Source organism: Lepidothrix coronata, unplaced genomic scaffold (genome assembly GCF_001604755.1).
Source record: "Lepidothrix coronata isolate B3197 unplaced genomic scaffold, Lepidothrix_coronata-1.0 Scaffold136, whole genome shotgun sequence".
Lineage (NCBI taxonomy): Eukaryota > Metazoa > Chordata > Aves > Passeriformes > Pipridae > Lepidothrix > Lepidothrix coronata.
The window spans coordinates 2,217,105-2,289,193 of NW_016690316.1; the positions used below are offsets into that span (position 1 = coordinate 2,217,105).

Below are 72,089 nucleotides of genomic sequence, written 5' to 3' on the forward strand. Positions count from 1 at the left end.
GAGTTTCTTTCACAGAAACAAACATTAGAATCAGAACAGACACGCTTTAATCACAAATTGTTTTCTGAACACATTTGCCAGTCTCATTTCAAACTGTTTGAGCACCTGAGCTTCCATTTTCCCTCTCTGGAAAGTATTCACCATCCTAAATGTAGCCAGCTATGCTGGGTAACTTTGCTCTGGTAAGCATTGTTTATTTTCTCCTTTTTTTGCTGGTCCTTTGGAGGACATGAAAATATTTTTCTTCCTATGTACTTGAAACCCATCCACAATCATCAGCTGCTACATCTTCTTTTCATAATCTTGTTTATATTCAAATAGGCACTAATGTTGTTGTGCTCCATCAAGAGACTTGGTCAATAGTTCCAGAAAGATAAAAGTAACAGGGGAAAACGGTGGGGAATCACATTCTCAATAACATCGTATTTAAAATCCCTTAGTTGTCTTGCAGACTACGATACTTGCATTTAGAACTGCCAGCTTATTTCAAATGGAATTTTATTTAAACAAAATGAAAGCATAGCTTCTGAGGCAAGAACTGAAGCCTTGGAACAGAGGGGGGGTGATCCTGTACTTAACATTGCCACTCAGAGCTGTGATCTCTCACTACTCTGCTACAAACATCCTGTGCAGCCTCAGTTGAGTTGCTTTGGGTCTTTTTGTGGCTTAATCCCCAATCTTTGAGACAACTATGACTTAGACTCCCTATCTCACAGGCACACAGTGAGGATAAATGCATTAAAGAAGAATTAATATATCACAATATAGTGATAGGAATTCAATACCCTGCATACAGAGTAATTTATCTTTTTGTCTCCTGGATCAAGTATAGTTTCTACGTGTGTGCAACAGTAAAAGCCTAACCTATTAATATATAAAGAAACCAAATAATCTCCACCGCTGCATTCCTGTATATGAAACCATGAACAGAAACATAAACCTGTAGGTGTAGAGTGGAAATGCTAGAGCAGAAAATAACAGAAGTTTTTCCTTAATTACAATGGGCTTAAGACAAGGATAGGAACCACAAGCTAGACATATATAAAGAAATCTGTTCATTCCACCAGAATAAATGAAAAAATACAACAAAACCAAACAACCGCACAACAAATTCATATATAAACTAGATATACAAGTATTTAGATGTATTTTAAAAAAGGAACTCCTTAATGTTATCTTGTGTAAGGAATACACTATAATTTACTAGCATATAAATTATATAAAGTTCCCAGGATGAAACCTCCATATTTCTTTTTCCAGACTACTCTCCCTATAGAATAGCTTTATTAGAGTTTAGCAATGTTAGGAAAAAATGAAGGTAATGTCTATAGTTCCCATTAAAAACCAAATCATACATTTTACAGTGATTATAGAGTAGTATACTATAAAAAATGAGGTTCCACCAAATATTCAAAATTATGGATTTATTCAAACTCCCAGAGAAAAATCAAACTTGTAAATTGTGTAGATTATATACCCAATAAAATATTTATTGTTGCACAATGTATATTGTTAACTGTGTTGACTACTTTTCACCAAGGTGCCAGAGAAATGAAAAATTAACCAGTGCAGAATATAAAATAGTTTTTTTCAAGTCCTAGAGCTAGTTCACAAGCATACAAAACAGATTGCATTCAGAGCAGTAATATAGAAATTCTTCAGTGGAGAAGACACTAGAGCTGAATACCTGACAGCAGAACAAAACAGAGAACAGCATTAAAGCCTTGTAGTTGAGGTGCTGCATGCAAATGCAGGAAGACCTGAATTAGTAATATTGAAGGTCTAGCTAACGTAGACAGTGGCTGTGTCAATGAATGTTTTAATGACATCTCACTAGTTTAAGGACTAACAAGTGCATACATGCAGCCTGATAGAATTCTGGAAGTTCAGTGAATATGTGATCTAAAATCTCTTTGGGTTTACAAAAACAAGTGAATATTTGAATATCCTCCTTCTCTGCAACTTCCTAAACTGACCTACGAAAATCACACATGTAGTTTGAGCGCATGTTCTTGTTTTCAGCATTAATCATCATCATCACTACCAACCAACCCCCCACTGGCTTTTTCAAAATTTATTATTTTTCAAAATTTACATGAATATTTATTTAAACTTCAGCTACAGGGCACCAAATGGTCATCATCCTATGAAAGGAAAAATTTAATAAAAAATAAAAATATATAGACTCCTCTAGTTATTTTGCACCTTAATGCTGTGACTTCAAATGTACCTTTTTTGTCCTCTTCATTTTGAGATGACCTATAGAACTTCCCAATGGAGGACAAGGATAAGAGGTAGGCTGGCAACACCAGAGAGGGCTGGACCCAGACTGTTGCGCAAGCCGTGCTGCACAGAAGGGCATTTCTGACCTGACCTGGCCATTCACAAATTATAGTGGGTAAAAAAATAAATACACAAATATTCTGGAATGAGGACTTTCATCCTTGCCCTTGGTGTCTCTATTTCAGCTTCTCCTCTTCCAGCCTTTAGCACAGACCACACCAGGCTTGAAGTGCAATTGCACACTCAGAGTGAGCACGTGCCAGCCTGACAGAATGCCGAGTTCAACCCTATTCTGTAGCTATGGCCCAGCCGGATGCAAACTCCTGCCCATCCTCTTCCTGAGGAGCACATTCCTCAAGCTGAGGGCAGATATGCTCTGGGTCAGGCTGGAGGAACAGCCAAAATATGTTCTACCTCATTCTCCACAGCTCTCCTCCTCCCTGAAGCGCTGCAGTGCTGATGGCTGGGCAGGAAAAGCAGCTGCCTCATAGGGTTTGGGATTTAACAGCCATCTTTCTCCTCTCACTCTAACTGGTCTCACTCCTTGATATTAAATGGCACTAAATGCAACATATTTGACAGTGAAAGTTTGCTGAATATTTCAGAATTAGTTGTCCTAAAGAAAGTGGTCCCTAAGTTACACTAGTTCATGTTAAAAGAAACATTACTTCAGCAAGCCCTTGGAGACGTGTGCTGGCTTTTTTAGCCCAGCCACACAGCAGCCCCAGATCTCACTTTTTGAAGGGGAGGACAAAACAGGTGGAATTAATTGAAAAACTCAGGTTATATGTTCTCTTAGAATCTTAGAGTTCCTGTATTTTTAAATACCTTTTCTGTCAGCACTTGACATCTGCACATTTTCAAAATCTTTTTCGATTTACACTGAAGCAGCTGGATTATGCAATCAGACAGCATGAACTCAGTGCAAAACACTGCTATTGTCTGCTTGTTCCTGGTGTGCAAGGCAGGAGAGGGGAGCACACATACACTTGGATGAGATGAACCCTATTCCAACATCTTTCTGCTTAGAGAGATTACAGCTTGTAGTCCCACCGTGTACCTGCAGGATGGCGCACCCAGATCCAAAATCTGGATGTCTAAAACTTCCTAAATCAATGCTTGAGATGCCCAAAAAACAACCTCTTGTGAAATTCATACTGTGAGGAAGCTTTTTTGAGACCAGTCAAAGCTTCAGCACACTAACTCCAGGTTCCCATTTTAAGAAATCCTGGATTAGAACCAACCCCACCTTGATATTTAAATGCACTATGGAGCAGAAAAAGGTGAACAGGTCTGGACAGCTGCACAAATGGGCAGGCAGCAGCTGGGCAGGAGCAGCCATTCCACCCTACTGACTTTCTGTTATGGAAAGAACTTCACTGCTGAGGATAAAGATGAGCAAAGCACAGGAAAGTTGTAGCTTTTTATATATACAAAGCAAAAGGATTAAAACCACCATGTAGAACAAAGATTTACAATGGATCAGCCACACATCTCTGTAGAAGGAACAAAGGCTTTATAAAAGAATAAATGAAAAAATTATATATTTCTTGAGACTATAGACAGCCCTAGAGACTTCTAAGTATTAGTCAGACCAAAGGCTGCCAGATGCTTCCAGAGCTCTGGCAGCTCGCTGGGGAGCTCAGGCCTTTCCAACAGGGCAAGATAGGTCAGCTGGAGACTAAAGGGTACAGAGCTCCCCAGAGAAAGACTTTTTTGTTGTCTTTGGTTTTAAATATTTTTCCTTCATAAGACATGGTCTGAGGTTCCATTATGTTATCTACTTAGAGATTTTATTACAGGGAAATTGGTGACATTTTTTCTTTCTTTTGACTATTTGCCTCACTTGAAGAGTTTTGCAAAACCCTGATATCCAGTTAACTGTGGTTAGCCCGTGTTAGCAAACAACACTCTGCAAGTTTTGTCTTTAGCAAAGTAACTCAGGGCATCAGCCAGAAGAGCCTTGATTCCCATCTTCCATAAATTCTTTCTTTTTTCCCACTCATTTCCCAAAGTAAAGGAAACTAGCAGGTGAATTATTTTTTTTTTCACCTTTCCTCAAAATTCTTTATAGTTTAGATTTTAAAATCTGAAGATCAAAGCTTACTTCCCATTTCCGTACAAAAGTACAGTGAGGTGGAACATTTAGATAACTATTGACAAGAAAAAATTTACCGTCAATAAATGCCTTTATCATGCCTTTCTTAACTCCAGCAGAATCCTCTCCCAGCCCCAAGAAGTTCTAAGCATGTGTCACCTGCTCATGCCCATGACACTACTGCAGCCATGTAAGCTGAATTGATCTCAGTAAAAAGTGCTTTAGGTACATTATATGACTTTACTTCTCTATGTTTTTCGGCCTCTCATTAAGTGATACCAGACAAAAGCTGCCCAAATAAAAAATATCCAAAACAACATTTAAAGTCAAATTCTCATACTTACTTTGGACTACTTGTTTGAAGCAACAGGAATGGTTGTATGGGCAGTTCATGGACTCAAGAGTCGGACGTTATATGCAGCCAGAAACACAGTTCACTTTTGTGACCGTCTATTCTCCAGGGAGCACTAGCAGGAGATGACAGAGGTCTGTGCAAAAGAGAAGTTCATTATTTTAAAGCCTAAGAAAAAAACTCATGCAGGAAAATGTAAGTAAATGCAAAGCCAGAAGGTAAGGCTGCCTTTCATTAGGAAAAGGCACAACCCACCACTGCAAAAACACCCCTTATTTTCATGTGAATGCAGCCATGAAGCACACCTACGACTCCCAGTGAGGTTCAGAGCTCTGTGTCAGAGGCAGTGCTACCAGAAGCAACAGTTTATTCCCTCTGATTTATTCAGTTCAGAAAAAATGTATTACTTCATTGCTCCATTTGTTCTTTAAAGTGGTATAAATCTTCACAGATCAGTGAGAAATTTAATTAAGATACTATACAAAGTGCTTATCTTTGGAAAAGCAAGAATCTGGCCTCATGGACGACCTGAGTAAGAATGAAAACATGTGCCTACTAGACTTGCAAACAGCTTTCTTTAACGATCTATCTAAATAACTGTAAGAATCTATGGTTCATGTGGGTCCCTTCCAACTCAGAATATTCTGTGATGCTATCAAATATGTCAGAATTGCATGTATTCTAAAATAAATATTTTTAATTTTATTAAATAGTAACAATATACTAACCTGAATAATTCTTACCCTAAGTTTATTTGATGAGATGATGATATATAATATACTCTTAAGAACATAAACTGTTGGCTTTACAAGCTCCATTCTTTCAGTTATTCCCCGGACCTCACTTCAGGATACCGTAGTCTTTATTCATTTACTCATTTCGTTTCATATGAAGACAACATAACCCTTAGGATAGATTTTTCATGGTGAATTGCAACATGCTTGCTGTATTTAAGATCTTGTTGAGGCAGAAAAGTTTTTCATAGTGATACGTGTTAACATACATATTTTGCTCATTTTTCCAGAAAAAGATGGCAATACACACATATATACATACATATATATATATAAAAACTTATATAGTTCTATACTAATATAATATTAAAGAGAAGAACTTCATTAAGGGAAATGATTCATTTACACCTAAAGAGTCTAACAAACATCCCACTAAAACTCAGGAAAGGGCACAGAATAAAAAGAAAGAATGAACAATTTACCAGAACTGAAGAATGCCTTAATGAGAGGCAGATGATTTTCACTTTTTTCTGAAAGATACGTTGCTTCTCTTTTCACACCACTGATTCAGAAAAGGTGACTTCTGGTATCTGGTTAAACATAGAAGAGAAAAAAATTGCACGTTGTTGTCAGATACAGCTGAGGTTTAGATACAAAATACTGAATCTGATACAAGCAGACGATGAGGAGTTATTTTCCTGTAATTTAAGGAAGCTCTGTGCTTCTTACTAAATTTCCATGAAATAGAGGCATATATATAGGAATCTACATGAATGCATATGCCAACACCAGCTGAAGTGAGCAGTTCCAACCCCTTTCCCTATGGCCTCCTCCACACCAGCTGACATGAGTATCCTCATCCTGAAACATATCCTTGTGCCTTCTCTTTTCTTCAGAGTGTTTGTCACTTCCCAGCCATGTTATGAAAACCGAGGCTCAGCGTGTGGGTCCAAGGACAGCTTCACAATGTAGGGCCAGCCCAGTTTGGGATGGATGCTGCCGGCCACTCTGGGGTGCCATGCTACACTATCCAGAGCCAGCAGCACTTACGCAGTTGCTGGTATTTTCTGCCACCCTACAGAAGCATACAGCAAGTTTCAGACTGGACAACTCAATATTTGCAGCTGCTTGTTAATACTTACATAATAATTTAGTGCATAAAACCATATGCTATCAGTCCTCTATGCAGATCCTGATCATACTTGTGCATACTCTATGATACCAAAGGGAAGGGAACTAGGGTTTACTTCCAGTTGTAAGACCAAGTACTGACATTGCCTAGTATGGTCGAATGTAACTGCTCTGAGACACAAGACAGATGGGATAGAGAGATTTGAAGTGCTACAAATAAAATCTAAAACTGAACTTTTAAATATTCATTCTGAACTATAAAGAGAGCTGTGGCTTTTGTGTGCTACAGATGGCTTGGAAATGCAGTGCAAACAAAGGACCAATTTTTGAATACTCATAGCTTCTCTACCATAATAGCTGGAGGCCCAAAACTCCAGGGGTTTGAGATGATTCAACTACATCCTCTTACCTGCCAAATTTCATCAAAGCAACATTGCTTTTACCATCTTATAAGGGATGAAAGAAATATGAATAGTGTGGGGTTTTTTAATGAAACGTGGACTGCTTAAGCTTGAACAAAAAATTACAATATGAATGGAAAATGCAAGAAAAAACCATTTTTTTAATCATACATACTTGAAGCATCATATAAGATGAAATCTGTACTTTTTATAGATTGAAAGATTAAACAGAAATATTTGGTAGATTTAGATAAATGAAGGAAATAAAATAAAAAATAAGCATAATAAAAATCCCTGCCAGTCATAATCAATGAGAAACTGCTGACTGATTGCCAAGTATGGCCTTAGGTTTAAATCTAGGAGAGACACATGTGTTTCTTTGTAAGGTAGTGGGGCATGACCTCATCAATCAGAGATTATTCTCTGCATAATAGTTTCTGGAAAGAAACCACTAATGCCAACTCCTCATCTGCCTTTCAGACAGAGGCCAGCTGATAGGAATACAGCTGGAAAGGGGCTAAGCCCAAGTAACACTGCTGCTAAGACCATACACTGCTGCATTTACATAGCAGTAAATTAGCATTTTCTGAGGTTATTAGCTACTAGCATAGATTATAAAGTCTTTGGCTCTAGTGAAGGGATACTCTTCCACTTTCTGTATGTATTTGAGCTTCTACAAGAATGGAACTGGAAAACAAAGTCCAGAAGAGAGGTGAGTGTCTGTGAGAGAGCAGGGATCACCTGTGGGGAAGAGAGAACCCCTGAACTGCCAACAGTCCTCCAAACATACAAACTACAGAGACAAACACGCAGTGATGAATCACAGCTAGAAGCCAGGCGAGGTATCACTGCCAACTGAAGGGACAGAAAGTGCACGAATAGGAGGAAAAGACATGAAGTGCTTGATAGAAAATGTAACCCTCCTGTAATGACAGTAAGAGCCAAGAGACAGTCACAGGTTGATACCAAGTGATGGATGATGGGTGGAAGATGACAAGCAGATTACGTTATCTGTGAAATCAAGGGAATTAGCAAGGAGGTATGCACAGAGCAGCATGGACAGCACAAGCTGTTGAGGAAGGGATGGCTGTCACAATGCTCTGGATGGATAGCAGGAACTGGATCTACATTTGTCAGGGTTAGAGAAAAGGATTCTGTGAAAAGACAAGATAAGATGGTGGAAGTTGGGGTAAAACATTTTAATTGTTTCCAGACAAGATGGGAAAAGTGGCAATTTACAGCAGGGGACCAGCCTGCTGCTTTTGGGAATGGTGCAGGTAAGAGATGTGAACTGAAGAGCAAACCTGCAACCTTGCTGGAGAGACAGAGGATCCTGCACTGCTGGCAGAAAGAGAGGAAGGAAGACTTAGCAAAACTTAAGAAAACAGGTAGGAGGACCAGGGCCTCCCTTTCAGACATGTTTGGCTGGTTCCAGATCTGAATCCATCAGAGAGCAAGCAGGGATTGCAGTCTGAGAGTATGATTTGGCCTCTGTTCATAGCTCAGGCAAAAGAATGGCAGATGAACAGAGGAGAAAGGGCAGGATCCTCTGGCAGAAAATAGAGCTTTTCCAATGACCTCACTGTCCTTTTGAGAGTAACTGCTTTCCAGGACAGTGTCCCAACAGGATACTTAAATGCCTTCAGCATAGTTCAGTATTCAGAGATAAAATCGAACAAATTTTCATGAAATCTGCCTCCAATAAAAACGTCTTTATTGCCCTGGGCTAATGTGTAAGTTAGTAAGAGATTATGGTTCCGTTTCTATAGCCATTTTATGTAATATGAAAAAAAAATCCATAGTGACCTCATCTATTAGTCTGCTAAAATATGAAATGAAGTTTTAAGCTACACTTCATCATGGTAATAGGCTTTCAGCTATTTTCCTAAACTCTTAGACTCACTGCTGTCATTCTAGGCAGAATCAGACAACCTGACTTAATCATCGTCTTGTGACTTGCTGCACTGTGCCCCTTCCTTTTGAATATATATAGAACCTAATTTTTTTTTAATCCTTTACTAAAAACATTGGTAAAATGACTGCTACCCTTGTGGTATACAGATGGGGATGTTTATAGGCACAGGAACTGCAGTGTCCTAGGCCTCCTTCCCTAGGGTCTGTGTGCCACTGGCAGGTCTTGGCATAGGGTACCATTGCCTCTGCAGGAGCAATCCTCTCCTAGCTTCTCCTGCTCCTCCTCTGGAGGGACAGCAAGCATTTTAATGATGTTATATTTGCATGTTGTAAGGCTACAGTGACTGGTGTTAAAATAACATAAACCCGACCTTCAGGTGAGTTTGGTTGTCTACAAATGTGAGCATTTGAATGCTTACCCAAACTGCCAGCCCATTTCCAGGACATGGTTTCCTTAGGGACATTTTGTTCTGCACCTGCCATCTAGTGCCTTCTTTTGGGCTGTCTCTGCCCTACTCATCTGATACAAATGGGGTTCCGCTGTGTCTCCCTTTCCTCCAGGGTACTGCCACCTTCAGCCTAAATGGACATACCCAGGCTTGCCCATGCTGTGCATTACTGAGAGAAAAGATCCCAAAATCAGAAGACTAGCTTTAAAATTATAAGCTGATTTCAGTGATCACAAATACAGTTCAGACTGCAGTTTTGGCTCTGTTTACTTCTGCTGCAGAAAGGGAAAGCGCAGCCCTTTATAAAACACCAAGTGTTGAGTGAGAACCAGAGTGAAGGAGGAGTTATTTTTGTTGGTCTGTTGCCTTCTCTAAAGTCTGTAATATAACAATTCATGCATGCATATCACGAGAGACAGCAGGGCTGTCACCACCAGTCTGCTGCCTAATCCCTCATGTTTGCAGTAGCAAAGACCTGTCCCCTGTCAGCTCCTGCAGAGAGGCAGTCTGGGACCAGGGACAGGTGCTGTCCTGTGTCTCCGTATCTTCACCTGGAGACAGGTGGAACATGCACCATGTGCTGCTAAGGCTTCAAAACACTGCCTGTGCCCTGGTCTCTGTGCTTCTGTTGATAAAGTGAGAATTGTCACACAGTGCCACAAGTAGCAGATGCACACACAGAGGATGGATTGATACCATATCTACAGACCAACCTGTGTTCCCAAAGGAAAGAATGGTCCAATTCCTAGACTTGTCCTAGTGAGGGTAACTGAGCAGGACCTGTGCTTACAAAGAGCTTTTGGGCTCTCACGAAGTCAAACCATTACATTATGGGCATTATCATTCCATTACACTCCCATCCAGAAAGCTGGGACCACCAGCATCTCACGTCTCTTCCTTCCCAGCTCTGCTCCATATGCAGTTTCCATTCCTGTCATGAAAATAAAGAAATCACAGGCAACTCATGCTGCCTGCTTTAATGCCCCAATTCCCTGGCCAGTGAAAGACCATCTCCATTGTTGTATATTTCTGTCCAAGCTTTAACAGTCAACTCTCCCCCAGGAATTGCTAGTTACTGGGGAAAGAAGCAGTGGAAAATCAGGCCCCTTGCTGCGGTTCTTTATAGACCAGAACACCAATTCTGGGAGACCAATACGATAAACATGGCCCAAACTGTTTCCTGTATCATCAGAATAAACTTTAAAAGATGCTTTTATAAAAGGTACTTAAATTGGAGGAGCTTACTTTTTAATTAGCCATTTTAAATATGAGCACGTTATAACTTGTAGATGAACATTTCTATAAAGATAATTACATATGGCAAGACAGAAAAACTTTTTAAAACATTTTCTCTTGAATGTGTGCCTGAATTCATTTACAACTGTTGCTGCTTTAAACACTTCAGGCAGAATAAGTGGATGGCACTAAACAGCTTAGCTGCAATTATTATGGAATGTCTGAGGTATAATTTCCCCTGCGGTTTTGTTAGGCGTGCAAAATTCATAATTCTGATTTGTGGCAGGTACTTATTACCCATCGCAGGTGGAGATATGCAAATATTATTCTAGTAGGGGTGAACAGCCTTTATTTCAGTATTCAGCTATTAACGAGATTTGTGAGTCTGGTACTCTGGGGCCATTTAATTAATTAGATGGTACAGATAAAATATAAATTGTTTTGTAGGCTACACAACTCCAGTTCTAGAAGATGTAAAATATGGCTAAATGAACTTAGTATGGACTGATTTGTTGTTTCATGTATGGCACAGGGTAGAGGCAAATTCTGCCTGTTATTTTTGCCTATAATAATCCTGTACAGCATCCTTGCATTGTCAAGTGTTGTGGGAAAGGGGTGTTATTTATTTGTCATTATTATTAAGAATGTCTCTCAGTTATCCTCTTTGTAAAAAATTGCTGGCGTGCATCAAACAAGCTAAAAAATAGGCATGTTCTTTTATGGAAGCCAATATGTGCATGTTTCAGAATAAGCACATATTTTCAAGACATTTAGATTTGGTAGGATATTATTGTCTCAAGGTCTGACACTTCTATTTTAAATAAATCATTTCCATGGGATAGATAAGCTGAACTTGCTAGAGGGGAATGCAGAGGGAAGCTACAGCAGCATGTTAGCATCTAGACTTCCAAGTAATTCTACTAATTGGTTAATTCATATATTTCTTTTCCTAAAGTATGATCTCTCTAATCCTCCAGAAGATTTCTGGAAAACAATAATTGGGGTAAAAAAAAAACCAACATGCTTTTATTCTCCAAAGTGAAAGTTATAATGGCCACAATAAAAGAAACAGCATTTACCAGGAGGTACAGTGAACTGCATGGTGAGACATTCACCCTACCCTTATATGGAGGAAATAAAATGCATGATGCATGAGACCGGAAATATTTAGCAAACTGTCGGCATTTAAAGGCAGGCATTGACCATTATATTAGTTTTAAATAGCAGTAAAATACTACACCACACAATTACAGTACTATAAACATTGAATGAAAACCAGTTAGTTTTACTAAAGTAGGAGTATAAACAGCAGTCACTCTTATTGGTTTATTGAACATATTTTGGGGCCCATTCCAGCTATCTTTATTAGCTCTAATGCAAATGATTTTACATTGCTATTTTGCCAAGCCCTGGTAGCTGTACTGCTGCAAACAAACCCTGCTGCTTTGTGTCTGCTGGAGACTTACTGACAAATGTGATAAAGGATACATAAAATGAATAACAATACAGGACTGGCGCCATAGGAGGAAAGTAAAACTAATAGGGGGAAATTATATTGTAAGCATAGGAGCTATTGTATGGTCTTGTGCAGTGTAACTCAAAAGCATACAAGTTTAAAATCAGATACATACCAGGAGTTGCTCTGGTCAGTTCCCTGCAGGGTGTGCAGAGCTGGTCAGGGAGCTGTGTTGCAGCTGGGTCTGTCTGGGACCTGTCCACCTGGCTGAGAGAGCTGCATTCAGGGGAGATGGACCCCACCAAGGGCTGGAGTTTGGCAAGAACAGAGGGTCTCAGGGAGATGGGAGCAGGCTGGACCAGGCCAACAGTGTCTGAGCGGGATGATCTTCTGGCAAGGGAAAAGGTCTGCAGAGATATAAGGACTGCATTTTATCCAAAGAAAGAGCTATTGACTTTGGAGACATCCTGCACAGGGGAGATGCAAACCCAATCTCTTTGAACAGGGCTAGGGAATGACCTGGGAATATGGCTGCAGAAATAAATAAGTGTAAGGTAGAAAGTAGAGCAAATTAAAAGGAGAAGGCATTGACTGGGATCTGAGGAAAAGGGCCAGTCATATTTTGTGGGTGAACAGAATTGACCATGTAAGATATTTGCTGCGGCTCAATTTTCAGTAGGGAAAGTCAGTTGTGTTTGTGGTGAGAAATTCCCTGAAGCAGAGGAGTCTGTGAAACCAGGATGATGTATGGGGAAAAGAGCTGTGAGTAACCGAGTCTGTCAATGGGATTTCCAGCACAGGAGAGCAGTGGGTGTTTTCATTACAGCACCAGCACAGGTAACTTCACGGTTTGGCTGAATTGTCAGCTGTGATTTGAGAAACTTGGGGAATCTGAGTGCTGGTGAAATGGAAATGCAACAGGTAAGCCTTCATGTTGCACTTGTGGGAACACCTAGAAACATCACAATATTCAATTCATAAACAAACCCTGAAAGCAAGCATTAGAGATTGAGTGAATAGCTTGTATAGAAAAACTGAATAGAAGCACAGTGACCACAACTAGAGAAAATACCAAGGAGGAAAACATATTTTAGTTAAATACAGAACAATATAAATGACAGTGATGTGTATGAAAATGTTTTAATAGAAAAATAATATATACTTATGATGTTCAGACACAACAAGGCCAAGTTACCTGCAGGCTTTAGACAAAATGCAGAAGACAGTCAAACTCATTTCAATCTCACCTCTCATAGCAGTTGCAGAACGTGGACTGCATCTCCTCCACATAACATCGAACTGTTTAGGCAAAAAATTAAGCCTAGATTTCTACAGAATAAATACACCAGAATAATATTCTGCATTTAAATACCTTAAATTGGATAAACAATAGCCCATGGGTAGAACCTTTAAAAGACCATTTCTGCAGAAGATGAAATCGAGAAAACAGTTTTAATTAAATCTTTCCAAAGACTTCATAAAAACCCAGGCACAGCAGCAGTGCTACATGCAGTACCTCCACAGCAGCTCTGAGCTATACAGTCCAAAATGAAGGAGGAGTTCTAGTATTTCCTTCCCCCCCCCCCGGTATGCACACACAAACACATCATTAGTTCAAAATCAATGCACAAATGAGAGATGTGATCAGAGAATTACATCTATTCACAGTAGCACAGAGAGCAGTGCCATGGGCCAAGGGCAGTTCCTGTGCTGTCGAGGGGAGCAGTGCTGCAGCAGGCAATTGATGTCTCTCAACACAGAGGGAACCACTGCCTGCTGGTAGGTGATTATCACCAGCATTTTTTCAGGGTAATGTAAGTAAGCAACATTTTAGGTGGCACTATACTATCTACCAAGCATAGCATTTGCAGAGGGATAATGGAGCAAAAATGCCTTTGTGAAGGACTTCTGCTCCACACAAAGATACTGCTGGGCAGGCATCACTCCCCTCCTACAGTGACTGCTCCTCAGTGCCAGGAGCCCACTGGATGAGCCCAAACCTACATGCAGAGAGCCAGATAGCCAGCTGGGAGGAGTCAGAGGCACTTGAAACCATTTCCCTGCGCTGGGCAGCAAGGCAGAAGCAAGAGGAGACTGAGACCCACTGAGTGCCCACCAGGTCAAACACACACAGTACCTCAGCCACCCCAGTGCCACTGCACCAAGATACCCAGAACAAGCAGCACCACTTGCTCTGGGTTCAGCTGAAAACATACCCCCCCCCCCCGAACATTAGCACAGCATTTCTGCACCCCTGTCATATACAAGAAGCACTGGCAATCATACAAAGCTGGGTAAGGGCTGACTGGCCATTTTGAGAGCACTGGAAATAATCCTAAAGCTCTGTGGTGTATGTATAGATGATGAGCTAAAACCAAGAGCAGAAGGTGTATTTGAGAAGAAAACAACAAACAACTATGAAACATTACCTTGGGTGAAAAATCCAATAAGCAACCTAAACTAAAACAGTGCCCAGCCCCATCAAACCACCAGTTTGTTGATGATTCCCTGCCTCCTGTTATAACAGCTATGTTTATTCACATATAGTGCTTTTTAAGTCGTACATTTAGCCAGCACAGCTCAGCTCTCCTGCCACCAAAGTATGGCAGGGCTGCAAACATGACTTTGGCAAGGTAAGATCAATTTACACACACTATGAAAGCATTCAAAAATTAATGCAACTAATCTCCTGGTTTCACCTGACAGGAGGTAAATTATTGATCTTTGCAATATGAAAGCACCAAAAAGAACAAACTCAGAACTGCACACTTTCATGTGCACCATCGCTTCCCCTTGTCAAACTTAAAACAGTCATATCCAAAGGGCTGCAGGGAGATTTGAGAAACACATGTTCTTCCTGTACAATTTAATCATGGTGAGAGCAAAAGGCAGATGCTCCAAGAAGCCAGTGGTTGTGTAAACAAGAAACAGCATCACCCGAACCTGTGGCATAAGCCAGTGTTCACAGAAATACATGCAGGGAGACTTCCCTTAATCTTTAACATGCAGTTGAGGATGTACAGCCCTATAGCCAAGGCCTGGTACTTTCACTGATACATCACCATTGCTCCTCACTCAAGAGACAAATCTGCTTTATAAACCTAACTTTGTTTTTCCCCATTCTCCCCCCCTCTCCTGGCAACTCCCTAGACTGCAACAGAAAGCAGAGCCCAGGTAAAGCCACTGCAGATGCTGACACTCTACGGGATGAAAGCCTTCTGCACAGCAGACGCCTCCCTCTCACCTGCCTGCTCTCCCCCACATACCACCACAGAAATGCAGCACAGGGATTTCCATCCTCAATGGACAATATATAAGAGAGGAACAGAAAATTACCCTACCAGTAGTCCCCAGTATTTTTGCTGCTTCTTCACTGTGTTCATTGTGGAAAAAAGAGCAATTCCTCCAGGACAGGTCATTGTTCCTTGACCCTAAACACAGAGCATTACATCAGGCTACAGAAAGTCACATGATGTGGGCTAACATCTGTTAATATTAGCCAAAAAAATTATTTTTTTATTCTTATATATGTCTTCCATTTTGCATACCATGCACGGTGATTTTTGTATGGATGAAACGGGTTGAATGACCTAAGAACAGGAAAGGTTTTCATTGAAAACACTGAAATTAACATTTTTTTTTTTTCATTTTGCCTATCTTTTAAGCCTGAAAATTCCAGGCTGTACTTAACCTGTTTGACTAACACAACACTGTGGCTTTCCAGTGTATTTCAGTAGGAGTATTGCAGCTTCCACCAGGTGCATCACACTCTTCACAAAGCCCATCACCGCAGCAGGAGCATTACCAAACTTTGTATCAAAAAACACATTATTCCAAGCTTCAGTTGTGTATTTAATACGCCATATTCAACTGCATCTCCCAAAACTTATCCCGCTTTTTGCTGGAAAAAGCAGCTTTCCTCTATACCCTGTAAGGAGAAACATTATCCTGCATATTATGGCTATGAGTTTGAGCACAGGATGATGGAGAACCCCAGTGTATTGCTGTGACATGATCCTTTTTCTAAATGCACTCAAGAGTGAATTTTGTGTTTTTACCAAAATATTGCACATCACAGACACAATTTCATGAGCAAACCATACTATTGAGAACTTGGCCTAATATTTATACTAAACTTTTTCTGCATTTGCCTCAGGCTATCATTCTTCTCTCTATCTCAGATGCTGAATAATTCCCCTGTCTTTTGCATTGTATTTATCTTGAGGGTGTTATTGATTAGGAACAGGACCTTTAGATCTTTCCAGTTTTATAGATCTCTTGGTATCATTTTCATGAAGTTATTTCTTCTGCTGTTTTCTGTACTGCCACTTTCTTCTCCTTCCTTTTCACCTTCCTTCCAAAGGCTGGAAATAAGTGAGATGAGTAGATGAGCATTTTGTGGTGACTGGGGGTTGCTGTCAACAAGGAAAGAAAAAAGATCTGCCACAGCACCTGCATGTGGGGAGATGGAGATGCTGCATCTGGCACAGGGGGTGGAAGCACCAGCTGCAGGACTCCATCTGATGGAAACCCTAATGGGATATGTTTAAAACCTTTGTATCAAAAGGCAAACAGATAATATGTGTAGCTTCATTTATGCACAGTCCAAGGGTTTGCACCACCAATTTGTAGAAGAGAGGTTTTACTGCATAAAAAGATTACTGTGTGTCTGTTTGATGGTAGGAATATCCATAGGAAAGCAGGTCAACCAGCAGATGGAGCAAAGCTTGATGAAGTACAGAAGATTTTATGACATTTTTGAGTTTGGTTTTTACTTCTAAAAATGAACTTCCTGATGCGAGAACTACAAGCCAACTATTAACTATTAAACAAGAGGGATACTATTTTGGTTAACAGTCTTTTACTCTCTTTTTGAATGTCAGCACATGTCCCCCTGGCAGATTCCATGAATTCAAGAGCTACCAGATGGTTGCGTAACAGCAATGCCCAAAATATGCTCTAGAAATTGAAGAATCACAACAGAAGACAATGAGTGGGTCGCTAAGAGACACGAACATCTACTTCCATTAGGTGGACAGAGCAATTTAAAACAGTGCCAGGAATGGCCCATCTTCCACCTGGAAGAGAGCAAAGCACAGCCTGCCCTGGTATGATGCAACACTACACATAGCAGCACACTGCAGATACAGCTTGAAATGTACAGATATCACAAGAGCCAATTTTAAAATCAAGGTAGTGGAAATGAATAGAAAATGACAAGAATAATATTCTTGCAGCATTTGCCTCTGGGAATGCTTTATCTCCACACACAATGCTCATTTGGGTTTTGAAACTTCAGCACAGAAGTTTTCTCTTCTTTTTTTTTTTTAAATAAGTATTTTACATATCCCCTCTTCCAAATCTATACTCAGCTTCTTTTATGATTAAGGTACTTCAGGATTTTTTTTCCTATATTCAGTAACTTTTCCACTTAAAAGCAGTATTACAAGAAGTGTCCTCAGTTACAGGTGTGCAGTTCAGTCATAAGGGATATGTAGATAACAAATTATTCACAGTTTCAATTTTTTCCCATCTAGTTAGTAGCTGCTGTACAAAATCTTGTCTGACAACAGTATTTTTATGAATACTTAACTCCCATCGATAATACACCATTGATTTAGGAGTTGTGCTCTCAGTGAACATTTATATTCTAAATTTCTGAGGAAAAAAAATGTTATCCAGAAAAAATGTATATGCTAGCTGAAGCATTCTCTGGGAGAGGGCAGCAGTACAGGACTTACAGTCAGACACCACAGCTTTTACATAAAAGAATTTAAGAGGTGCGAACAGCAGGGCACTGAGTGCTGAGAGAGGTGAGGATACAGTACTGGTGCCTGTGAATAGGACAGTGCTACAGGCTGAAGCCATTCACGATGCAGAAGCACATGTTTACAGGAAGATCTCAGGCTTGTAAACAGCAGGGCTTTAAGCAGGCGGAGAAGAGTTCATGTTCCTGAGAAGGGAATGCAGCACAAAATGTCCTGCTTCTTCACAGAGAGTCACCCTGCTTGCAGCTGTCTAAAATTAGAGACACAGCCATTGTTCCAATGGATAATCAGGGCTAAGAGCTTTTTCAGGGCATCTCTTGACAGCATGAGGGCTGGTACAATTCAGCATGTCAGTTTAGCTGCACTGAAAATCTGAAAAGGCCAAATTACGGTTTTATTTTTTTCAGTATTTCATTACAAAGATACTGATATCAACAGGATTAATTTGATGATAGGATTAAAAAAGTGTTAATGCCTTTTAATAAGATCGATCGTTCTGAAAAAAATATCAGGAGGGAGTCAGGGGAGTGATTTGAGAATAGGTTTAATGCGCGTGCAAAATTTGGTGTCCATAAAAGATTTCTTGCAGAGCTTTTTTAATTCACTTTAATCTCCACAAAGTAGAGTCTAGAAGTCCATTAAGGAGAAAACTATAGTATTCCAGTTTTGAAATTAGAAGGCACCACAGTAACTAATGTTCCTTCACCAGTGTCTGAGGGGCAGCTTGCAGTAGTCCCACATTTCTGAGAAAACAGGATGCTGATAGAGCAACATCAAAAATGAGTGAAGTAGAGCCCCTGGCAGATACCTGCTGAAATCCTTGAAATGTGCCCAGAGCTGCTACACAGCAGAGTTTCAGTTCGCTTGCATTCACCAGAAACAGCTCTGCCTGCACTTTGCTATGCAGGACACTGTCTCTAGAAAGTAACATGGATGATTAAGAAGATGATACAACAGTAAAGAGGTTGTAAACGAGTATGTAATCTGTGCCATACAGGATATAGTAATGATAACCATATTATAGAAAATAACACAGAAATCCCAAAGAAACAAAACTCTGAAACCTAGGCTCAACAAATAACAAAGAGCAAAAAGAGTAGCTGGTAAGCACGCCTGATAAATCACAGAGTAATCATTACAAATTATTCAACAGCTTCCTAAATTTAATTACATAAGGTCTTCCTACAAAAATCTTTGCCTTTGCAGTCCAAATTTGAAGCATTCTAGTAATGCATCCACTGGCAAAAAAATTACATAAACAAGTAGTTACAAACCAGAGCCATTTTTGTGCTCTAGAGTAGTAATTTTTCTCAGCACAGCATGTTTGCTGTCTGTTATCATAAATACACTGATTCAAAGTTTTACAAATGTTGATTCAAACTTCAAGCAAGCATCTTGATCTGTATGATTTCAGAGGATTATAACATTCAGATTTTATTATTCCCCAAATTCACTGACTGCCCCCTCCACACCGAGGAAGCTTAGAGGAATCTATAATTGAGATAACACATTGTCTAGTCCCCCTATCCCTCTGCAAACATGAGTACGATTATCCAGACTACTCTTTTTTACTGCTATAACAAGGTTAATTTTTGGCTTCTAAACATTGACTTCCAAATTTGCAATTTAAGAACTGACATTTTGATTAGGAGCCTACACCAAATCTGATTGCATATCCTAGTCAGTAACACATGCTCAGATGTCCTACAGGTAGCAGACCTTGGGGAACCAACATATTCCAGATAAACTGAATATGCTGACTCAACTGCACTGCAGCAACCCTACTCTTACTTGCAATCACCATCTCTGAAAGAAGTCTGATTATTATTTACAAATACCACGGGAGATACTGCAGCACCTTCTCTTTCTACTGAAAACAACAGGAATAAGCCCAAGGAAGCTACATAGTCAAACAACAATGCACCTGGTAGCAAATGCAGTTTTCTAACAGCACCACCCAAGTCAGTGTAGCTCCTCACCCCTCCAGCCTCTGCTTGCTGCACCCTCCTTATCCACACACCACTGCCTCCTAGTTATCACAGCACCGAGAAGTGTACACAGTGCTCAAGGAGCAATCATGCCAAAAGCACAGTCAGTCATATTTCTTCCTTTCTGCACCATCACAAAATGCTTGTGCACGTGTGGAGGAATAGACAATGACCCCTTCAAGCCCCAGGGTGGGAAGGAGATGTTATTCTACAGCCCCAGCTCTCCGTATTGCAGCTGCTTCAAATTACGCTCTTTTAGGTAATCTCCTCCATTTCTACCAAACAAATCCCATGCCACTTTTTTCAGCCTATGCTCATTTTTTCTCCAGTCCCATAGCATTCCCTATCCTGGCTGCAACTATTCAGCTCCATTTTTTTTGAATCGTTTTAATGTCATGTTTCTTTTTAACTTTCTTGGATGATACCTTCTCACTGATTAGGACTGCTCCAGCCTGATCAAGGCAAACAGGATTATTCAACATAATTAACATTTCTATAGGGCACTGACAATTACACACAGATTTGAAACCCAGAATACAAAAGAGCGACATCAATTACAATGCTAGGAGGATTCTCATTCATTATCATGTTTACTTGCAAACACAAAATTAGTGATGCCTGGATTAAGATTAGAAACAACACAGACTGCTATCACAAATAAAATCCTTTCAAGTCTATTTCCAACAGAGCACACGCAGTACCTCTTAAAATATGAAAAATCGTAGTATCAAAGACACTCTAATGGAGGGCATTTTTTTCTTAAAAGGAGAAATACAGATATAGAGAACAGAGAAAATGGTTTATGATAATTTATTTAGATTTCTTGCTAGCAATATACATTTTAAAAGAAGAGGCATAACAGGCTATAAGCCTGGGTATAATAGTTAAATTAAACCACAAAGTTCAATTTTTGAATTCAGAATTTTTTTAACAAAAAAAAAAAAAAAAACAACAAAAAAACCCCAAAGAAGACTAAAAGGGTCATAAACATAGTTTTTCCTGTTTCATAAAACTGATTTTTAATGATAGACCTGAGCTTAATTGTTAGAAGTCAATTTCAAAGATAACTTTGTGGTATGCCAGGGACGACTCTATTTTATGTCATGAGAAGAACAGAGTATATGAAAGACATCGAAGTTGTACTTCAACCCTACAAAGACAGCACTTTTTCACTGGTCAAAATCTTGAAGGTGATCATAAGTAAGAGGAAAAAACTAGGCATAACTAGCAGCATTTAGTAAGTCAGAAACAACAAACAGGCGCTAAGTGAATGGGAGGGATCTGAAAGGTACATATGGAAGCTAGCATGCAGTTTTCTTTAAACAGAATTCAACAATCTCCCAAATCATGACCAACCAGCTCAAAGTCCTTAGGAAGACCCACTCTCTCTTCCAAAACAGCTCTCATGACCTGGACGAATTCTTGACTGCTGCAGGCTCCTGGCCTGCCTGGCCTGGCTTCACCTACAACTAAGGTTGAAAACAAAGAGCTCAATTTTTATCTTTCATACACAGCAGTCTCAATACCTTCAATGTCTTTTTTCATTTGATAAAGTCGATCCGAGCTACAAGATACAGCTCTTTTGAGGACTGGGAACATGATGTCCTCAGGTTTACAGGATCGAGGGGGAAAAAGAAGACAAACCAAACCCAAAACCATTATTTCCTTTTTTTCAGGCCCGTGTTTTTGTCTCTGAGGAAGGATAGCTTCTTGCCTCCTGCTCTAAGCCCGTGCAAAAACAACAACACTGGGTCTCCAGCCTTTGCTAGGGGTAATTGATTTTCCTGTATTCATCATGTTAGTAACAATTCCTACCTTACTACACTACACCAAACACCATAGGAGTGTGACAGACACAGTAAAGGCAAAAGGGAAAGCTGTAAAGGGTCTCTGCATGTAAAGTGGACTTTGCTTTATCAGGCTCACAAGGACCTTCCCAGAGCATTGAGAGTATGGTTGCCCAAGGCTGCAGTGCCCCAAATGCTCTCGATAAGGCTGCAGAAGACTTTGAGAGGTATTGTTTTTAGGGTATGATCTTATAGTACTTTCCTCATTTTAGGACAGCTATGAAAGAGTAACAAAAGCCATACACCTAACTCATTTTTCAAGACCAAGTGAAAAAAAAGCTTAATATTTCGATTCCAGACCTAAATTTAGACCATAACAATTTTTAAGTGAATACTAAGAGAAATTAACTGAGTTCTTTCTCACCTCTTCTTGTTTACAGTCTGATAAACTGGGATACCACACTACCAGTGTCACACAGGATGTCATTTTTTCTCTTGGCAAGTAAACACATGTGAAAGAAAAGGCATTGCATTTATAATGATAGCAACAGAACTTGCTAACATAGTTTTTACCAGGTTTCAAAGGGACAACTTCAGGTTTCTGATGTACAGTGCAATGTCTTTTAGATTTGCATGTATTTTTCCACCCTGCTGAGCACAGTTTAAAATGCAGAAGCAGCATAATTCCATATTAGACTATTTCACAGTACCAGATGAGTTCAAAACATAAGAAATAATGTTAAAAGCAGTGAAATCAATCAAATGATTTATCTGAAAATAAAATTAGAGCATAAAACAATGGTAGGCCCAGGAACAGACAGACTGTCTCCTCTTTTCCTCTTGGGACAGATTTCTTTTAGTATGGCTTCAGTCACTCACCCTGACATTTCCTCAGACTCCCCAGAGCCCCTTGCAAGCCTGGGTCAGGATTGAGCACCGAAGTTAGAAGATGCTTCTTAGCATTTACTTAGCAGGAAGGAAGGGAAAATAGCCACCCTTTTAAAGCACAGGATATCTGTACCTTTTGTGTGAATTGGCTTAATCTTTAATTTAATATGTAACTAGTTTTCAAGTACTTTTCAAATTGTTTTAATCTCAAAACCACATTCCATCAGGACTTTTATATATTAGCCCTTACTCTTGATTCTTCCAGACTTTTATCTTTCTCGTCTCCAGCACACTGCCTGTCCCAAACTGCTGCTTGGCTCCTGCTCCTAACTCAGTTCCCTTGATTTGAAATAATTTCTCCTCAGATATTATCTGTAATGATTGATGGTCAGTAGTTGCTTTTCTCCTACAGCAGCTGGCAGCAAGCAGGGGGAGATGGGGCTGCTGCAGAGCACCCAACCTGACGTTTCACCTGAAACCCAACACCAGGAGCAGTGAAGGCCAGACCTTGAAGACAAGCAGCAGGGGCCATCTGTTGGCAGATATCCATCTAAAAGCAAAAGTCCACAGTGTGAGTTTGGTGAGCTCCCTCTGGGGCAAAAGGAAAGTTTAGGGGTTCCCTCCTTCACCAGGGTGCACACCCTGGTTGGTAGGGGCCAGGGAAGGGGGAAGTGAATCCAGAATACATTAGAAAAATATGATAGGAAAAGATAGAGTTTGTCACGTTAACAAAGAAAAATGAGAAAAGGAGTTGTGCTTAAAGGCAGACCTAAAGGGAGCAAACTTCTATTTTTTGTAAGAGGAATGAAAGGTTATTGCTCCTACATGACAAGAATGCTATTTTTTACATTCCCCTTTTCAATAACAGCAGCTAAATTCTCACAGGATTCAATGTTTATGCTCACAAAAATCAATTTTTCCCTTTTATTAAAAAATTATGTACAGTAAATTGCCGCTACAACACAATCTACATTGTTTAACATACCCTGCTTTGATTTACTGTTCCATTCATAATCTGGTGATGATTAAGCTTCTCAAAACCAATCCACTAGCCTTTCTAAGTGATATCAAGTTGTTTGTTTTTAATCTGCTGAAAATCATCCTGTAGACAGATGCATTATTGAAGAATTACATTTTAATTCATTTTCACGCAGTGCCTGTGATGGGCATTTGGATTAAGAGAGTACAATAATGCTTCTTTATGCCTGTATCTATTCAAATCAGAAATTACCTGCATACACTGTCTCTGATGGTGGTCAAAAATTGTACAAAGAACTGAGAATAGTGCTTCTTAATATCACACAGCCCTGCTGCTCATCAATGAGTCTTTTTCTGTTCTAATGCTTTTGTCATGTATATGAAAGTCATTATGTAGTTTAGAAAACAGGAGATGAAGTGAAAGAGGAAGATCAGGGACCTAGGATGCATTAATATTCTACCGGCGTCAAAGATATTTCCCTCGAGGGGCTCCTACAGGCCACACTGTTATTACAGTGCCTATCCATTATCTTGTGCTGTACTTGGTATTAAGACAATAATGGAGAGAATAGGATTATGTGCAGATGATAGGAAATGCGAAGGCAATTCAGCAAGATAGGAAATGAATGGAGACATGATTCTTTCATCGAAGCTGGGGATGGTTTAGCATAGGGTAAGGGAGAAGATAAATGAAGCAAAATGAAATCTTTACAGGTTAGCTGGGGTAAAATGAGTGTTTACATAGAATTCGATGAGTTTATCCTTTTTGATACAGAATATCACAGTATCTTTCTTTACTGCAGCAGTGTGTATCCCTTCAGAGGTCTGGTTTGATCTGAAAACTCACTCAACACACATAGGAAAATGACTGGTGTTAATTTGACAGAGGCAGCCTTATGTAATTGATAACCATTCAATTCACTCCAAGAAAGGGAAAATTCTAAACACCACTCCAAATTTCTGTATTTCAATTAAAAGCTAGAAAAACTGTGTCCTGCCCACTGAACAAGCAGAAAATAAATAATTTTTTTTTAAAAAAGCAACAAAGAAGGATAGAGCATAACCAATGAAACACTAATCCCACACTGAAATGCTCACATTCTGCTTTACTATTGCATACCTTTTCATTTCACAAGCAAGAGTCAGTGGCTGATAGCAAGTCACAGAGGCTAATAATTTTAGGAGGCCAGCAATGCATTATAATAGTGATAAACAAAGACAGGACCAGATTGTGTCATTTACAGACATTTCTGTGGCTTATGTCTGTCATATTTTTTTTAATTAGGATAAATCACACGCACACATTTGCAATAACAGCACAATGCCAAAAGAGATCATTTTTGCTCCCTAAAGTACAACTATAATTTTATTCCTTTTAAGCAGCACTTGAAGGCTTTTCTTCGGTTAGGTTAAAACCCAACAAAGTAGCAAAGCGCGATGCATCTAAATGAACGCAGACATCAAAGAGGCACGAGGCAGCTGTAGCACAGCCCTTGCAGCACACGCGCTGCCCTCGCACTGCACGGCAGGGATGGCAAGTTCACAGCGCAGCGACTAACGTGCGCGTCACAGAACTGAAATGCCACCTTGCACGTGCCAAGTCTAACCAAGGATCCTCACTAACACACTGCCAAGCGATGAAACGTGCCCATACGCTCAGCAGAGCTCCCAGCACAGACAAACCATGCTGTGATCAGTTGCCACCGCAGGCTTGGCCCTGCATCAGGCACACGGCCACGCCAGCGCAGCTCCATGCTGCTCTCTGCTGCTGCCTCCCACTCACCGCCTCACCACGCTTTCCTGCTCCTCCCTTTGTCTCCAGCCCTGCTGTTTGTCCATTATGACTTAAACACTGGCTTCCTTTGGCCGGTGCTGCTGACAAAAACATGTGATGTATTGATCCCTGTTGCCATTCCTGCTCCATACACGATCTCCTTCCTGGCTCTGTGGCTATCCCTACCAGTGACTGCCACCTGCCAGCCACCAGTTATTAACACCAGCCTGATCCCGCAGCACGGCTTCCCTCGGCTCCTCAACCCTCCTAGGGCTTCTGTCATCATAAAGTCTTTCTTCACTGGAGAGGTTTCCTGTATTTCAGGTTGGTAGGTCATTCCTCAAGCAGATGAAAACAAGCATGATGCCTCAGGAGCGCATGCCCATATGTGGCAGCACCTGTGCTACAGTGGCCACTACCTGGGCAATGGCGAAAATACAGCTTTTTAAAAAATTTATTTCTGAGCTTTTAGTCACATCCTGCACTACATCATAACACCTCCTGCAAGGGGGCAAAGCCATCAATAAAGTAATGAAGGAACCAGGATCTTGTGGCAGTCCCTAGGAGGGCAGTGGCAGGGTGGCAGGGCTCAGGGAGGAGAGCAAGCTGCCTCTCAGAGCAGAAATGGGAACTCCAGCAGCCCAGTAAAACCAGAATACACCAGATGCAAGGCCCCAGACCCCAGTTCAGCTGGACTGGGGCAGGGGCCTGGCCCTGCATCCCTGCCCCTGCCAGTGGCACACAGATCTGGCACTGGACCCACTCCACCCTCATGGCCCCAGCAGTGCAAAAGTGGGACAGGGAGCTGCCATGCAAACCCTGGAAGGAGGAGGAAGTCTGGAAAATGCCAAGTTTTAATATTGACACACACAGGACTGGTAGCCCAGAGGTACCCTACAAACATCAAATAGCTCAGGGCTCCATTGCAAGAGGCTGAGACAGCAAAACCACCTAGCTCCAAGCAGGAAGTCACCTTGTTCCAATAACACCTTCTTTTACATTTTTTTTCTATTTCCCTGGTATCAATAGGTGTGAAATTCAGCCCCTCCATACCCTCCACAGTGCCAGCTGAAAGCAAAACATCCTCACTGCAGCTAGGAGTGAGGACATGTTTTCCCCAGAACCTTAAATCATCTCTTCTCACCAGCTTCAGGTGACAAGAAGCATTTCTGTGAGAAGTGTGAATCAGCAAATTTGAGGAATTAGGGACATACTCGTGAACAACAAGAATATGGGGAGATGTTAAGCAGCATCAGCAGAGCTAGATGTCAGGATTGCCCCTTGCACAGGCAGGTGGGGACTCCACTGCACTGCTGGAGGCTCTCTGCTCACCACCTCACATCACACAGCACCACACACTCCAAAGATATTGCTAGAAAACCCAAAAAGAAAACCGTCTAACAAAGAATAACACTCCAAACACTTTTTGTGTGGCTGGTCAGTAATTTAAAGAGTGTTTATACCCATGTTTTAATACTTCTTAACATAATGAACATCATCATCATCATCATGGCTCGGCTTCGCGAACGAAGATTTGGGAAGGGCTCTACCCACGTTTGTTGCAAGAACATAATGAACACTTATGTAAATAAATGTTTAATTATATTTTGAGTTAACTGTCCCATAATAACATATGGGGACAATGAGAGATAATGATGCATTATCTTGTCACCTTTTAATCTTATGTAAAGTTACTAGCTTTTATATTACCAGAAAGAGTTAACAACAACGGCCAATTTAATTAATCTGCTCTACTTACTCCATAGACTGCCATTTCTTTCTCAGCTAAGTGCAGGCTGACTACACATTTGCACTAGAAATTACAAGTGAGCGAAGCAAGTACCTTCATGAGTCATAAACTTTACCAATCTCTTACATCAATATCTCTTGTCAGAAGTTAAAGGCAACCAATTGATAAAGTCACTTCAAAATATATGGATGGATTAAGCACATTCCAAACCATCAGTTTCAGTATGATAACATCCTACTGATTTGAGTGACCCAGAAGGTTGCCCCATCATGGAGTCAGACCCACTCGTAGTTTCCTGTATCATGTGTTATTGTCTGGTTTAAGAAACAGCTTAGGGATTTTTCCTCTAGTAAGGCTGACTAGCTAGAAATGGTCTGTCCAACCTATGTAATGGGAAATCTACTCTACTGAGTATTACCACCCAAAGGGCTAAAAGATGTGGAAATAATCCCACAGTCAATTTCCCACAAGCAAATCATGCCCACGAACACAGATATGGAAGGTACTCTGTGCTCTGCAATACATCCAAATGCAAAAACACATATATAAGGCAAAGCCATACCTCTCATAAACGGTGACCTTTCTGTCCCCATCTGCCTGCAGGTGACACACTAAGGTAAGGGCTGGGCACAAGCACTGTGTGGACTGTCCCTGGCCACCCTGTATGCCTTTGGCCTCTATGGGACATCGCTGGCACCACCACAACGGGACCCCTGCCCCAGCTGGTGTTGGGTTCTCTGTGTCTGAAGAGGGCTCTTATGTCCTTCATAGCCTCTCACTAAAATATGCCCAAAGCTTTCAAGTACCTTCCTGCTGGGACTTCTGGATCTATGGGAAGGACATGGTCACTCAGATCAGCATCAGGCTGAAAAGTTTTGGGAATCCTTCTGTTTGCCTTCTTAAGACCAATTTGTCTTAAGACAAATTGGGTGGAATGGGGTCAGAGAAGTAGTTTAATGATTAAAACTATAATTCAATGGCTACAATTTTTTGCTACAAGGAAACTCCAGGTTTGAGGAGGTTATCTCAGTTGCTGCAAGGAACACAAGAGAGTCAAGGTTTATTAGGAGAAGTAATATCTTCGATGAGACCAACTACTAGAGTTGGGGGTAAATACACAAGCAAAGAAGCCATTCTTCAGGTCTGAACCAGAGGTTTCAAACTGCAGCAAAAGCATGTTGGAAAAGATATGCTCTGGGTTGAAGTTATTATATGATCAATTAGACATTATTAAAGGAAAGGACAATTAGCACTTCTGGAGCAGCAAGTGCACGCAGCATAGGGAGCCATACTGGTGTCACTCACTCAGATAGGAGTGAAATGAGAGAAACAGAGATAGCTGGACAGAAATGAAAAGTGAAAAGTTAACAGGAGGGGAATGGAAATTACAAAATTACATAAACCAACCCATTTTGTTGGGTCCCTGATCATTAATATCTCCTAGAATGGGGAATTTTCATTTGCAGGTTTTCTCTTCAGCTTGTTTTGTAAATCTGCTTTGAAAATCAGAATGTCAGAATAGGCAGTTTTTCTGAAAAAAAATGTTCAGCCTGTGATAATGATGCTTTTGTACCTCCCTGAATGCCTGAAGGAATTCATCTTGGTGTCTGGGGCTCATTGAATCTCACACTATTTCCACAGATACATCTGGTGCACTGGGTAAAGCCCACCACAGTACTGGTACCTATGTGCAGGGTGTCCATGCTGTGGAAAAATAAACTGGAGTACAAAAAGACAACACAGTACCACTACATAGATTGAAATTGTGTGTTTATCACAAAATATCAAAATAATTAGTAGAAAGCCTTTTTTCATGGACTGACTCCATTAAAAATAGTTTTCTTATGACCTGCAGCTTAGCTTTCCTGCTTTGCCCAATATGTTCAAAATCACTGTGGACACCATCATAAAGAAGCCCAAATCACTGCATTCTAAAGCAGAAACATATTTAAATACTCACTGTCATTTCTAAATAGAAAGATCCCAGAACACCTTTTTGAAAGTGAAATAATTGCTAAAATAATAAATGCTACATATTTCAGCAGAGTGTACCTATCCTGGCTGCCAGCTTTCTGCATCTCAGTCTCTAGAGGAAGAAAAAAAAAAGCTTGGAAACTCATAAAACAGGCAAGAAAATTATTGTATTGGATTACAGAAACTTTACCAAGTCTAACGTAAGGTAATGATTCAACCTTGTTTTGTTTGATCCAGTGGACATTAAATGCCACCTTTTTGCTGACCTCAGTGACTTCCAGCTCAGACCCACCACCTCATTAAGGCAATTCCAGCATTTCCATGCACGCAGCTGCTACGGGCAGAGCTGTCCATAACAAATGACCACTACCTGTACCCAGCTCCCTTAGCTATCAGACACATTCAAAGAGAATTACAGGCTCAATTTATTAAAACAGCTAAGAAGGACAACAAAGAAAGCATAACATCGAGACAAAGTACACTTCAACAGAAATATTTTGGCTCTGCTAACATGCATCTGGTTCACACATAGCAAACTATTAGTCTGATACACCTGAACTGGCACTGCCACATGTTTTAATTTCTTCTCTAACTGTAAGGAGCTGCTGTTTGCAATGCTCAGTGAGAGCCATCTGCTTTCACAGCAAGCAGCAAGGATACTGGTGGCTCTCAGACCTGCCCAGGTTTTGGACTGGAGATAGTCAGGGCACTAGTACCTCTGTTCTCCGCTCTCCTAATTGCTTAAGGCTCAATCACCTTTGCCCATCAAAAGACTTGAAAGGGAATGGTATCGGAGATCTAAAATCGGGCTGTGTCTGGGTTGACATAACTTACCCTCCTCCAAAAGACAATGTTTTCCTTAGCAGGTGATAAGCACCACCTCCCACATTCTACCGTAGATGCTGCTAATTAAAGCACAGTGAAATTCGGATAATTAGCAACCTTTTTAAAACAGCAGGTTACTCATTTCAAACCTTTCTCCAGACAAAATGGTATCTAAGACACTTTTTAAATCTACTATTTTCCATGCTTTCAAAATTATTATTCTGTTCTAATAGGAAAAAAGAAAAAGTAAACAACAAAACAGGAATAATCACATAGGAACCCAAAAGCAGAGCAAGCATTCATCACCAGTGTTTGTTAGCATTTGCATTGTTTTACCATGTGAATACTGTAAAGAGTATGTTCAATCTCTCTAGCAAAGGCAGTTCCTCAGATTATACGGACATGGCATTTTTATTCTATTTAAAAAACAAAAGTGGATTTGTAAAACCAACTCAATGCCCCTATACCTTTGATGGGTGCTCTTTTTTAACTTTCAGCAATGTCTTACATTACCAACATCTGGTATGCAGTGAATTATTATGCTTACTTATTTATTATTGTTATTATACATAAGCACACATTGCTGGTGTTTCTGTAAAGAGATTTGTTTATGTTTAGGATTAATATAAGGATGGCATAATTATCGGGATGGAGGTATACCTATCCCATAGGAAATACTGTACATCCATCAAATCCTTCCATTACTCTGTTGGCTGAAACTTCTGCCCACAGACAGGTGTAAGGTGACTGACCTACCTGCCCTCTCATTCCACAGTATTTTTAGTATTGTTCAAATTAGTGGCCAGAGAGAACACAAAAAAATCAATTCCCTTTTTCTCTTTGCTTGCAGTCACAACTGTCTACTCCATCCCCCTCCCATCACTCTGCCATGTTCAGCAGGGTTACTGAAAAGAATGCAAGCAGGGCAGGGTTGCCAAAGCTGCTCTGCTGAGGGACCACAGTTGATCCTTGCTCATTACACTGCAATTCATCTGGGAACTAGGGTGCATGGCTGCAAGTTTTTCTCTCTGCTGACTAAAGCCTTTGAGCACCCCTAGTTACTATTAGTCAGCTGTTCTCCCCCTCCTACACACCTCTAATCACACTTCTCCCTCATCAAGCTGGGAGCTCTGCAGGGGTTAACTCTGAAAAATTTTACAGTAAGGGCAGCTTTTATTGTAGTGGCAATTACAGAAAGAGAAAAAGCAATTTAGTCTTTTATGTGGCTCACAGTTTCATTAATGCCATACACTTTTAGCTGACTTCAGTTGTTATGCACTAACTCACAAAGGATGGTACACAAACACTGCTAAAATAAAAAATAACATAAGACAGGGCAAACCCAAACTCCTCAAACATAGGCTTAATCCCTCAAATACCAATAATGCTTTTATATAACGGTTTTATTAGTGCCCTCAGTTTCAAGCCAAAGTCACTATAAAGTAAACTGCTCAAACAAGGCTGCAGAAAAAAGAAAGAAGGTTTTAAAAAATCTGCAAAGAATTCCTTACTCCTCTTGCAGTGTACTGGAGAACTCTGCTCCTACCGCTTGCTGCATCTCCTGTCATGTGATGACAACAAGAACTTAGGTAAAAGGCAACGTGTTGCAGCATAGTGACATGCTTCCTACACAGTCCATGCTCCCCCTCAGCTGGTAAGAGTGGCCAGGAAAACAGCAGCCACTTGAGCATTTCTCATGCACCCACTATGTTTCTGAATATCAGCCTCCTCCTTCCCAGCTTTCTAGTAAAGGATTTCTTTAGCCAGAGAGAAAAAGCCCATTGTAATCAGCCTTTCTGGAGCATCCTGCACTAACATTCCACCAGCCTAACACCGTCTAAGCATAAATCTCCTTCCTTTTGCTGCACAATAAGACCTGTTGTGGAAGGCCAAGAAGTAGCTGGGGGACTTCTCGATCACAGCAGCTTCACCAAGACATCAGTGGTGTCCTGAGACAGCTGGTACTTACCATCCAGGAGGCAAGCATCAGAGAAGCATTAAGGGTGGAAAAGACCTCAAGATCATCAAGTCCAACCTTTGACCAAACACCACCTTGTCAACAAAACCATAGCACTAAGTGGCACATCTTGTCATTTCTTGGACACTTCCAGGGATGGTGACTCTACCACCTCTCTGGGCAGTCCATTCCAACACTTGATCACTCTTTCAGTGAAGAAATCCTTCCTGATGTTCAACCTGAATCTCCCCTGACACAGCTTGAGGCCACTTCCTCTTGTCCTGTCGCTGGTTGCCTGGGGGAAAGGGCTGACCCCCACCTTACTACAACCTCCTTTCACGTAGTTGTAGATAAGGTCTCCTCTCAGCCTCCTTTTCTCCAGATGAAACAACTCGAGCTCCTTCAGCTGCTCCTCATGTGACTTACAATCATGCTGATGGCATCTTCTATTCCATTTGACCTGGTGGCCAGCTGAATCAGCTGAGCAGGGGTATCTCATTGCCATGGGATACCCCTGTTGTGTTCTGTTCACCCCTGTGGTGTAATTTGTCCAGAAGATGACTTCTGTAATCTTTGTTTCTGACAACACTGTGCAGCATTGCATGCCTGCAGCACTATCTTGTCCAGTTGACCATTACCAATTGTCTGCAATGAAAAATGCCATTCTCTCAAAGAAAACTCTTCCAAGGACAAACTGGAGAAAGGTCTAGTCAGTGTTTCCTCTTCCCTTCCTTCCCATCAGGTACAGGATTGAAGCTCCCCACACAAGTTGAGAGATGTTTCCAGCACCCTGTTGATATTACAACTCTGTGAGGCAAAGTTCCTCCAAAGTAACAAGTATCCTTTTATCTTTGGCCTGCAAAACAGCACAGAGGACAGGCTGAACAAAGAGAAACCATTGGAATTATTTTTGTCAAGCCTCAGCTCTGAAATTCCAGAATTTGGAATTGTGTCTGAAGAGTCATTGCAGTGCCCAGCATGTGAGCAGATGCTAAGCATTTATTCTGAGGCTTTCCAATTATTTCTGGGCAGTGCAGTCACAAATAAAGAATTAACTTTGTTATCCTGTGGGATCAGAATGTATATGAACAACTTAACAAAGCAGTTCTCACTTATCATGGTTACGCTAAAACCCATATCAGATTTAAGAGCATGACTATATCACTATGCTTTAAATAAGCTAGTACCAGATATCTATGTCTATGGTTTTTCTACAAAAGATCATCCAGGGAAGTTAAGATAAACCAACTAAACCCATGATGATAATGCATGTAAGTCAAAATGCATTAAATCCCTGTGTGGATATTCTCACTGAGAGGTAAAGTGGTCTGACTTTACTGCAAAGAGGATTAAGCTACCATGAACTACAGACATTTTCCTTTTGAATTAGATCATCCACAGAGGAGCTTAAAGCACTGTAGGCTTGGTGCACGTACTTCACACATATCCTTCATTCATCTGAATTTTCCTATAAATGGAACAAACCTTGGTTAACCAAAAGTCTCCTTTACTGTATTTCTGGCTGACATTAAACCACATTAGCAGTTTACTTGCTTTACAAATGTCCTATAAAAGCAGTTAAAGTTATTTTACAAATAGCAAAAGCAGAGCCATCCCTTCATAATGCAGAACAAAATGCCAGCAGCAGGTGCAGAACCTGGGACACCTGACAGGATCACAGACTTCAGTGCTCATGCTAAGCTGTTGCTAATCTTGAAAAGCAAACAAACAATAAAGCAAAACTTTAGTTCAGTGTTACAATCCATCTGGAAACATTCCTTAGACATGAAAAGACAGTCAAATTAGGGAGTCTCATGGGACAAAGTTGGGATGAAAGGTGTCTTTGTCTTCCTGCCTGAGCTGGAATACCTATGTCTCTGAACAGAGCTGTCCTGATTTCAACTATAATAGAGTTAATTTTCTTCCTAGTACAATACAGTGATCTGCCTTGGATTTACTATGAGAATAATGTTGGTAAAACACTGATGTTTTAGTTGCTGCTAAGTAGTGCTTACTTGATATCAAGGAGTTTTCAGTTTTCCCTGCTCTGCCAGAGAGCAGGTGCACAAGAAGCTGGGAGGGAGCACAGAGGGGACAGCTGACCCAAATGGCCAGAAGGATATTCCACACCACAAAATGTCATACTCAGTATATAAACTGGGAGGAGTTGGCTTGGAGCCTCCAATCACTGCTCAGGGATGGGCTGGGCATCAGTCACTGAGTGGTGTGTTGTGAATCACTCAAATTTCTTGGGTTTTAGTCCCCTTTATAGTCTCTTTTTTTTTTCTATTATTGTTATTATTTTAAATATTAGGGGGTTGTTCCTTTATTTCAATTATTAATCTCTTCTTATCTCAACCTATGGGGTTTACCTTTTTTTCTGATTCTCCTCCCCATCCCACCCGGTATTGAGTGGTACTTATTTGCTGTCTGCGATTAAGTCATGACAAGAAGATATTGTTTTTAGAGGTTAAACAAGATGCACTCTGAAATTCATCCATCCCATTCTCACAGATGGAACACTAACTAAATGAACAAGAAAGAGCAAACACTTCCTCAGTCTGATACTGACTCTGGTGTTAGTTATCTGAATTATAAATTCTATGCTTGAATAAAATGAAATTGATACAATTCACGTTTCTGAGTATTGGCAGATAATTGAGAAGTGGCAAATAAAAATGCAAATAAAATAAAGTAAAAACATTAAACAAAGATTCTTGACTGCTAAAAAGTAGTTTGGTTTCAAATGTGTTACTAACTACAATACAATAAAAAAGCAACTAATCCTCAAAATATTATCTTTATCCAGTTTTCTCCACAGCACATATAGGCATATACATGTGATAGAGATTTTGCACTAACCTATCTATGGCTATTCTTTATGGAGCTGAGCTACTAACAATGACAGAGGGAAAGTTTAAGAGAAATCTAACACAGATAGATGTTGGGCTTCTGTATCTCATTTTTTATTATTTCTTTGTTAATCCTTGACCTTCCCCAAAAATAACAAGAAAGAATCTGCCTACCCAAACAGGCAGTAGCTGCCACACCCACTGTTGACCTCACACCTGCAATCCAGATGCCATCTCCAGCAGCAGCTCAGTGCCTGGCGTGGAAGCGGCAGCTCTACTGCCAGTGGTCCTGAAGGAGAGCTCTACAAACTGCTGTGTCTTTGACTCCAAGCAGGTTACAGTTCTCTCCTTTGTGTATCTCCAAATAACCAGGGTCAAGACTAGGTTCATGTACACTAAGCTGTTACACCACCTCACTGATGAAAACTTGGGGCAATTTCTGTGTGGTGGTATGGGGATCTACATCGTGTTAAATAAGAGTCAGATCTGAGAAGAGAGTCTGGTACAAATTAAATTAAAAAAAAAAATTAACAAGAAGCAAAAGACTATATATTGTTCATGAACTAGAGAACATGCTAGTCTTGCATGTGCTAGTAAAATGTTTTAAAGTTGTTCAGTCATCCTCTCCAAGAAAAAAGAGATTCAGAGATTTTCTTACAAGTCTCTGTTTCATCAATGCACAAGCCAGCCTAGAAAGAGCACCCCTACAACTCTCACAAATATAAGACCTTTCATACTAGCTTATGACACAGATTTTTACTTGCTTTTTATACACAGTACGCTAGAATTACACTTTGCACTGCATTGTGTTAAATCATTATTATTTACAACTTACAGACTTATTTAATTCCTAGCTGAACAATTCCCTGTGCAAGGAGTTTGGAAAGCAAATTGTCACCCTAAAACTTCTAGCTCTGTCAATCTGTGCCTCTATCTGATCTGTCTTGAACCTCCTCCTATGCCCACAGAGCCCCTCTGTGTCTCACCACCCTGCAGCCAGTAATCCAGGGGGCAATGCAAGAGGTCTGCCCATAAGGGGATGACTCCTTTCCCATGCTGTCCCTGATGCTGGAGACACCGCAAGCCGTAAGGGTCCACAGACCCTTGATCCACCCTTCTCATTGCTTCCTGGACTGTGCTATCAATGGGGCCAAGCTAAGATATTCATTCTGAAGTGACAAATTTTACACATGCCAGGTACTTCTATCTGGCACATCTTGAATCTTCTGCATCACAGAAAAACATTACTTGAGAGCACATGTGGCTGCAAGGGACCAGTCATTCAATGCATATTTCTCCTGCAAAACTTTCTTCAGCATCTGCACTGCTCTATGATTATCTGAATGCCATTCAATCTACCTCTAACTTGAGTTACGTAAGTGTATTTGCATGTATATTGTAAGCATTATACTAAATGAGATAGGACTGCCTATGTAATCATGCCATGACTTTCCCTTAGGGAAACCTGGTAAAATTATGTTCCATTACATTTTTAAAATACTACCCATTAAAAGCAAGAATAAAACTTTTATGTTCATGTGAAACAAAGCACAAAAGATTCTCAACCCTTTAACTTGTACCAATTTTGATATGAAAGCAGCATTTCCCAGGCAAGCAGGGATTCTGCATTTGACTTCACTACTACGTGCTTTTGGCTTTGATTTTTTTGACAGTTAAACCTCTTCCCAAAATTCTAAATTTTTTTCTTATTTTAATATTATGAAATAATACAGAAGAAAACCAGTTCATCTCCCTTGAAGAGGATAGACAGCAACTTCGGAACAAATTCTCTTGGTGAATTTTTCTTATTTTTTATTGTCTATACCACAGAAGAGAACAACTGTTTCTACTGTGCTATTCAGTGTCCTTTATTCTTGCTGCTGGTCAATTCATTGTTTTAATTTGTTGATGCTCTGGCAAACTCTCAAGTATGTCATGGGAGAATTTTAAAAATGCAGCATTCATTTAGAAGTCACACAGTGGTGATATATATACAGAGCTTCAATTTAAACCATTATTGCATACCATCCTTTTCCTTTTGTAATAATCCATTAAATGCTTTCAAGTATGGAGAAGGAATAGCAACCTGTAGATCTGAATGGAGCCCAGATGACCTATAAAATGAATCCTGCCTCACTGCCTGACTAGTTCCAGCTCTTTTCTCTAATGGTTACTATTGTTATTCTACCATCCAGACAACCACACACATCAATTATACATTCTTCTGGGTCACAAATTCATTTTCTTAGGCAACATTTTTATCTTATTGCATGATGCTTTTTCTTCAACCTGTGACCAAAGTTGAAGGTCTCAATATTAAAAGGATATTAGTTTTTCTTAAACTGTGTTGATAATTGGAGAAACAGCTTCATGGAAATCAGAAAGTGCAGCTTGTTGAACTATTTAGAAGTGTGTGTTTAGACCATATATTGTCTCTTTATTACAGGAAATGTATTAGGCAGTGCTTTGTGTTTTATGTGAACATTTTGTCTTTTGTTCTATTGGTGCTGGCAGCACAGCTATAATTAAATGTCTTTTGCCTTCTTTATTTTATGACACTTACAATTCAGTCATCTTAATTGGACTTTCCTAAGAATATAAATGGCTGGCTCAAGAAGCAAACTTTTTTTCAGTGAAGTAAACTCAAAACCTTTCACTATGCACTCAGTGACTTTTTTAGAGTCTTTGACTTACGTGTGGTCTTTTTTTAAATGATTGTGATGGCAAAAGCTTCAGATAACTCTGTTTGAAGTAAGCCTAAGACAGCTCTCCAAATGAATTTTTTTGCCTATATAATTCTCATAAACAAAGCACTCATTTCCAAATGGGTAAAGTAATTTCAATTTCCTGGTTGACAAAATAAATAGTTGGGGGAAGGTAACACATCGCTTCCAAGGGATTCTTACACATCATGTTTATCCTTAAAACTCAAGAAAGTGAGAAATTCAGGGTAACATCAGGACATGAAGCCCAGGCCTCAGCTTTGCCCAGCCACAGGGGCCAATGGCAGCCCATCAAAAGCCAGCAGCAGAGCCCCACCAGTATTCCCAGAGGCTGGAGGAACATACCCAATGCACGATCACATACTGGAGGGCAGAGGATGTGCCTCAAGGAGGTTGCTTCTAGCCAGGGGATACTTACACCAGAGCTGCCATCAGAACAGCCCAACAGGTTCCAGACCAAGTCAGCGGAACAACCTCTGCAGCAAAACCATTGCATTTCTGTCATTTTCAAACTCTAGTCTCAGCAGCCTTCCCATCACAGACGCAGTTTTGCTGGCTACAAGATTAGGCTCCTCTCCTATTGCCACTTAGAGCACCCCAACAAAATCATGACATGTTTAAGTGATGCAAATTGACCTACTGAAAATTATATTTGAGGTAGTCAGTGAATCTTGTAGGTGGATAAGTAACTCCACAACCAAGGACACCATGAAAATATCCTTCCACTGGCAGACACAAGCACCTGCCAAACTGGAAGAAATCTACAGATAACTACAGAGAAACAAAAATTGCTTTGTTTGTGTATATATGTACACATCAGTAGGCACAAACCTGAACAGAAACCTGCTGGCTTTTCATCTACTGTTTCCTCCATCCATAGGCAGCTTTCTCAGGACAGTGTTGCAGTCAGAGGCTTGTGCACAGTTACCCCAGTCTGGTCCAGAAGCATTCTCAGTCCCTGTTGCCATCCTCATTGGGCAGGTCCAGCTTAATTGCCATGCAAAAAGCAGCTCTTCCCTTTGAAGACCCACAACCAGGGGTGTGGCATCATCAGACAAAAGCTTTAAAAAGTATTTTTATGTTCACTTCATTCCTTTCTGGAGTTTAGGAGTAGCAGGGGGAATAATTTCTGAAGCTGGCACAGAAAACCTTGTCCTTTTCAAGCCTACATAGGCATGGGATGCATTATTTTAACTCGCTTGTCTTCTTGTCCTGGTTCCGCCTTCCCCTGATCAGCCAGAGTAGTCACATCTCTTTAAGGACATCAACGTAGAGAATTTGCAAAGGGTTTTACTCCATGTTCAAATTTAGTGTTTTCAGGACAAGCCAATATTCAGCATCCAGAACCTGCATTTTCCATGCTGCAAACTTCAAGAGAGTCTTCAGGTGTTAGGAGAGACAAAAGTATGGTAATGGAGCCAATTTCAGGCACGTTATAACCACACCATGAGGACCAGGTTAATTGCTAGTTTCCCATTCCTTTCACCCAATGCTTCTGAGGAGGGAGGTAGCCTTACAGGAGAGCTGAAGCTGAAGGGGTGACCATAGCTCTGCACTCCTGCATTTCACCTGATCACCAGCTTTGGGCCTTTAAAGCAGCCAGTGAGAACCATTTAGCTGAATCCTATTCAGATCCAGGAAAACTGAGAAATAAATATTATTTTAGCATTGAAGTTTCTGGTTGGCTGGTTGGTTTGTTTGTTTGCAGAGGCAAGAGGGTGTGCTAGGTTTAACTTTATTATAACTAAGCCTATATAAATGCAAATACTGTTTTCATAGATATAATTTCATAAAGCAAAACTACCCACAATCTTTAGCAGTGAAATTCAAGTGGCAACTGTGACAAGCAAAGAAAAATGAATGCAGTTAACTTCAGCCATCCCTGCTCATCTGAAAGCTTGTGTCAGTTCCTAAATAAGCTTTTCATTTTCCCTATTCAGTCTGCTGATCTTTGTTGATTTACAGCATGAATGAGCATGGCACATTGCAACTTGTAGAGTATATTTTTTCTAAATAATAAAACATTTATTGCAGACCCATCAAGCCTGCTACTAGCTTTGAATTATTATTGCAATGAAGTGCCATGTTAACAACTCATTTACATTGTTGCAGAAGACTCTGTGTTAACACTATATGTAATTTAATCCCTTTCAGGAGAGACATCTCCCTAAAATACATCTAGAGCTGATAAATTACAACTTGATGTTATTTTCCTAATCAACTGTTTTCCAAGTTGAGGTTGCCTTCATCAAGTCCATCCCACCCTGTACCTTCCACACTGGGCCTAGGGTGGCTGAGCAAACCATTTCCACACGGTCTTCCCCTAAGCAAGCTCTAGCCTCAGGTTGTTCCTCAGTCAAAACAAGAAGAAAGTATATTTAGTAGATAGCAGCAAAGATCTTATTGCTTTGGGAAGGAAAGGATTGGTTGGGCAGAGAGGGAGGTCAGTATTTTGGAGGATCTTTGAAGGGTCTGACTTACGGCTTCAGCATTGGCCCAGAGTGGGTAACAGCCACCAGAGGCACAAGAAGCACAAGCTGCCTCTAGAAGCATCAGTGCTGAGGCAGCTGCTGTGCTTGGAAGGAGACCCCAGTGGCAGGGCAATGCCTAACATGACCACTCACCCCTGCTGCATGAGCCCAGAGAGAAGGGAAATATCACAGAAGACACTTCTGCTGGAGCACTCACATGTTTTGGGTGATATAATAATAATTATTATAATAATAATAAATTATTAACAAATGAGGGAAAAAATACCCCAGGAAGCATATAATTCTCTAAGTAGCAATCAGATATGATCCTATCTGTGCATGTTATCTATTTTAATTTCCAAAAACTTTGGGTTCAGTTGGGCTTTTTTTCCCTAGTGCTCCAGGTTGCATACTGAGTTTATTCACTTCAAAAAGCCTCCTACTTCAGTTCCATTTCAATCTGCTTTCAGGGACTGACTATAAGCCAGCAACATGCACAATTTCATCCTAAACTAAACAAGCCGGAGCCTCTGTCCTACCACCAAGTTGCCTCATTTAATCCAGCCACAGGAGCCAAATGTCACACACACATGCACTACTTCCAACACACACGTACCTGCTCTCCTAACAAGCATTGATGGGAGAGAGGCTGCAAGAAAGCAGTAGTCACATGGCAAGAACTGCCAAATGGGCCCCACTAGTTAGAGAAATATTCCTGCATGCAAAATCACATTGCTGTTATTCAGCTAAAGTTGCATGGCTGAAAATATACAACCATAAAACCCACATCCTACCACCTAATGGCATTAATTATGTTAATTTAACATGATTTGAATGTCCCTTTCACATGAATATGCTTATTCTGCTTTATTTCAAATAAATTACCCAGTTAGAAAAATTATTTGAACAGTAAGGCACAAATAAGTGAGCATTATTGTTTTCTAGTTGACTAGATAAGGAATTAAACATCTAGAGGTGAAGTGGAGGACAATTAATGTACTACCCTGCTTAATTATCATACAATGCCCACTTCTCAGGGAATTAGAGCTATTATGATCTACTCCTACGAATAAATGAGAATTTCACCTCTCAGAGGGTAATGCAATAGTTTTGGAAATAATATTTTTATGAGATTCTGGCTTTATCAGTTATGTTTTAGAGTCACTATAAACACTTCTGTATCATAGAAGAACAACTTCAGACAGGCTTGGAATTTTAATTTTTGTTCTCATATTTTTTTAGTTTACTTTTTTTATGGTCTTATTCTAGAAACCAAAGGAAAAAATGGTTTGCTTTTTCAAATCGTCTCTTTTCATAAAACATTACCAGAACATTAATATTCAAATAGAAATATAAATAGTGATTTAAGCAATACAAATTATGCATAAATTGTTTTCCAGTGCAACAGAACACCCAGAAAAAGTAGTCCTGATGATGCTCAATGGTGCCAATACATTGGAAGGTAAGTCAATCACAGCTTCAAAGACAAGGAAAGGACATTTCTTTTAAAATTTCACATGATGCTGTAAGGCATTTTTATATAAAAATATTCTTTACTGGACATTTAGTCACAAATTCTTTGAATCTTTATCAACAGAATTGCTGATTTACTCTAAAGCTGCCAAGTTTCAGAGTTTCTTAGTCACCTTTCCAGCAGACAAAACAAACCTAAATATATGAAAGTTTTAAAGCAGCCTGACCACAAAAGAAAGCTTTAGGAGACCCAAATAGTGGACCATATGTGATATCAAATGGGCAAGCCATTAGCATCAGCTGTGAACATATTGTACCAACTGGGAATGAAAATAAAACATTCAACTACCAACTGTTATAATCTGTAAATAGTCAAACCAATTCCTCTGGGTTCCAAAAATATATGAATAGGGTGACTCATTGGGGGCCATTGTCCTGTTCATAGGTAATGCAGCAGATTTCCTCCTAAGGAAAAAAAAAAAAAGAAACTGTGGTTAGTGAGATCTGATATTAGCAAGAGTCCTTGTATGTTAAAAGACTCTTGGGCTTTTTGAAACTATATCTAAAGATATTTTAAGGATAACAAAACAGAGAATTCTTTTGAAGCAACTTTTCTCTGTACAATGTGAAATATTAAAAAAAAAATTATTCCCATTGCAAATTATGCTGAGAAACCAGCAGAATACTAGAAAATTTATAGAGGGCACCAAACTGCTGAGAATTCATTGTACAGCTGGCAAGTGCACTCCTACCTACTAGTTGCTTCACATTTAATAATGCATGTTATGAACAGATGGATAGAATGTCAATAAGGCTCTCTGTATCATCAGTGGTAATGAAATACTGGACTTTGAATGCTTAATAGCACAGAAAACAAAAAGCCTAGAGGAAATTTGTCAATGTCATGCATGCAATACTTCAGCAGTGCTTTAACACTGTTAGTGTGAGGCCATATGTTTCTTCTAACAGGATCTACTGTAGCTGGGTGCCAAAAAAAGTTTGACACTTTTTTTTTAACTCCTACAACATGTTAAGAGCAAATACCCCGTGAATCAGTCAAGCAGAGTAGTCAGCAGAAGTGTAATATCATTACTCTTTTTATTCCATTTCTCAATGAAAAGAAGTTAAGGGAAACTTGCTAGTAAACACTGTTCTTTATATCTCTTTTAGAAATACAATTAAAAGCAATCTCTTTACAATTAAATATAAAAATAAAGGCACTAACACGTCTTTATTAGGCAATTAATCTCATTGTCAAAAGCTGTGGAAAATGTGAATCTGGAAAATATTGCAAGTATAAGTGAAGCAGAAAACATACATAGCATCATCTAAAAATTAGACATAGAAAAAGGAATAAAATAAAAATTCTCTTAGTCAAATAATCTTAGGCAAATGTCAGCTAAAAGATCTAGGAAAATGCTTTGAAATTGTCAAAATGAAGAGGATAGCAGAAAGTGGCCATTCTGAGATGCAGACCTGGGAATAAGCATAAGGCTTTCTCTGTGAAACTGGAAGAGAAACAGCAGCCTGGCAGGTAGTAGCACCTACAAAGGCTGCAAGGGCACCCAGAGTGGTGTTTCCACCCTTCACACTTCTCAGGAAAACTCAGGATTTCAGCAAGTGTCAGACAGCTGTGGCAGGTAAGCCCTCTGTGAAACATGGTGATCTCAAGTTTAGCAGTACAGCTGGAATCCCAAGCACGTGAAGTCAGCAGGAATCAATGTGAATTTAACTATTGATTCTGGGAGAACAATTAGACAAGCACTGGGTCTTTAACAGTCTGAAAAATCCTCAGGAAAACTCAAGTGCTTTGAGCAGAAAACCAATACTTTCTGCCTTGTGAGTAGCCCACAAGTGACCAAACTCCCTACTATGCCCTCCTTCCCCACACTGTCTTCCCAGAAGCCTTCTGGGCTGCTCCAGTGCTACCTTGTCATGATGCCCTCAGGTGGATACCATGCTTGCCAGCTAGGACACCCAAAAGTGTCCACATTGATTTCAAAGCCACCACACGAGGCCATTGTGGGACAGGATCTCTACCACCACTAGATCCAGCTGTGAAAATATTCATTGTGTTCAAGAGTAATTAGAGAAGTTTGACAGACAGCATTTCCTTAGAAAACCAAGCTAGAAATACCAGCTGAATGCCATGCAAGCCGTTCCCCTTTTCTGCAAGCCAGAACTAACACTCATCACTAATAATAACAATGTAAATTGCGTTAAAAACAAAGCAAATTTTTTTAGCTGCCTACGCTGATGTAGCACCAGTATCCACCAGCACACAGCGGGAGACTGCAACTGCTTCCTTCTGTGGCAGGGCAAGGACGCACAGAGAAGCAGAGCCTGTCTCTTGGTGCCAGTAATGCATCGACTTGCCTGTGCTCTCATCTGTAACAGGCTGCACCCTCTTCTGCAACCCTGAACTATGCAAATATGAGACTTGTCCACATTAGCAAGTCCACCTGAAAACTCATTACAGCTGTCTGCATTTCTCTGCATGGACATATTTTAATTTCTCCTGAATAAGTAGCTAAAATTCAGCCCAGGACTTCCAAATCAGACCTCAGACTTGAGTAGGGCATCATCCTCCTTCTCTTGCCTTCTATTTCCCAGGAAATATTCTGAGCCCTGACCACAACAGTTACACCTAACAAGAATGAAGTGAAGTTTGTGCAAGCTGCAGAAATACAAAGACTAAGAAGTATGCAGGCTTTCTGCAAAGTAGAGCACCAAGAGGTGAGAGATTAAGTAACAGTTGGGAATTCCCATTTACAATGGTCAGAAGAACTGTGCATTTAGAATTAGAAAGAAAGCAAAGGGACTTTTCTCAAATAATTGATGAAAATAGGCTACTCATCAGATTTCTCTTAGCTAGAATGTCCTATGGTTTTTGGACCCTGAGAAAAAGAACCTGAAGATGCAGTGGTGAGCATCTTATTGTGGTATGGTTTGATTGTAAATGTAGTACTCAGCCTAGAAGGTCTTAAGTGGGTTTTTCAAAACCAAACCCATATTGATAAACTGAAGAAAGTTTCAAGAACAACTTCTTAAGGGAAAAATATAATAATCTATAAATATTTGAAGTGTGTAAAGTCAACAAGGGAAAAGGATATAACTAGAAATAATGGAAAGAAAAAGCTTAAGCTCAATAGAGTATCGGGAAAATCTTCCTGACAGTGAGATGTATTAGCCTGTGAAATAGTCTCCTAAGGAGAGATATGGAAGGTTTCACTTGGGATTTTAAAAACTAAAGTTGACATAACACTAAAAAATGTTCTCAATGAAATAATCCTACTCTGGCAGAAAAAAACAGACAGGATGATCTATTATGTCTTTTCTAAGTTTCTTTAGCCTTTGACGCTTTGGGAACACATCTTCAACAGCCAAAGGTTATCAGAAAGGAACTTCTTCAATTAATATGATGAACAACAAGATTACAAAGGTGATCATTGTGAAAGCCTCTCTTTAAATGCTGAAAAGCAGATACTTTTCAGATAATAGAAGTTTTTTCCCCGAGACCTGACAAATATGACCTCAATCCACCAGTTTTAAAGTACATGCTTAATTTTAAGTATGTCCTTATTTCCCATTAATTTAAAGAGAACCCAAACCTACAGGCTGAAAAAAACTTGTAAGAAACAGGCCTCTCAAGAGGCTTTGAAAATTTCCACACTCCCTATACAGACCTGTAAATTGCCACGTATAACAAAATTTAAACAAACAATAATATTTATTACATATGTACTAGCACCTTTCAAGTCTCCACTGACAAGGACAGGCTATGTTAGTTCAGAGCTACTATCTTGATCACTGATCAAAACCACACATCTTCCTGCACTAATTCCTCTTTAGTTTAATCCACCTGACACTGTGAACAGTGTTAATGAATATTACAGTCTGCCATACTGACTTGTGCACTACAAAAAAAAGATGCTACCTGGCAGTGCTGGTGGAGGAGGGCACAGAACTTGTGCCCCAGAGCTGTGCTACATCAGAGCATCACCATAGCCATGCTGGCATCTCTATGGACATGGTCCCTGGGCAGAAATTACTGGCACTGCCACACAACATGTGAATGAATGAAAAGACAGGGTTTGGCTTCCCTTATGGAAAGACCTGAGATACTTAGCAAGAATAAATCAATAGGGATAAGCAGACATTATTCCAAGCACTTGGAGACTGAATTAGAAAATATTAGCCCATCAGAAGGTTTAAGGAATCCTATTAGTAATACAGCAGAAATACAACTTCTTATTAAACACTCAGATATCAAGAAGTTGTGAACTATTTCCTCTAGGAACATTACTGAGGGTAAATCAAGGCTGATTCAGAAGGAACTCTCCATTTATGGGCTTTAAATAACAACATGCTATTTTTATAATTCAAAAAATTTACCCTGTACATCCAGGGATATATAACTTAAGAATGTAAAATATCAAATATCTTGCCATCCAAAAGTTGCATTTGCAAATATTAAGTGACTCTACAGCACAGGTGCCCCTCACTGTCTTAGTTATATTTCAAGTCTTTCATCTCCCGCCACCAGGATTTTATCCCAAAATAACTCCCTAGTTTGGCAGAAACACAAAACATCTGCACTGTCAGTCACAGAAGTTTCTTGTAAGCAGAGAGAGTGGGGGGGAGGAGGAGGAGAAGGATTTACTCATGGTCTACTCTCCCACCCATCCTGCTGTTCCTTGGGCAGTCGAGTACCCCACCACCCTCCACAGGGACCACTGCTCCCCTTCCTCCCTCCACCTGGCCCTTTCCTACCTTTTTTCTCCTCACATCCTCTTATCTTTCCCTCTTATTATAAGACTTTTCACAGGCATTTTTATTATTATTATTTTTATCTGAGTTTTACAGCTGGCACATCATCCCCTGCTGCACTAAATCAACACTTGTGAAAGCAGCAGCCTTCGAGTGACTGAGTAGAGCTGCTGCTTGCAGAAGTGTCAATTTGGTACAGCAGGGGTTGGGGTCGCAGCTGCAGAAGAAGAGAGGCCCTATTTTATGCCTCAAAATAGTAAAAATGTCAGAGGGGAGGGAAATCTGTACAAAATATAAAAAAGGTATGCAACAAAGAAAGAAGAGGAAAAGGAAGAAAAGGATTTGGAAAGGAGGAAGAAAGAGAAGAATGACACTGCACAATGGAACAAAATCACTACTAAATAAGACAGGATTTTTTTAAGTGGGCTCTTCCAAGTTAAAAAAAAGTCATGTGCATATCATAAAAATTAAACTTGATGATAGTATCCTTCCACTTTCAGGAGGAAAGTCTGGCTCATTAAACTTAAATTACAGTCTTAACTATATGTGATAGATCAAGATGTGCTTCTAAGCACAAATGCTGGGCATTCAAAGATTATTTCACAAAGGGTTTGATTTGAAGTGGAAATTTCAAGCAGAAGATTAAGAATTCTGTGTTCATAAATTTGAATCAGCAAAAGTGAACTGAAATTCCATGTTCTGGAGTAAACTTGGGCACCTCTAATCCCCCTCCCTTGCACTGCTGTTATGCTTTGACAGACCACAGAATCCCAGGTGGAGCAGAGATAGGATTCCTCAAAAAGCAACACTCTCCTTCAGAATTTGCCTCCCTCAAGTTTCTCCCCAGTCCTCTCAGCAAAGTGTGTGTGATGTGCAGAATTTTTTGCATCTAGGAATACAGAAACCTGCTGCTGGGTCAGCTCTGAGTACAGAGAAGGCTTAGAAAAGCAGAGGTCCCACCATTTAATCAGCAGCTTATCAAGAACCACAAGCATCTCAGCTTAATTGAAATGCTGTGCTTGGGAATCCATCCTGCTCCCTTTTAAACCATGAGCAAAGCTCTCATAAGTCTCCAAAGTTTTGTTCTCTGGGTCATTCTATATATATCTAAGCAATCTCATTTTCTGTCTCCACTGCTTTTCCTTGACAATGTCACTAATCCAGATATTGGATGAAAAGAAAAAAAAAGTTCAATAAACAAGCAGAGAGAACTAAAAATCAGAACCCAAATACAGAGATTTTGAAAGGAAAACATATAGACCAGATATTCCCTAAGACAATTCAGCTGTGCTACACTGTTGAAGAGACAAGGCAAGCTGGTCTCATGAACTTTACCCAAAAGTTTCAACAATTTCTCTTTAAAACATTCACTGAGAGTTCATCAATTATCCAGTCCAATATTTAACCCACTTTGACAACAGCAGGACTTGGTTTATAAGTCTCACAGTCATTGCTTGGGATGCAGATCGTACGTACCTGCAGAGCTCCCTCCTCTTGCGTTTCAGTTTTCAGTGAGGTGGGTCTTAGATGTCCTGCTGCCCATTACCTGCTCTGCCAGGGTGGATACATAACCACCATATGCCTTTCTCCATCCTCTGAGCTCCTCGTCCCTAAACTGTCAGAAAACAAAGAATTTTTGCCTGGTCAGAGCCAGGGAAGGTGAGCCAGCAGGTGACACCCAGTGCAGCCATCTTCTGCAAGCTCTCCTCCCATGAGCATCCTGAAAGGTACACTTGGCTATACCAGCAGATAGGCAGCAAGTCCCTTTGCTCCCCAGAAGTTAAATATAGCCATGTGGCCTTGGCAGACCCCAACGCAGTTCGATGCCTGGCACCCATTCAGACTCCAAGTATTTATAATACTTGCAGCTCCAATGATTCCCCTGGGTATTCCAGCAGTCCTTCAGCCAGACAGTCTTTAAACAGCTGAAATTCTTCAGATTTGTCATGAGGATTTTAAGGCACTTTTATATCACTAGCAATAGGCATGGCAGGGCACAGGTGCACTGTGAGTACATGTTTTGGGGCTCATATGGCAGTGCGGTAGAGATTTCCCCAGCTCTCCCACCCTCAGACACTGTGACTCAGGCACATTTGTACATGATAACCCAAAGGAGCCCTTCATCAAGACTATACTTCTCCATTTTAGGGCTTGTTTTCTTTCTACTTGCACTGTGTGGCTTGATTCAACACACAACCTGCTGTAACACCTCTCTCCTCCTGTTCTGGCCTTATCTGGCTCCTACACTATTCATCATATGAACTTTTAACGTACTCCATCAAAAGGCAGATAACGAAAGACACAGATTCTGCCCCAAGGAAAAATCCAGCATGGATACATGAAAGAATGAAGAGTGTCATCTCTTCAGCTGGTCTTGGAATACAACATTAGTAATTTTTCAAAGACTTTTTGGAAAGAGCATATTTGCACAACAGATTTCAAATGTGGTCTCAAAATTTAAACATTTTTTCACAAGAATTCATTACTCCCCTTTCATCCGCTCCTTTTTGCAAAGTAAGTTGTACAGCCCTTCAGCTCCTATCACTATTCTGTTGCCCAACCAGCAGTCATCACTCTTTATTGATACTCCTGTTTGACTCCATGCTTCATGTTCCTGAAAGGAAACAACCGTTCTTTTCTTCTCAATTTGTTAAATTAAAACATAAACATAACAAAAGGCCACAAACCTCTTCAACCAGGTTGATACTGAAGTCAATATTCAACAATGACTACTAGCTTAAGTAAGTGGCATTGTTTTTCTCTAGTGGTTAGACTAACAACACAAATAGCAGACTAATTATGAAATAAAAAACTGCTTTGTTCAGTTAATAGAGCCATTAGGTGCTAAAGTAGCCACATTTAGGTTCTAGCAAGATAAAGTTATGTCATCTCACTCTATTATATTAACATATTGATTTACCATTCTAATTGCACAGCATTCTTCAGACTTCTTCTAACCCTACATAAAAAGGCCCCCAGATCAAGTACAGTTTTTAAGTAAGTTACAGCTCAGCCTATATAAAACATATAATATGCAGAAACAAGAGCAAAAGATGGCTCCCTGTGCAAGTTAGGTAGTTCATCAAGTCAAATACATCTTATCAAAGCCTAGTTCTTGCAGCAATCCCAAATGTAACTGAAAAATTCTCCATTAACAAATTTAAAGGCACGAGAGTGACATTAGGCAAATTAATAATTATCAAACAAATCTATGCCCTTTTCATTCACCTTCCTCAGTTGGTAGGTATTCACTTAACTCAGTGCGTACATCAAATTACAAGAATGACTCAGACCATCTTCAGAAAGTGTTTGCACAGTATGAACAGTGGGACTGCCAAAGACAGAGAGCTATTCTCTTCCTGCCAAATTCCTTGTCTTTTACAAAATCTATAGTGTTTCCATTAAAAGTCCTGCAGTAAGAACTTCTCAGCTACTCCTCAACATTAAACGTGCTTTCAGGATGGAAAAAAAAAACAAAGAAAGAAAGGAAGAAGCAAGGAAATAATCTTTTCCTCTGATCTTTACAGAAATCAGCTATTCAGTGTAAAGCTCTACTTCTTTAAAATGGGCATAATGTTCTGCTGTCACTAATTCTTTCTTCAGTTCACATGTTTTAATTCCCTTGAACAAGGGGCAAAATACCACTGTCTTTTCAGCAGCAAGAGTCAGTTCAACTATTCCTGGTCCCCTACGGCTGAAGTTTTGCTCTAGAGCTGCTCTTGTACTGTGTCACTCTGAATTAACAGCCGATAGATAAGAGACTTTTCATAATGTTGAAAGATGAACCATGGTTAAACAAGGACTCAAACACTTCAGTAATTCCTCCTTTGAATGGGATGCAATAACAACTGCTCTGTCAAAAGGTCTCGTGCTGGTAATTGTGTTTGGTGGCACTTACTTACATTGGTGACAAACATCGGTTTCACTTATCATGACAAATGACAGCTGCTAGTCATGGTGTTTATGGCACACAGATGCCATACGGGTAGGCACAGTATAACACAATCCAAACAGAGCAGAAAAAACACATTTTGGCTTTGGGCAAAATCAGTGTGTCCTGCTAACAGAATAGATCAAGATAAGAAAACATGGCTGAGCTAATAATATACTGTGTGACAGTAGTTCCTGCTAATGCTGCCATGGTTGAACTTCTAGTTTGCTTTCTACAAGTCTGTATTACAGCTCAGAAAAAAAACCAGTAGCAAGCAGCCAGAAATTTCCTCCTATGAGAAAACTTTCCTCTATTAAAAAAACCCAAACTAATATACTCCAAAAAGATTCATAAATCTGAATTTTTGTAACACTGGTTGAATTCCAGGAATTTTTGAAGTAATTGATTTTTTTTTAAATTGGAATTTATAACCTTAAATACTGAAATGAGCAGGTACTACAAGTAAAATATTAAGGAATAACCATATTTTACACCTTTATCTGTGATTATCTATTTCAAAGTAGCCCAAATTGCATACATATAGGCAAGAGTACACTTACAGTTACAGACTACCACAGTACATTTCCCACTCTTGGTATTTAACTTGTGAGGACTGACACAGGTCATTGTGCTATGTGGGGTGGCAGTAAGAGTTTGGAGGACACCTTAAAGCTCGGTTTTCTGGGCAAAGGATGTCAGCAAAGGGCCACCTGAAGCTGTGCCCATCCCACAGTGCCTTCTGGCCCTGCTCTCCCACCAGCCTTACCGCTCTCTGCTTCCACACCCATCAGCACAGCTGTTCTCCAGACTGCTCTACAGAGCAGAACTGATCTGCCTTTTAACCAAAACCAGAGAGTTTTTTACCAGCTCCTGCTCCTCACCAGCCCAAGTCCATGGTAGGGCACAGCCAGCTGCAATAGTCTCAGATGCTGCATTGTCCCATAAACATTTCTGGGTTATTTCTAAAATGCTCTCAAGCACAAAGAGGGGGAAAAACATTAATATCAATTAATTCTTAGCATAATGACAGTTGTTAAAGTGGAACAAATATTTATTTTCTAACAAGTGTGTTGTTATGGAAACAGCTGCAAGACGCTGTTTGCTCCAAGGGCTGTGCCAAGGCTTAGCACTGCGAGGCACCCCGGGCTTTGGCAGCACAGCCCTGCAGTGCTGGGCTAGAGCTGGGCAGCCCTTGGCACTCAGCAACAGCAGCACCCAACTGGAGGTTTGCACGTGTTGACACAGGTTGCCAGTGAAGAGAACGGGGAAAGCAGCACTAAACCGCAGAAATTTACGCTAGAGCAGTTCTGACCTACTTTGTAAGTAGCAAGCTATCTCATTAATTTGCTCAAAATAGCAGATCATTCTGTATGAAGAGATGAAAAACAAAATCCATCATTTCCACTGCAGGGAAAAATTCCAAAATGAGACAACTCAGTGCTTGTCACTGCACCTGTATTTTCTTTGCCCAGGTAATAAACAGATGACCAGTAGATATTTAGTTACGCACATGTGCGACAAAAATAACTAAAACCAGCAACCCTCTGAAGCTGCACATGGGAGAGGCTGCTGCCTCCAAAGGCCCCCACTCCAGCTTAGAGCTGAGCGAAGCAGTCCTTGTCCCACACCCCACAGGATCCCCTCTCAGTGAAGGGCTGTACAGCAATATTTGGTGACTTATAAAAGGGATGTTTATCCAGGTCTACAAGTGTTTTTCCTCTTAAAGCTTGTGTGTCCTTATAAAACTTAAATAGACTTGGTAAAAAAACAAACAAGAAAATCCAATAAACACTAACCCTATAACTTTCTCATTTTGCTCTTAAAAATCATTCCTTGATCTTTTCTGTATGATTAAAAATTGGTTTGGCTCTGTAAGTGCAATTAATTTTGTTTTCAGGTTTACATTATTACTGTATCCATATATTAAACAGACGGTGTGCACACACGTGAGCATGTTCAGATAGTATTCTGATGGAAATGTGGGAGAATTCCTTTAAAAAAAAAAATCAATATTTCATTCCAATTATAAAAGAAACCAAATCTTCAAACATTGGAGTACAATGTAGCTACCCTAGAGAACAGACATTTGGTTTTCTGACCAGCAGTAACAGTTCATAATTGAACAGCTGCAGAAGAGAGGAAACAAACATACCAACAAATTACTTTTCAAGCCTATGTTCACAGAAAATTTTCTACTCTACTGTGCTTTGATCACAACGTGATAAACAGGGTTCCTCCCTCCCTTCTCTGATATCCTACAAAACAAATTAGAATGGTCCGTAGAAGTTTAACCTGTTATACTGCATAATCCCTCATTCACAGGAGCAAATTAGGAACATAGTACAAGTATTTCAAGAACTGAAATCTACTCACAACTGTTACGAGTGTTAAAGCCCAAGTATTAATTCACTTATTAAACAGGTACCATCCTTTTTCAAAAATTTTTACTGTGTTCTCCTTAAAGAATGGTACCTTTTCTTGTGGTTTGTTATGGTTTTGATTGTTTTTTTTTAAACTGTCTTAGTCATTATTAGCATTGTAAACAAGGTATCAGTCAAAAGGACAAGCCAAAATTTTACTCATACCTATTTTAAAAGTAGAAATCCTATTTCTATATTTTCAGACAGAATGGAAGAATACATCATAAAATATGCATTTAGTTCATATATGTGTATGTGCACCTATGTATATTGGTATAGTATTCTACTGCTGAAGTCATAAATGTTTTAATGCATCGACTGTGTTTGTTCATTTCACATTTTCAGGCAAGGAAGAAAAAGAAGGTTCTTTACTGCAGTACAAAGAAAGATGTTCTAATACCAAAAGATGCAATTAAAATAATAGGGCCATTTATTTCAGTAGAATTTCACACATACAAGAGAAATGCTAACCCTTGGGAGAATGTTTTCAGCTCATTTAACAATATGTGTTTCCTTCGATACGAAAACTTTAGCTTTTGCATTATAACATCATTGCTAACAAGGCACATGTATATATCTCGTAAGTAGATGGAAACGCGGATGTGGGAAGAATTATAACAGTTCTTTATCCATATTGCACTCATCTCAGGATATACTTGCATCTGTTTTGTACTCACACTGGGTAGCTTTTTCCTCCACACATTTAAAATACACACTCAAGAAAGACTCTGTACTCTGAAAGCCAATAAGAAGACTAGTAAAGAACTAAGAGAGACCAGTCAGGGAAAAAGCTATGAAGGGAAACAAAAAGGAAGAATTTGTATTCCAGCTCCAGGACTACTAAAACATTTTAAAGCGTAGCTGGCATACAGCTCTTTTCCACCAGCCAAAAAAAGCCGATCTGCTCCCAGAGCACAGTGTGGCCTGGGTTACTGCCTCAGGCAGCCAGGCGGGTCAGAGCTGTGCAGGTGCCAGCAGTTCCCTGGCTTCTGGCTACCAAAGTGAAATCTGCAACTCAGGAGACGCAGTCCTCATGGCAGGGATCTGGGCAGAGGAGTCTTGATGGCTATGAAATACAAGGGCAAAAAATTACTGGGTCATTAGAAGTTTACTTCACGTTTTTGTTTACCTGGAAAAAAATTCTAATTGGAGATGAGCTTTCCCAGATACAACTGGTTTTATGAGTCAAAGATATTCAGGACTGGGATCTGATGTAGTGGACCATTTGTAACATCTGGGCATTTTAATGTTGGAATAAACACATGTTATGCATTTTCCTGTTTCTACTAGCATCTAATTTTCTCCATTTGCAACAGAAAGTTCAAAATGGACCAGTCAGGTCATTAATGTGGGAAGATTTATTTTTGTAGATCACCTTCCACTGCCTGTCAGCACACAAATGTTTCCACCTAACATGAGGATAAATGTAAAACTAAGATTTGAAACACTAAACCCCTAAATGAATTTAGGCAATAATCTCAAATTACAGATACAGTCCTACAGTCAAAATGTCAAAATTATGTCCAACCAATTCAGGATGGAAACATGAATGATGTGATTAAGCATTTCATAAAGCATACATAAGGGACAGATCTCTAGGAAGAAGTAGGTCTCTGAATACTTTTTTCCTGCAATATAGTACTTGTAAGTCTAGAACTAAAACTTGCACATGCCTTGTATATTTGATTGACTCCATAAGGTTTTCATCTAAATTCAAAATATAACTGTGTTTAGATATATCTGAACATTTTATTGCATTTAGTTATGAGATATGAATTTTTCCTGAGAGAACCTAGGGCACACAACATTGCCAGATCATTCCAAACAAGTTAATTCTGAAATGGGCTTGAATCAATAACACAAAAGAGGCAGTAAAGCCAATTTTTACGGTAGTCATGGTTGCATAAAATAATATCAAGACAGTCAGATTGTAAGCTCCCTGCATCACAAATATAATTTGCAACCAACTCTAAGCATAAAGAGGAAATAGATAGATAGACAGAAGATATAGATAAAAACAAATGATAGATAGATAGGACAAAAGGAACAGGAGTAAAGAAAGAATGCAGAGCAGTTGCCATCCAAGACAGCATGAAAAAACAAACAAGTATGCCGTGTAAGTAATTCAAGGTAAATAGAATGCTTTTCTTTCATTTAGGCTTTAAAATTGTTATGAAAAGGCTTTCTTTTCACTCTATCTGTAAGACATAGACAGACAGGGGATGAATGTATAAATAAGTATGTCACTGCAATACTTGGCCTTTAATGAAAATGGATTTTTAATGATCCCAAAAGCTACATTTCTCTCTGACTTGCTCCATTTCCAGACTATCAGCATGAAGTACACACAGCAAATGCACTTGTTTTCCATGTCCTTCACTAAATCCCAGGACAACCAATCGTCCAAGCACTGTAAAAAACAGAGTCACCATTATGCAGAGCAGATACAGAGAAGCTGCACGTCCTTCATTGTTTTTACTGGACTTCCAGAGCTCCGTGACACTGCTGTGCCTTCTCCCACAGCAGACCCCAGTGGGGGTTACCTTGCACTACATATGCATAAATAAAGGCTGATGCGTGGCAATGTGCCTTCCTGTTGTTCTGCCTCAAGGACACTTGTTAAAAGTGTGCTGTTCCTCCCGCTCCCCCAAGCAGCCACATTGTGTTGAAGTGCTCCATGTGAAACTCTGAGCACACAAATACCAGAGGATTTAGTCCACAAATGAAGAAAAGTCACAAGGGGGAAAGAGGCTGATGCAATCCATATCCTTCTTGCTGTCTGAACACAAAGAATTCTTCTTTCCAAGGTCAAAGTTCCCCTTTCAGTCAGCAATAAACAGAAATCGCACTGAAAAATGCATAATAACGTACCAGCTAGCATAAATAATATTTTTTTCCTGTTTGTTCATGTTTAGACTTGCATTATCAGAGAATAAAGGGATATTTTCCTTACTTTATCGCCATTCATGAAGTTTTATCTACAAATATTTCTTGTGAGGGAGGTCCATAGATTGGGAAAGTGTAATATCACTGTCATAAAACTAAGGTAGCATTTAAAATGGGGTGGGACTCATGTATTCACTTCATGTTCAACACTTCACAGGTAAGCTTTAAGCAACATATGTTACTTGGAGAAAAAAATCTCGATGTTTATTTCCCGTGTTAGCATTTTTACTTCTTCTTTGAAATATTAGAAGACCCAGAAGGAATCCAAAACAAGAATACAGATGAAAAAGATTATGACTGTGAGGTGCCACAGAATCAGTTAACAAATGCTCCCAGAGTCAGAGGCTGCAACCTTACAAAGTGCATGATATCTGCATCCCCTAAAAAAAAAAAAAAATCCTATTTGTAGGGCACTGCCAAACTCATAGGTTTTTTTCCATTTTGTCTGCTCTCCTTACTCAGAGTGCCTGCCAATTAATATTTACCAAATGTCTCTCCCCTCTTCGTTTAAATCAGTTCAAAAACTGCACCTGTTTCATGAGACCTATGTGAGCTTCTGACAGCTGGTATTTGAGAAAAAACAAGCCAAAGTACTTAAAAATCTTAACTAACTGCATTAAACGAGAGTAGAGAAAGACAGTGCTAAGATTAGCTCAGCTAGTACAAGATATCAGCAAAGTACATGGGGGGTACCCCAGGGACACAGGAGAGACATTTATGGCGCACAGCCTGGGAAGGATACCACATGTACAGACAGGAGCACAGAGGTGCTATTGGACAAATGACAAGTTTCCAGACCCTCTGCACAGGTTCCCTGTTCCAGGCCAGTGCACGGCCCCAGAGCAGCAAGTGCCATCTCCCCAGCTGTGTTTGGGAAGGATGTACAGGATGGGCACTGACTGCTGCCCAAGACACTGGGCCACAGCACAGGCGCTGCACGGGGCCGCTGCAACCAGGCAGAGACAGGTGAGGGGCATGGGCCAGACCTGCAGCACTCTATAGCTCATACAAATTAACTTCTGACATATTGCTGTCCGGCTAAGGACACAATTCAAAGAACATATAACCTTAAAGACCTTTTCATGTGTTATTTTCAACAGTGTTATTTAAATTGTATCACTTGTATTTGTTATTAAAATTAAAATGCACCCCTGTATTAAAATGCACCCCTTTCTCACTAATACAGTGTTTTAATAGTTATGCTCACACATTTCAAAATCCCCATTCAGTGTTAATCAACACCAAAATTCTCATGAACTTAAGCATGGGGTTAATTGCAGATGCTGACAGGTGACATGTTCTATCTGTTTTACACATATTTCAGAGAATGCAAGTTAGACAATGTTTAATCAATCTAAGTTTAAAGTTTATTTCCACTGATCTGAACTGCTTTTGAATGTGAAAGACAAGTCAACCAAACTAAGAGAAACAAGCTACCACAGACAATACCATCTAACTACATCTAAAGGCTGTCAGAAGTCTTAACTTTTTCTTCATCCACCACTTACGAGAAGGAATCCCTTAGGGTAAGGAACATCACTGTTTCTGCCTGGATCACATACACTCTCTTTATTCTTTCATTCTTCCAATCTTTCTCACTCTTCACATTGCCTCTAATCTCTGCTTTTCCTATCTCTTGGGTGCATTCCTGCAGCAAGGATATAGCAAGGGTGGCTCAGCCATTGCACCAGCTGGTCACCCCTGCAACACTAGAGTAAGTGCAGCATCAGTCACGTGTCATCACAGGCAAAACTCATTCTTGTTCTACTTTTGAAGTACACACAAATCATTTTCAGCCCAAAATCCAGTTTTTCTTCCCACCCTCAGAACTCTTGCTAAACTTCAAAATTAATTTCTCAAATGAATTTTTCAGCCAAGAGTGGTTTTTTCCTTCTTTATTTTTCCATATATGGATTGTTGGAGAAAGAATTATCTTCAAATGCCTACAGTTTTTAGTCCCCAGCAGTTAGCTCAGTGATGACTAGTTCAGTCTTTTTGCAGTCTCTGATTATATTAAGCACAGGCATATATGCTACTGACATCCACATCCCAAATATAAAGGAATGCCAGCAATTTCAAATTAAATCAGTTTTCTTTTTTGCTAGGTAGATGTTATTACCAGTGTTAATGCACCTCTTCAGTGCCTGATCCTGGTTTAAAAAATTTTAATATCTCCTTTTTATTTTCAAAATGCTTCTTTTCCTCCTGTTGCTGTGAACTCTTATTAAATGCTTTCAAAGCTAAACAAGGTATCAAAAAGAAAATGTTTCCTCCTACCTTTCATCTATACTTGTCTTTGAAATTATGTGAATATATTGGGTGTACATCTGGGCATTTTTGAAAAAGAATATTTAGACAAAAATATGACTTGAAATTTTTCACAACCTTTAAAACATTGCTCCCATAAATATATGTAAAACCAGTCTCATTTAAGTCCTGAAAACATGCTGCAGTACAACCTACCTAAATAACACTTTAGAGAAAATACAGATGAATATCTGGATTTCCAGCTGCAGCAAGGCAAAAGACCTCAAAATCATAATTCAAGGAATCCTTACTAGTTCTTGGGGTTTTTCTAATACTTCCTTAAGAGGTTGACACAGTGCTAGTTATGTCCATAAATAAGATATTTTTATTACAATCTAACAAAAATCAAGACTGTAACAGTGATTCATTTTTTTTAATAACCTCAGTGCTTCAAGACTTCCGATCCTAATGGAGCAATCACACATCACCATTGTTTTCCAACAGAACTATTAGGCTCTGTGCTGTGCTAGTGTAATTGCAGTCTAATGGTTTACACTATCATAATAGCACTAAATATTTTACTAAACAGTACAGTATCTAAAAAGTGATTTAAATTGTTCCAGCTTTAAGATCGTACATCCAAGAAAAAAAGATCTGTTCCTTTCTCTCTGAATTGAGAGTTACAAAGGTGTCAAAATTAGTATCTTGTTTCTTCATCTTCTTAACAAATTGGTTAAAATGTAATATTAGAAGCAGAGATCAAAAATTACACCATAAAAGGACCTACTAAAATATGAAAAGTATTAAAATATTTTGAGAAATTCTAATGCTCTGATTTAGCAGACTAGCATGGTTCAAATTGTCAGATTAACAGGGGATATAGAATTACTCTGTTCAGAATCTAATTTAATTTTTTAATAATTTCAGAATTTCTGATTATTTACTTCAATAAAACTTTTAATAAACATCCCACACCATGTAAAGGTAGCATATCATAACAAATTATCTAAACAGGTCTACATTTGTGATAAAAAACACCAACAAAGCTGCTGAGATGCTAGCAAACCCCAGAAGTGCTTCCTTCCCAAAAAGCCACTACTCAGCTTGACCAGCTTTGCAATGACTACAAATAGTGATGTTACATGCCAGTAACCTTCTGAGGACCTAAGTGTGTAGATAATTTACATGGTCAGAACATTCTTACTCACAGAAATAACTCAATGAACTAAGTCAGACTGCTTATGTAATGAGGGACTATTAACACAAATAAGGGTTTGCTAAATCTTGCCATTAACATACAGTGGTAGCCCTAAATGCATCCTAAATGCTGCCTTACTCCCTTGAACAAAGCCAAAAATATCTGTAACTCCAGAAGGGGCCCTGAAGTTAATACTAGAAGTATTCAAAGCTTCTAAAATTGCCTAAAGTTGTAAAGATGGTACTTTCCCTTTCTAACATTGAGCAGGTCCTTAACCAAGCTTTGCTCAGGCACAGAAGCATCTTTCCAGCAGCAAACACTCCCACAGGGCTCAGTATCTCCACTACACTAAAAAAAAAAAAAAACCAAAAAAACCCAAACATTTTCTAAGGGAAAATATTACTTAAACCAAACTTCTCCAATAAAGCATCAATTTTGCCAAAGAACACCAAAACTGCACTTTGGGCTTTTGTTCTCATTTAAATTAGGAAGTATTTTTTAAAAATACAGACGCAAAACAACAGAGTAGAAAATACATTCTCTAAAGATCTCTGAAAGGATTTATTGAGGCAGTATAGAGACCTAACCTATTACTCTTAGATAATTACCTTACACAGTATTCTAATTTCATGGAGAAGTTTAATTTTAATTTACAGTTTAATTGTCCTACTTAAGGTAAGCCTGTCACCTGTGTCACTTTGTGTCTCATAATTGTAATCCTCATTTAATTATTTACTTCGAGGGAGCATTTTAATTATGGATATTACTATGTGTCTAAAGTAACTTATACTCAAGGGTAGTGAAAATTTATACAGAAGAGTGCTCACCTAATTTCCACTGGCCATAACTCTCTGTGCATGTCTCAGCTGCAGAGGCTACTTACGAGACTGCTGAGCGATGTTCTTTACCCTCTCTGGACCAGACCCCATCTGGGATGCCTGAAAATAGGCAGGACCACCAGTGCACAAATAGCTTGGATTAAGATTAGCAATGACTGCAAGGCTCTCAGCTCAAATATAAATGAGACGGTAACAACTTCTCAACATCTACATTTGGCCCTGCAAATAATCTCTGGACAGAGGAGCAGGCATATGGTATTGGCTCCAAGGTGAGGCCAACACTGTGCCTCATTTCTGTGGTGATCTGTGATGGAGGTGCAGTGGTCAAGAGAGAGGAACAGAGCATGAGCCTTCCTCTGATTTATTTCTTCAGATTTGAGCAATATGTCAATTATGGGTTTTCCTAAGATAGAGTCTGGCTATCAGATATTTTTTTTTCAAGAGCCATCAGCTGACCAATATTCTAGGAAATTATCTCATATCTTTGCAAACTAGCTATATTTTTAGCTTCCCAGGTATCCTATGGCAGCAAGTTCCATCATTTAACCTATCCCATTAAAAAAAAAAAAACCAAAAACCACCCCATAAAATACACTGTTTGTGTTTGCTTTAAATCTGCCTAATTTGTGGGTTTCTGTGCTATCACTGGGTCATCTTTCCAATAATTTTAACTTCCAAAGCAGATATTTCATCATCATATGAGTGGCACTATGCAACTTTCTTGCTCTACCCCAAGCAATATTTTTCATTGCTTGGAGCCCAGATCACCAACTTAAAAAGCTGAAAATATTTTAAATTTTAACACATTTGGTACAATCGGAACCATTTCTATGCAGACATGCCCAGCCAGAAGGGATGGTAAGGGATGTCCTGCCCCCAGGCTAGCCAGCAGTGAGTAGGGCTCTCTGACTGGGGCCTCCTGTTCAACACAGAGAAAATATGCGCCAGAGTGAAAAAAAAGCAGCCTAGATCCTGAAGAAGTCCTTTATTTACCATTAAAACACTTCCAGCATTTACTGTCTCCCTGATTTACTGTTTACTTCTCCTGACTCACATGTCTTGCTTAGTGCCCAGAGAGCCAAGCAGCCCCACGGGCAGTCAGGGGTGCTTCAAATTGGGATCTTTCCCTCTTGGAGAAGCTGCTTCTGCAAACTCCCTCCTACACAGGACGAGACACCCAAGCACTGCTTCCCTAGCAGGAGACAAGATGAGTGCTGGTGGGATTTCTGAAGGACACAGCACTCCAGCACATGCAGCAGTGCAGGAAGAGAGTCACTGGGCACATGGGAACCACGGGCCACCTGCTTCTGAGGTAAGTGCCTCTCACACTAGTCACAATAGCCACTTCATTACTAACAACCTCCAGATCTTCACAAAATGCTTATCTTTTTTAATAAACAGAAACAGCTACTGAAGGTTTTGTTTGGCTTTTTTCTTTTTAACATTGGGGTAAAACCCAAAGAGCTGCAGATGTATTCTTTAGTATCTACCTTTCTTTAGTGATGGATTTCTTTTGATGAGTAGTGTCATTACATACGCTTTTTATCATCTAGATTGATCAATTTTATTCAACAACATAGAAAAATCTTCCTTATTCTCTTCCTAAAGAAATAGCCTTCAACCTACAATTTGGCTGCTGCCTCTTACAGTATCCTGAGCACAGCCATGGCCCCTAAAAACTGAGGGCATTCAGCACCTTCCAGTATGGAGTATATCACGTTTCCCATCTGAAATTGCTTACCTCATCAGTCACTAGGGGCCCAGTTTGGAAGTCATTAAAAATAATGAGAATGCTGGCACTTCTCCCAGCAATAATGGCATTGGATTCTGTGTTGCTTTTCTACTTTCAGACATTTGTATATATCCACAAATCATTTAACTCTTATCTCTGTACTAGCTTTAATGAAACTAATGGCTGCTGAAACTGTGTGGTATTTATTCTACTTTCTATTTAAATAAGCTTCTGAGCACTCCATCATAAAACGACACAAACACTTACACAGCATATCGCATCACGAAAGCCCCAAAGTGTTTATCAGGATCACTATATCCATCACTAAAATGCACGCACTTCTCAGTCAATAAACACTTCAGCTGACAATAAAGTCACAAGAGAGTTTTCAGAAGGAAATCTGAAGAACAACAAATCCAATTTGTCCAAAACAAATTTAGAACCAGTACAGTGGGTAGAGTCTCACAGGGTCTTGCGTTTTCATCTCCATCTGTATCTACTGAAGCCTTTTTCCTCCTAGCACCATGCAAAAAATCTAACTCCATATTAACTCACTCAGTAACATCATCACTCCTGCAGGGTCCATATCCTACAAGCTTTGACGAGATAATGAGCCCTCAGGAATATGCTGCAGGGCATCACGAAATGCAGCTTTAAAGAGTTTCAGCTGATTGTTGGGAAATCCATATTAACGCATATGAAAACCTTAAAACATTCACCCTTAATATTCAAGGTCTAGCTTAGGGCTAATGTAAAATTTCTCACTGCTACGCCTTTCCTGATAAGAGCATGCATGATTTACATGCTTTGAAATAAATAAGAAGAATATAAATATGAAAAAAACCACCTTCCTTAGATATACGTGTTTAATTGCTCTAGGCATATGTTGGAACTGTACACTAAAAACAGACCTGTCATGAGGACAAACTCAAAAGTCAGAGACCCAGCACTTCTGGACAGGAAGTGTGATATTTCAGGCTCCTAGAAATTAATCACAGTATATAATGTGACACATACATTTTCACATCATCTGCTCACAGATGAGATATGTCTAAGATGCAAAGGACTTGAACTCCAGTCATCCTGGAAATCCATCCACACCATGAAAAATCCAGAAACCCTGGGCTGCTGCTGAAAGCTCTATCTTCTTACCAAAATCAGTAGAGCTTAGTATGACTAAAAAGACTAACTAGGTGGGAGCATAAAAAAAAGGCAGGTACAAGTCAAATAGTAATAATTCTAACCAATAATAAAACCACAAGTACCAGATTTAATAAAGAAAGTTCCTCAAATGCTTCATAAGGTGAATTTTAAAGATGTTTTCATGTTATTAACAGTATATGTGAAAATCTGAAGAAGAATATTACCCCTGTATAAAGGTTAATCTAAAAACCTATTTTGTAAGGAGAACGTACCACTCAGTTATTAAAAATATATTTTAAGACTGTTAAATGTTTAATACCTTTTAAAAGTGTTTTCTTTGCATTTATTTTTAAGTGGTGGATAAGGTCTGTTTTCAGAACACATATTGCTTAATGTATCCATTATTGCTGTAGAACCTTTAATATAAAAATATTTTAGATCATGTTACAAATACTTCACAAAGCCACAAAAAAAGAAATTGCCCAGCCATCCCTAGCAGTAAACAGAATATCATGAGTTCAGCTTCTTTCATCTACTAGACCCAGGAATGAAATGACAGCAAACTAGCTTTGAGATTAACCTATAAATTATCTACCAAATATCACCCACAGAACTACTGGTGCAAGCTACACAATTTAAGCAAGAGGTGCGAATGTTCCAGCATCATAAGTGGTCTCACCATTTTAAGACATGAGAAAATCCTTGCACAGTTCAAATAGGAAGTGAAGAACAACGTAAAAATTGATTTGAGGATAATATAGAACAGTGAAGACAAATAAATAGTTTATTCAAATAGGAATACATTTTTAGATCATTTGGGGAAATTTTGTATTCTATTTTCTCCTACAGTAAATGGCAAAATTAGGATAATAGTTTTCAGATACCTAGAGCTTGCCTGTGGCTCATTATCCAATTAATTGATATGCATAAATCAGCTAAATCAAGCTAAATGACAGCTAGTTACTCCACAAAAAGTAAAATTATATCAGAATATGGAGCTTTCAGATAATTTAGTCAGTGCAGAGGTCTTTCCTTTAGAACCTTAGAAACACATTAAAAGACATTTCTATTTTCACTTTCAGAAAAAAATTAAAAAAAACGATGACAAGTAGTTCGTATTCAGAAACTCATTGAGAAGATTACAGGTGTTACAGTAGCAGTGGAGAGTTTCATTGCAAAAGCAAGACAAGATTTTTTCATATAGACCCTATTCCATGAAATGGATGAAAAAAGATCTCCCATACCTATTATCTCACATGACCCTCTTCTATCTTTCCCAAAGAAAGAGAAGATATCTTGGTGCCTCTGTTCTTCCATCCCCTCTTACCACTGTACCTGCTGGCCCCATTTGAAAGCATCCTGCCATACACAGTGCTTCTCTTTACACTGAGACAGGAATGACACACAGGACGGCTCAAGGAATCTTGTTAGTCCCTTACAAAATTAGATGGGATAACTGCTTTTTTAAGGTCTTGTAAGAATCCTGTCTTGGTTTTGTGCAAATGTAGGATAGCACAGGGAATGGCACAGGACTTAAAATACACAGTTAAACAAGTCAGGGAGAATGGAGTCTTTCATTTTAGTGGTGATTTGTTTTCCATCCTCCTTCCTGCCACTTCAGACAATGACAGCTCAGGTGGACAATACAAACAGATGGGACATTTCTATTCAGCTCACTCCATCATTTTGCTTTGGGTTTGGTGGGTTTTTTGTTTGTTTTTATTGTTGTTGTTTTACAGGCATCAAAACTAGAATTTTGCCCAAGATACTGCCTGTGTCAAACAGTCCATGTCACTCAGTGATTCTGAGCTCCAGCTATTCACTGATGGTTTCAAGTTGGTCCTGAATTATAGCTGAGGGAGCTGGGGCTGTTTAGCCTAGAGAAAAGGAGGCCGAGGGGAGATCATATCACTCTCTAAAACTACCTGAAAGGAGGCTGAAGTGAGGTGGAGGGTCACTCTCTTTTCACAGGTAACAAGCAATAGGATGAAAGGAAATGGCCTCAAGTTGTGCCAGAACCGGAGTTAGATTTCTTCACCAAAAGGATTGTCAACCATGGGAAGAGGCTGCCCAGGGAAGTAGTTCTGTCACCATCCCTGGAGAGATTTAAAAGACGTGTAGATGTGACACTTAGGGACATGGTTTAGTGGTGGCCTTAGTGGTGTTGGGTTAATGGTTGGACTCAATGACCTTCGAGGACACCTCCAACTTTAATGATTCTATCTTCCCAAAATATTACACACCAGTAGAAAAAGCCAAGCCTTTGATTTTTGCAACCAAATGTTAGCTAAGGAAGTGTTTAACCCTGAAGACATTGTCAGAAAATTAGTTCAGAGCCTTTGCACAATTTAATCTTGTAGTTGCCATTTATCACACTGCTACCATATCAAGTAATCTGACCAACAAAACTGTCTGATACTTAGGAGTGAAGAATTGAGAAGGATAATGTTCTGCAGGAAAGCAGGTCTATCCAACATTTTACAATGCTAAAAATACCCTTGGGACTTGTTCTGATACCTTGTAATTACGCACACATATCCTGATTTATGGTCCATGTCTCCCATGTCTCTAGCTTAAAGTAGTATGCACTCTGCTTCATATCTTGCCCTATTTATGTGTAAAATACTCAAGTCAGTACTGTCATAAAAGAGAGGACAGGCTCATTGCACATGTTACTATCGATTTCATATGAGCATGGGCATAATCTAATGATCCTTTTCAACTAAGGATAAATATGCACAATCTAGCCTTAAACATATTCAGTGTCAGATCATTTCAACTGCTGCCTTTGAGAAATGTGCCTGTGATGTTAAAGATCTCTGCTGCCCAGCCTCCTTCTTAAGATCGTGGAGACTGTGGCAAAGGAGACAAAGACATACAGACTGGAAAAGGGATAAGAATGGTTGGCACCTCTGTAGCAAGAAACAACTTCTTCAGGCTAAACTTGTGAATTCATGCTCCACTTCCCCCTATCTCCACATGACCCTGCTCTCTCGTTGGGCAGCTACAGTAATTAACAAAGAGAAGAGAATCCAGCTTGTCCAAGCGAGCACTAGCAAAGAGAGAGGTGGTTGATAGCAAAATAGATAGGTATTATAATTGTGACAATTACTGAAAGCATCCTAACTAACAACTATATACTGGTCCATTTCAAAAGAAGAAAGGATAACCTGGCTTAGATGAAGGGATCTGCTCTCCATTTCCCAAGTTGGCTCTGCAACCCTCACACAACCACTGGCATGTGGCTGAAATCCTCTCTGGCTGGAAATGGAAAGCAAAAGAGTCACCATTCAGTTGTTAGTGAGTTGTTTTGTTGGTTTGAATTTGGGTTTTTTTTTAATTTTCCACCAGTTTCAAAATAAAACCACACATGCAGATTTAATGTTGTAATCTGTTTCTCTCTACATACTACCTGTCAATCTTTAAAAGAGGAAATGTGGTAAGTGCAACGGAGTGGTCTGAGCCGCTGCCTGTAAAAGGAAGAGCTGGAATTTACAAATGGTAACAAGGGATACAAAGGGAGAAGGGTTTTCAAATAACTGTAGCTGGGGTATTAAACATTTGACTACGTTTTGGGGTTTTTTTGACACATCTCCAATTTGTTTTATAGTTGTATACATATTTAGTTACACTTTTAGACAGCACAAAGGAAGAAGCTATTGCAGTGTTCTTAAAATAGTTTTGAGCAGGAATCTGCAAGGTTTAGGTCCAGTTTATCCATGAAATAAGTCCATGGTTTTGCTGACTAATTTTTCAAAAGCAATTTAACTTGTAAGCTGAATTCAAGCCTTATTTCATTCCACAGCACAGCTTCAATTTTCTGTTTGCCAGTTTTGACATCTCTGTACCCATTTTCTTATTGTATGGAGACAATTAAAATTGTACTAATAATAAACTTGCAATATTACCAGTCACTGCAACATAATTAGCAATTCCCAGAGAAGGTTACAACCGAAACCTGAAAGGTACAAAATAATATTATTTTCATTCATTTATTTTTGTATTCAACTACATCCATTATGCATCATTTATGCTCTTCCCCATGGTGGTTCCACTAAGCTTTCTTACATTATGATTGAACTATTGTTTTTCCAATTTGAATACAAGTAAGTTTTCCATCTTCATTCTGGAATTGGTGCATGAAGATGTGGATCAAACGAATATTTTCCCCCATATATGCAGAAGCCACAAAATTTATGGAAAAGGACCACCCCAGGAAAGGCTAAAGAGTTCTCAAGCTTTTTCAGCAAGTTCACATAGACAGACATGCAGTCAATTTTATGAACAACCTAACCGAATAAAACCAATTGACACTTGTATTTAATAACCTCTTTTTGAAACAGTCTAATCTGCATACATTTCACTTTCCACATTTTAAACATTTTAAAAAATCAAATTAGAAGGTTTGCTTTTCCTGACCATTTTTATGCATTATTTATGTTTCAGCATCCACATTTATTAGCTTTTTCCTTTTTTTTTTTTTTAAGTATATCTGCATTTCTTCCAAAATAAGATAATTTTTCTTGGAACTCCACTAACTTTTTTCTAATGTTCCCTATTCCAGAGGGCTTATATATTTAAAAAAGTTAAGGGCTCTGTTGCACCATCATACGTCAGATGTAGCCTAGAAATAGTTTTATCCATCCAAATTCAATTAGGTGCTGTGACAGTAAGGAGCAAAACTAGAATTCTTAAGACACAATCCAACATTTTAATGGCAATCAATACCCTCTTACTCAATGTGGGAGCTCTCTGATTATTATTAATCTTGATGAATTAGAAGCTGAACACTGGACAGGGTGAAGGACTGAAGCAAACCGTGCCTCTGTTGACAATGTACTGAACTGAATGAACTGAGTGCAGAAAAACAGGAGCGGACCTATTTAGTTTTAATTATCTCAGTGTGACTAGACCATGGAAATAAAGTTCTCATCAACACGCTGCCAATACAGATTGATAAACAAGATGCAGAATTAATTCTTTTAAAAATAAATTAATAAAAAATTAGAGGACAGAAAGAGAGAAAATATTCATAAAAACAGACGAGAATTTAATTCTCTGGGGTTTGTGCAATTTTCCTATGAAATTCCCATCAGAAGAAAAGAAATTAACAAAAAAATTTCTTGAACTACAAGCTTACATGGAAGCAAGGAGATATCACAGAAATTATTGCTCACATAAATGATTTAAAAACTTTGTGCATCTGAAAATGCACCTACAGAAAAAGAAAGGTAGAAGCAACCTTAAGCAATCCAAGGTTACAGCACACAACTACTTAAAAATAACTGATGAAAGTTTCTACAGCAAATCGAAGACCCAAAATAAGCTACTACCATGTTAAGAACTATTATTTCTACAGTGATATGCTATAGGTAAAATCAAAATAACAAAGAGCCTTGATTCAGAAAATAGAGACTGTGCTTTCTAGCCATCTGGATCCACAGAGGTATTTAATACTGCTAAGAATTTGGATCTAACACAGAAACCATATGGACAAAAGAGAGAAGGATGGACATAAGAGAGTCATTTAGCCTCAACAGCCCAAAACTGTCAGCAGTCTACCATTTTTAGCTTGCAAGATAGAGCACATATTTAGCATCTGAAAAGTCTGGATTTTTTAATAATCACCAGACTCAAACTTAATGTGCAGAGGATACAGCCTCTTTGTAAGGCATTCAATAACATCATACTTGATCGAATAAGAAGGGCCATTTAGACTTTACACATTGAGCAATGGCTAATCTACAAAATATCAGTGTACAGAAAAAGCAAAGGAACACATTACAAAAGGATATCCAGTCCCTCCGATAAGACTTTAAAGCAATATATAATATACCCAGGATTAATATCATATTAATAGCTGTGGCAAACTCATACCATTCCCATTTCAATAGCCTGAGCCAAATAGGGAATGCATCTATCTTAGCAGTAATTCTACTTTTTAAGTGTTACATTGAATCAGGTCAAGCAGAACCCAAGATACTTTATTTCAAGCTTATTTCAATGGTTAGAGCAGCAATTTGAATAGAAAGCGAAAGTGGTACTGTTCTCTGTATTTTAAACTATTTTAATAGTTTAAATAAATGAAAGTTATTGAAACTGGTTTCCAGAAACGAACTTGAATCATGCACAAATGTGCTGTTTCAATACAGAATAAGATCAGCAGTGCAGAAATGAATTACATTAAAAAGCAAAAATATGCTAAATCAGACAAAGATTTAAAACTCCAATACATCAAAGGTGATTCTCCAGTAGCATATGTTTCCACCCAGAATACACCTATTGCACACAAAAAGTAAGAAATGAAAAGAAATGCTAATCCAAGCAACAATGCAGCTTCACAGAAGCAGTGAAGTGACACAAGGGCTTAAGTCAGGTCCTTAAAAGCAGGCACTGGGGCAAAATGAAATATAGCAGGATGCAAAAGGACTAGGTGAGTGACTCAGACAAGGAAGGGTTCACACCTTCATCTCTACCCTGCTGCCTGTGCTCCACAAAACAGATGCCTTTAGCAACACTAGAGTACATGTAGGAAAAATATATTTGAGAAATTAAGGTACTAGAGGTTACATGGTACTGCTTCAAAGCATGATGGTTCCAAGATCGTTCTCTCATTCTCATTCTCTCTTCTATTTCTTTTTATAGACGCAGACGCAAGAAGGAAAGACCTTGCTGACTGATGTAGTTTCTCTACTGAGATATGCTACTGGCATAGTGCTGGCAAAATGATAGTAAATTAAAATAGAAAGCTTAGCAGTTATCTTCACTTAAATACAAAAGCACACTCATACTCCACTCACAGTGAAAGAGCACATAAACAGAAAATAAAACTATACATAACAGCAACTTCTTCTTTAGCTGCAACAACAGTAACGTTCATGCAGTTATTGTCTAGTGCTCCCAGGCCATGCTAGCTCATCTTTATGTGGGAGTAATAGGAAGAGCTGATAAACCAAGCACCCTTCCGTCATGCTCACCCAGCAGTTGCTCAGAAACAGCCTGAGGACCTGTAGAGCCTCTAGGCAGTGCCCACTGCCCAACACCACGCAGCAGAGCCACAATAAATCACTGGAGAGCACATGCCTACAGTAAACATTGGCCACAGATCCACTGTAAATTCCAGTATTAGGTACCCATATTTTATATTTCAAAACAGAACTTTTAATTCTCAAAACCTACATCAACTAACCCTGGAGATGCTAAGGTTTTCATCACAAGAGCAAGGTAGGTCCCAAAATATCCACATCCAGCAGGCATGGCCGGAAACACCTCAGCTCCAGCATGTCTGAGAAATTCACATCTTCGAGGCCTGATCGTCATCTGGAACTGCAGTTTCTCCCCCTAACATCCTGCCCAAGAACGTCAGTCCCACAGGCAAGAAGTATTTTTACCTAGACAGCCTCCACACAAAAATGCAGCAGTAAAAACTTTCCTCAAAATCAGTTATTATCATTGCCATGACAGAGGTGGTGTATCCTGAACTCTTCCAAACAACTCTTCTTAGCTAATATGTACAGAAATCAGTTACCTATTCCAGGAAAGCAGAATGACCTTAAAAGATGGGGCAAGAACCAAATGACCAGACATTGCAACTACATTCTGACTGTAAAGTCCTCTTACAGACCTATGTCTAACTTCATTGGGAGCTCTCTTTGTGTCTGGAGTAAAGGAAAGGGGAACAATTATACTATCTCGAATCATAGTTATTGTTTCAATGATTGCATTAACATTCTCCAAGCATAAACAGCCCACAAAACATTTGAGGCAGACATCTAATGATGGATTTTCCCAACAGAGAAAGCAATTCCTCTAAGCAATAAAACAGTCTGTGAGAAATCCTGCAGTCATAAATCTAGTATTTCTCATTACAAAATTTACATCAGCCATGAAGTGATTACTTCTAAAATTACAAACCCTTGTGGGCAGAAATATTAGTGGGTTACCAATTGCCATTCTCATGAGTCAAGAGAAAAGCAGTCCAAGTCATAATAGTCCTGTAAAAAACAAAATATCAAAAGAATTAATATCCTTACTATAGACAGAAAGTTTAGGGCATCCACATAACAAGCATCTAGACATCAAAGTACAAAGGCCAGCAGTAAGTTCCCATGGAAACTTTCAAAATTTACACAGGAATATCCAGATGACACAGATTTGTCACAACTTTTCAACACATCCTTCACAAAAGCAGTGCTCAGACCCCTCAACCCTCCCCAGCGGATCCCACATACATGCATGGAATAGGCAGAAAGAAGGGAGATGAAGAGAGAGAGGAGGGGGTGCATCCAAGGCCTTCCACTCTCGCAGAGCATGGGCAGTAACTCCATTTCCCAAGGGGAAAGGCAGCACCTAACCCAGCTGGTTTCCACCCTCTGTGTCAGGTGCTGAGGCACACGGGATGTTTAGCATCCAGGCAAGTCCCATTCTGAGGTAGAGGGGTGAGGGAGTAAGTGGGGTCATGCGTGAACAAGTTTTGCCCAGCTATCTTGATGCTTGAACTTATCCCAGGACTCGTCAGGGAGCTGACATGACCCTCACTTTGAGGATCACTGTCCCATAAAAATGGTTTGGCTCCTCCTTTTCTTCTTGCACCCTTCTCTTCCCCAGACACTACAACCTAGTAGCAGCCTAAGGAGTTCTAGGGACCACTAGGGATTAAATCAAACACATTTTAGCAGAAAAAGCATGTCCTCCAACACCTCTCTTGGGAAGAGATGAGTGTTACAGATTCCTTGAGGAAAGCTAAGACATTGCAACAAGCACCTTAAATGCAGGATTGATGACACAGTGAATATAATCAGAAATAAAATAAAATCTATTTAGCTCATCTAGACTCATGGTTCACATACATTAAGAGACTTTTTTAGTTTAACTTCAGAGAAAGCAGAGGAGAGTCCTTTTTCAAGCAGATATACTCAACTCTAAAATACATTCCCACGCAACCAGATAAACATAGCATATTATATTGGTTTTGATTGCTCGCAGAAACTGAGGGAAAGGGGAAATGGAAGAAAAGGTGAGAGGGGGGAAGGGGGAAATGGAAGAAAAGGGGAAAAGGGAACTACAATCATAAGCAAAGTAAGAACTGTGACATTTTTCCTCCACTTAACAAGGCAACTGCTCCAGTGACAGGCAGAAGACTAACCTTGATCACGTACCACGGGAGATGAAACTTTGCTGTGAAGTGCTGGCACCATCCATTGCTGTTACGTTCGGCTATTTCGCTGGTAAGAGGAAACCCAGGAAGGAGTAAAGAGGCCACCTCGGTTCCCAAGAAGCAGCAGCAGCAGAGCAGTGATTCCAATTCACAGTCACAGGTGAGGGATAAGGGAGGTAAGGTGAGATGCTCAGTTGATTACAAGTCAGGTCCCAGGCAAGCGCAAGCCGCTTTCAGCAATGGGATCAATTAGGAGGTTGCTCCTCAGCATGCTGAATAACCAGGTTCTGAAACTGGCTGTTCTGTCTGAAGACCCTGAGAGCTTGACTGAGACCAGCCTGAACACAGACAGGGGTAGCCTCAGCTCACCACAGTCGTATGAATAGTTATTAGTATTTTATTTTTACTGCGAGTCTGACCATTGGCTGTTGTGTTACTTGCCTT

The 72,089-nt window shown here is 39.6% G+C and overlaps 2 long non-coding RNA genes across 2 annotated transcripts in view; both read right to left on the minus strand.

Moving 5' to 3' along the window:
* The window catches only part of LOC108503313, a 20,391-nt gene extending 14,804 nt beyond the window's left edge, over window positions 1–5,587 (minus strand). Inside the window, exons 1-2 of the long non-coding RNA XR_001876798.1 lie at window positions 5,477–5,587; window positions 4,726–4,869 (exon numbers count right to left, since the gene is read on the minus strand). This is a non-coding gene — a long non-coding RNA (uncharacterized LOC108503313). The remainder of the gene's footprint in view (window positions 1–4,725; window positions 4,870–5,476) is intronic.
* A 35,532-nt stretch (window positions 5,588–41,119) lies between these two features.
* On the minus strand, window positions 41,120–55,092 carry LOC108503312. Its single transcript, XR_001876797.1, has 3 exons — window positions 54,927–55,092; window positions 47,509–47,647; window positions 41,120–41,727 (listed from the first exon to the last, which is right to left on the minus strand). It is a non-coding gene; the product is annotated as an uncharacterized LOC108503312 (long non-coding RNA).
* Between the last annotated feature and the right edge of the window lie 16,997 nt (window positions 55,093–72,089).